General features: G+C 40.9%; 3 protein-coding genes across 4 annotated transcripts in view; all 3 read left to right on the top strand.

Moving 5' to 3' along the window:
* sh2d3ca (SH2 domain containing 3Ca) overlaps nt 1–10,787 on the top strand; it is a 60,477-nt gene extending 49,690 nt beyond the window's left edge. Inside the window, exons 6-15 of the mRNA XM_034198098.1 lie at nt 1,313–1,462; nt 2,983–3,260; nt 4,176–4,303; nt 4,400–4,772; nt 5,734–5,863; nt 6,078–6,193; nt 6,455–6,626; nt 6,724–6,835; nt 6,935–7,141; nt 8,627–10,787. Coding sequence (XP_034053989.1) covers nt 1,313–1,462; nt 2,983–3,260; nt 4,176–4,303; nt 4,400–4,772; nt 5,734–5,863; nt 6,078–6,193; nt 6,455–6,626; nt 6,724–6,835; nt 6,935–7,141; nt 8,627–8,802 — 1,842 coding nt within the window. The 3' untranslated portion in view covers nt 8,803–10,787. The remainder of the gene's footprint in view (nt 1–1,312; nt 1,463–2,982; nt 3,261–4,175; nt 4,304–4,399; nt 4,773–5,733; nt 5,864–6,077; nt 6,194–6,454; nt 6,627–6,723; nt 6,836–6,934; nt 7,142–8,626) is intronic.
* Nucleotides 10,788–14,341: 3,554 nt separating this feature from the next.
* Nucleotides 14,342–24,611, top strand: urm1 (ubiquitin related modifier 1). The gene is made up of 5 exons (XM_034198094.1): nt 14,342–14,411; nt 15,824–15,894; nt 20,902–20,983; nt 22,863–22,911; nt 23,739–24,611. Exons 1-5 carry the CDS (start codon nt 14,377–14,379, stop codon nt 23,805–23,807), a joined length of 306 nt encoding a protein of 101 aa, XP_034053985.1. The 5' UTR covers nt 14,342–14,376; the 3' UTR covers nt 23,808–24,611.
* An 11,710-nt stretch (nt 24,612–36,321) lies between these two features.
* Nucleotides 36,322–48,284, top strand: cercam (cerebral endothelial cell adhesion molecule). 2 transcript variants are annotated; one of them, XM_034198172.1, is made up of 12 exons: nt 36,322–36,648; nt 37,994–38,104; nt 40,537–40,654; nt 40,867–41,001; nt 41,274–41,478; nt 41,594–41,713; nt 41,858–41,934; nt 42,230–42,336; nt 42,710–42,842; nt 43,605–43,732; nt 44,251–44,454; nt 46,461–48,284. In XM_034198172.1, the coding sequence occupies exons 1-12, from the start codon at nt 36,446–36,448 to the stop codon at nt 46,687–46,689; spliced, it is 1,770 nt and encodes a 589-aa protein (XP_034054063.1). In that variant the 5' UTR covers nt 36,322–36,445; the 3' UTR covers nt 46,690–48,284. The 2 variants fall into 2 exon arrangements, with proteins under 2 accessions (XP_034054063.1, XP_034054064.1); XM_034198173.1 differs by having other exon boundaries at nt 36,495–36,725.
* The last annotated feature ends 23,805 nt before the right edge of the window (nt 48,285–72,089 follow it).

Raw genomic sequence — 72,089 nt, 5'->3', positions numbered from 1 at the left:
TCAGAAGGAGGGGAAACTCTGCCAAACAGACAGCAGTGTGTGTTGCTGATGTACGCAATTCCACAGCTGGTGACTGAGACGCGGATAAAGACACACATCAGCAGACGTGCACACACACACCCACACACACATGCTCACGAACTGCATGCACATGTGGACTCGTACATAGATGCAGTTTCTGTCTCTTGATCAACCTCTGTTCTCTGTCTCGCTCATAAACACAGATTCAAATCAGCCATCGGAGTCTTTCTATTTACATAAAATATTCATTTATTCCCGGGTTTGCCCCAGTGGAAACCCGGGGAAACCCTGAGCTGCGTGGTAACCAAAACAATACTTATTGACTAGACTTCACACACTTAACATCCTATATCCTTCTCTGCGGCTAGCTTTACACATTATTTATGTTTTTCACTTTTAAATTAGGGCCTTTGTATATGTCATGAGTGCCTAGACCGATGTGGCTTTTTCAAATTGATTTTTTATATTTTGTTCCGGCCCTCAGAGTAAAACAGGATTTACTCTCAAGGTAAATGGGGCAATTGTCAGATTTGAAAAAAGCTCCAAAGATCTTTCACAAAATAATTAGAAAAGAAGAGACACACGCTACACTTGGATTGAGCTTTTGATCTGTGAATATACTGCCTCCTGCTGGCACTGTTTACATTGTGTTGTGCGGTATTGCATATGTCCAGCCCTTTTTTCTTGTATTTAATTCATTTAAAGAATCACCTCTTCACCCTTCATCATCAGTTTTCTTTTGCAGGTTTATTTAAAGGGAACTCTCTTTAGTTTGAAATGTATATCTCCTTGTACATGACTTACTGAATCAATATTTAGGATCTCTTTTTGCAGTTACCAGAGATACTTTTGCAGTGTTTCGTATCAACAAGGTGTACAGCCTGAAGCTGCTCTATTAACCATGAATGGAACATTGCTATTCTGTCAATACATTCAAAACAACTCATTTTGACGATAGTGCTGAACACGGTGGAATGCATCTTCAAAAAGTCATTGCGTCCATTGTCGCTGGCTTTTTATCCATCATTGCCAAACTGTGTATAGGAGAGACACTTTGTTATTGAGAGAGATGGTTGTGTTTGTTCAGAGAAACAAACTGTCCTAAGGCATTGTTATAAATAATCATGATTCTCAAACATCAATTATTAAACAGTCAAAGTCTCAGAAAGAAAATATATATTCTCAAACGTGCTGTAGCTCTGTGAGCAAAGTTAGCTTCCAGCGCTTCAAAATTGGAGCCTTTTGTCTCGTTTATTAACAAAATACACTTTTTTCTCTATTATTTGTTTAGGTGGCAGCGTCTCTGATTATCCGTAATGGAGATTTCCTTGTGCGTGACTCTCTGACCAGTGTGGGTGACTACGTACTGACCTGTCGATGGGATAATGAGGTGCTGCACTTCAAGATCAGCAAAGTCCTGGTCAAATCCAGTGAGACTAAGGTACGTGTTAAAGCTTTTACTGGCTGTTTCAGCACCAGATGCATTTTACTTTATGTTTGGCAGGCATAAAAGACAGTGGGGATACATCTACTGTCGCAGTGTGCGCTCTGTAGTTTATTTAAGGCCGTAAGAGCACTTCACTTAAAGTAACTCAGTCCTTTTTCTGGGTGGGAGCAGAGATCACAGATGTAACTAATAACATTAAAGATGGCTGTGCTGCATTTAGTTTTCTTAGCCAATATTTTGCCTGCGAGTCAGCACGCACAAAACACGGAGCCTAGCATTAAAACAGCTGTTATTAATCGTAAGGGAAACTTCTGCAGCAATGGAGAGTCAGGACTCAGAGAGACATAAGGAGAGTTGGAGCTTTGATGTCAAACACTGGTGTTTTATTACAAGTATCGGCCGGCCGGAGAATTTCACATCACAAGTCACAGCAGCCAGAGGTTCTGACTGCACGGGTGGGTTGCCACATCAATTCTGCCCAGCCTCTCTCTCGATAGACCTTTTAAATAGTTTACAGAGAGTTAATCAGCATATTGGGGCAGATAATCTAAACAGCTGGGCCCACTGAATCACTTGCGTCTGACCCTTAATGGCCTCGAAGCCAGCGTTCTCATCCATAAACCATTTGTGACCCAGAGTTGACCGGTCATAGACTGAGAAATATCAACATATGACTGCATTAGCACATTCCTTATGAGAGATAACAGAGCCAGGGTTGGTCATAAACGTCAAAGGGCAAAAGGTTAAATATCTAGGAGTAAAGACAGAAATATTCCCTCACATTAATGATATAAGGTGTGTATTAACTACAGTCATTACTGGCCTTTATAGACATGGTGGCCATATTCTCCTCCTAACCGCCCTACCTATTGGCACCATACCTGAATGTAGTGCATTTATAGCATTACTGTTTACATCTGTGTTGGCAAGTCAAGATTTATTCTCTTTTTGAAGAGGCCTATTTTTCTCTCGTTGGCCGCTAATGACAGAAATAGTTGAGCAGGCTAATTTACTGCAGGTGTGCATTTACTTTGGCGAGCTGTGCCGAATAATCTCAATTCAGTCCCTGCAATTCTGATGAGGTATTATAGGCCTTTTTCAGATTAGACAGTTTGATAATATCAAAATGTGTATATATATAAAATATATAATAACAAAATGAATCAAAGCAGTATTCCATTTTGCTGATTTGATTTCAGTTTCCTTGTATAATGCATGCTGACACATCATCACTGTCACTGGGTAGAATGAAGACATCGTTAGGGTTTTAAGTAACACCTATGCCTTTTCTCTTACTATGTCAAATCAAATGGCTGCTGTTAGTGCACAGCACAAAAGGTCTTACTAAGCAGTCTTTAGATACTTCTGCACATTGTAATTTGGTTTTAAACACGGTAGAAATACTATTTAGGGTTCCCCTTAAAGAACTCTGTGGTTGAAATAAAACATTACCTTTGTGAAATGTACGTGAATTTGGTACAAAAGAGAACTTTATGTCATCTCTTTATCCTCAGGTGCAGTATATGTTAGAGTCTGACAGCTTCGACTCGGTCCAGGAGCTTGTGCGGTTTTATATTGGCCAGCGCAAACCGGTCTCAGAGTCCAGCGGAGTCCACATCTACTGTCCGGTCAGCAGGACTCTCCCTCTGCGCTACCTGGAGGCCACCTTCGCACTGGCCATGAGCAAACAAGGCACCGCCTACTCCCCGTCCAGCCAGAGGGGGGCGTACATTAAGAGACGGAGCGTCACCATGACCGATGGGCTGACGACGGAGAAAATGATACCCCACAGGTGAGCCGGGAGAAAAATATGTGTGTTTAGTGGCAGAGGTGCAACAACCCAGCAGCCAATTACAAAACCCTGACAGTTCTTTTTTGCAGTGTTCATCATATTTCATTCTTGCTTTATGATCTATACATCAGTGACTCAGACAGTCCCAGTCCCAGTCCCAGTCCAGTAAGGACACCAGTGGCACCACCAGAACCAGAGCCGGAACCTGTGCCCATCTGCAGGTTGTGTGTTTGTGTGACACTAGCGTTGTGTTTGATCACAAAACTAGTTTCCTTTCCTTCCACAGTCCTGCAAATCCCCTACTTCACAAACTCCACTAGCACCTTCCCTATTAACGAGCATCACGTTGTTCCCTTCGAGGGAAGTTGCAAAATGACTTGTTCACTTGTCCACTTCTGCACTGGATCACACTAGTTTGAAACAGAACAAGGCTGTTTGAAACTTGTTCCTACAAAGAAGGAGCAGACAAATATGTTGCTATCATTTTAACCTCATGAGGAGTATGGAAAGGAGCAAGGGACAAAAGCAATGGAAATTACACATTGGGCATTAGAAGGCAAATACAAATATATATATTAGGACATATATTGAATATATATGCCAGTATGTATGAACTCGAGACATTAGTTTAGTGTGCAGATTTTTTTGAAGCCACACTGCTACATTGTCTGCTCCTACTTTAAATTCCCAAACATGGGTTTAATTCATTAATAACACATGAGTGTCATGAAGTTGAATAATTGTCCCACTAAAATGTCTTCCACTTCTCTCACCCTAAAATTATTTGCATCTGTAATGACACCATTCCTGTCATCTGAAACTGATGAATGTGACACTCTGAACTGCACTGCCTGGACTGCTTTTAAAATCCATACCCAAAGATGTTTAACATCCCAAAAAATGCTTTGTTTTCAGCCCTTCAACAATCCACCACCATAAAGACGCAATGAGGAACTGTGCGATGAGCATGGACCAGATTCAGGAGTACCGCTGCCCCCTGTCACCTGTTGGGGAAACCCCCTTGTCTCCTGCATATAGTGCTAGTAAGTGCCGCACAGACTACTAATTAAAAGTAAAAGCTCTTCATTTACATTCACAAACAAAATCTACATAAGTGATTGACTTTTCTCTTTCTCCAGTCACCAGGCAGAGAGCCCACTCAGGCGGGCGCGCCCTGGCCGTCATCCCCCCCTCCCCCGTGATGCGGCGCTCCAGCGACCCTCAGCTCAGCCCCTCAGCCAATGACAACCCTGCAGACCACCCCGCGCATACCTCTCACTCTGCACACTCCACGCCTGCTCATCATCCCAGCTACCAATCACATTCCTCAGACACAGCGGGGAGCTACTGTGACCTCAGACCTTGCCCCGCCGGCCCCCCTAAACCCCCGACCAAGGGCTATGTGGAGCGATTGCGAGTGGAAGAAGGGAGGGGGGACGGAGCAAGGGAGGAAGGAGAGGGGATGTTCAGCGCCCCGCAGGTGGAGACAACGTCCTCGTTCAGGCCATCCAGGTACGAAACACATAACATACATTCTTCTAAACAATAATATGGTCAAACATATGACCTTCCTTTATTTCAAATAACTTTACCAGAGCCATATTTGTTGGAAAAGCCTAAAAATAGGAAATACTTTCACTGATATGTTGATCAAGATGAATGTTGAAGGGTGGCACAGTTAGAGCTCATCATTACGGCAGGATTCATTCAAGTGGGTGTGTTCAAAGGTCAATTCACCTGCTGACATTTGACTATAGAGGGCAAAAAAAGTGGAGCGAGGCAATTTAAACCAGGTACTGCAGTACAACTAAGAGTGAGCAGAGACTGGAAAATAGACTTGAGTGAACATTTGATAATCCTGTGGGAAATTGCCTGAGGGTAGACTGCTGGAGACTGGATCTTATTGGGCTTACAGTGCCAAGGAAGGACACAGCAGATGAAGCTCGTCACAGGAAAATGCTCAAGTACACTGAGTCGCCAGCAGCGAACTGAAAGCCTCCCCTGTGAAATGTTGCTGCAGAAGGGATTAATGTCAGTGTAACTGCTGGGGAAATGGTCAGTTAAGGTGACCATTGACTGACTGGCTGGCATGACTAGGATAGGATGTCAATAATGTTAAAACTAGGATTGAGTGTCCCTTGGTGAACAAATTATTGTGTATTGGGTTTGCTTTGAACATTGGTCCAGAGAAAGCAGAGCATTCTTTTCAGTGGCCAGCAGGGGGTGACTTACATTGTTCCAAAATGAAATTATATTGTAAAGAAGTCTATGAGAAAATGAAAGTAAAAATATTCTTAATGAGATTATTATTTCAATAACTAATGTTATTTTTTGGTTGTACTTTTGGTTTTCAAGTTACAAATCATTATATTGGGAAAAATTTGTAAACACTCTTCTCTTGCATTCCTTGCCAGTGCTCATGTTAAACGGGTTTAATGTTTTCTAATGGGCTTTAATATTCGCTCTGGTGCAGGTACGAGTCGTGTCTCTTGCCAGCTGAGAATAAGCCTCTGGAGATGTCGGTGCTGAAGAAAGTCAAAGAGCTGCTGGCTGAGGTTGATGCAAGGACCGCAGCTAAACACATCACCATGGAGGACTGCATGGTATGCAAACAAACACACACACACACACACAATTCACACGCAAGCTCACATGCTTACATAGGCATACAAAGCACAAATGCTGACTTGCATAATCAAATACAGTAAATGCCCAGAGACACTAAAGGTAATCACCATTATGCTTGCATGTAGGAACACATAGATGTAAGCACAATAACATATTACCATAAAACTAATATTTTTTTCTCCTGGACAGGTGGCTAGAATATTAGGCGTATCCTCAGACATGCAAAGGATGATGGGAGTGTCCTCAGGGTTGGAGTTACTGACACTTCCACATGGACACCAGCTAAGACTTGACCTACTGGAGAGGTAAAAACACACTTTCCCCCCTTTAGCATCACTCATTAACTCCTTCATTAATTCAGCTATTGATCATCTGTACTTCTTCTGTTCCTCCCCTTCATCTCTTCTCTTTCCTCCTCCTTTCTAATCTTGTAACACTCTACCATCTGCCAAAATGTAAATTTCAAAAGTGGCTTCCAAAAATTCACATCATCTTCCTTCGTATCAGCAGCAGTAATACACTTTTATGGATGCATTTTATTGAATGGCACATTTTTCTTTCCTCAGGTTTTACACCATGTCTATCATGATGGCAGTGGACCTGCTCGGCTGCACAGGAAGCACAGAGGAGAGGGCGGCCCTTCTCCACAAAACCATCCAATTAGCAGCAGAGTTGAAAAGCAACCTGGGCAACATGTTTGGCTTTGCCGCTGTGATGAGAGCCCTGGAGCTGCCGCAGGTAAGAGTGATACAGATACAATTCTCCATAATAAACAGAAAAACTGCTTTTATCAAATATATTTCCTAAAATGAAATTATGTCTCTCATTGCTTCAGATTTCCCGTCTTGAGCAGACATGGGTGACATTACGCCAGAGACACACAGAGGGCGCTATTCTTTATGAAAAGAAACTCAAACCTTTCATGAAGAATATGAACGATGGCAAAGGTGAGAACACAGTTTACATGGTTGGCATTTGTTGACATGTTGTATTTAAACGATGTATTTATTTACAACTCTAAACGATAAAATCTTCTTTGGTCACAGAGTCGAACGCCCTGGCCAACACTACCCTCCCCCACATCATTCCTGTCCTGTCCTTATTGGAGAGAGGCATGGCTGTAGGGGATGCGCTGGAGCCCTGGGAGAGTGCAGAGGTGGGGGTAGACGTTGTCATGTACCACCTAGAAGCAGCTCGTACCATCGCACATCACGGGGGGATCTATAGAACCAACAGTGAGACCAAACTGCAGGGTAAGGCCAAATGAAGTCAGTGGAAGTGTATCTTCTTAAACAGCATCTGTGTTGTTTTTGGCCATGCTTGGGGGGTTGGCTCTATGTATGGCAGTGTTGATTTGTTTAACAGATTGAGCTGTCCCCCGCATGTACAGACTGAAAAATGTAATCAACTGTTTGTATAGACACTAATAATACCTAAACGATAAATGCAAGGACAGCCCCCATAAAAACAAATCTAAATTGTTCTAACTTAACTTTGTCCCTTTTCTAGAAAATGTTATACAGCCAATACTTCAGTTAATGGCCAACGGCATTCACATCATCCTCAGCTGTTGTGTTTAACACTAGAATAAAGAACATGGTTGACATTGTACCTATTATTTTACTCTTATTTTTACTCATCTCCTATTTCATAGTCTTTTATTATTATTATTATTATTATTATTATTATTATTATTATTATTATTTTAATCTTTTTTTTTTCTTTCTTGATTTTATTTATTTTTGATTTTATTGATCTGTGTGAATCTTTGCTGTCCTGTTTTTTCACGCTTACCCTGTTGCTGCTTTGTACAACTGAATTTCCCCTCGGGGATTAATAAAGGTTCATCTTATCTTATCTTATCTACTAGTATTAGCATGTTAGCATTGCCATTGAGACCATGTTGTCATTCCAATGTTGGCATTTGATTTAAAGCACTGTTGTGTAAATATAGAGCTTCAAAGAAATGCAAATATGGCTAAAGAAAAATTGGAAAACTTCTCAAGCTGTTGTGTTTAAGCTCACTAATACAACCTCGTTAATTATTCCGTCAACATCAGCCATAAAGAAATTATGAAAAGAAGCCATTTTCTCACAGCTGGTACAGTGTTACTCATGCTGTTAATGATGATTGTTCAGTACCACTGATCATGTGCGTGTGCTGCTACAAGGTTAACTGTATTGATCCCTAATACCTTCCCAATGGTTCTCAGTTTGAAGCCATTACCGCTTTATTGAACATTCTGTCAATAGCTATCAACTCACATCTCTGTTTCCTGTTATATCTCACTATTGATCAGCCTGACCTCTGTCTGCTCCCATCATTAACAGTCCTATGTGCCAAAGTTGAGATGTTTAGTTCATACAGTTAAAACAAAATAGCTAAAGTGTAAGGTTAGGAAGTGAGATTTTTTTGTATTGAGCATCTCAGCATGGATATAAATTATTTACCTTGGGAGTAGTACATTCTCATCCCACAGTCTTCATTGGCAAATAGCTTCAAGTGTTATCCCTTGATCTGGAATGTGGGAAGTCTGTAATGTGATAGTAAGTGGTCATATATAAGGAAGAAGCACCCATTCATAAAGTGTAAAGGCTCGTGTGTGGACCCTTTTGATTTGAGATTATTTTGTCACAAGGAATGATTTAATGATTGAACAATACTATTTGTTTTAATTTTTAACCATGATTATCACAACGGATCTACAAAGAATAACATTCCCTTCTCTCCTCTCCAGGATTCCAAGAGCGAGCAGAAATCCACGATATCTTCCAGACAGAGTTTCAGATGCGTCTCCTTTGGGGCAGCCGCGGCTCCGAGGGCAGCCAATCAGAGCGCTACGAGAAGTTCGACAAGGTCCTCACTGCGCTCTCATACAAGCTGGAGCCTGCTGTGCGCCACAGCGAGCTATAGCACCTGCCCGACACCCAGCATGGACACTGAGAGGAGAGTGAGAGCGAATGAAGAGGCAGCTAACAGAGCATGTGCAGTGAGCAAAACAGAAAAGAGGGTGTCACATATAACACACGTTGCACTCACTGTGGAGTTCCTCACTTAGCGCTAAAATATTCAAATGCCATCGGAGAAGACAAGCTAAGTGGAAAAGAAGATGGAGGAGATGGGTGACGAGCTTCTCTGTGTGATACGAACAGACGGCCAAAAGGAGCTTGGCTTTGCTCCAATAAAACTCCCTCTTGTTTCAAACAACGAGAGTCTGTCACACACTGTAGCAGAAATGCTAACAATAACTTACATGGCTCATATATAGATGTTTCGTCTGCGTGAGTGAGTGAGTGTATGTGTGTTTACATTCCTTCATTTTTGTACTTCATTAATGTTTTATGTATTTTTAGTTTTGTCTTATTTATTTGTTATGATCGAAGGATATCTAATCATCATGGATGTTGCTTCACCAGATGTGAATCTGTCAGTCCTCATTCTGAAGGAGCCATGTTCATAAAACCTCATTAAATATGCATCAAGCAGTCCCATTGAATCCTATTAATAAATGTATCAGGCATGCATTAATAAATGTATCAGAAATGAAACATTTGCAGAAGCAATGCAGCAATATGAGGACTTTGTGAATTGTTAAAAATGTTAAAAGAACAAAGCATCTTCCCTCTGTTGTAGCTGTTTGACTACATTTGATATTGTGTGTTTTGTGCACATAATTTATCTTAAAAAGACACCAAGAGACCGAGAGAAAATGGGATATATACTCTTTAAATTTTGTTTAAGCAATGTTTCACTTAGTATAAAAACATTTAAGGACATGTGGCTTCAGCTTGTAAAGTTGCAGAAATATCTGAAGTGGTTGATGCATGCGGCTATAAATGTTATACCAAGCAAAATGTTGCTTTAAACTAATAATTTAAATGTGTGTCAAGCTTGATAATATGCAGATGATACAGTGAAGATCCTTCAGGTCTGTGGATAATCTTGAACGACACCAAACGTAGAGAAATGTTTTCTTTAAGCTTTATTTTTCCACTTTTAAAATCCAATGATTTACTTACTCCAAACTGAGTCAAATAATGACATAGCCCTGTTTTAGAAAATGTCTTTTGATTGTATGTTTTGAATTTGTGTTTCAGCAATAGAGCTAATCATTTTATTGCTATGGAATTACATTTTGGTTGCTGTTTTTACAGCATGTGGGCTTGGGAGGGCTGAAGCCGACTCTCAGAGCTATGCAATCATTTCAACTAAGGGCTGAGACCCCTGCGGAGACACAGAAAAATATTCACTGTTTTCCCCCAACATCACCCTCTTTAAAAATGCATATCCTTCTTCTTCCTGAACTTAGCCAAACCGATAATCGTAATATGAACTAAAGTCATATCTGATATCAATGACTGGGATATCATTCTTAAAATAACCTGCCCCAGAGCTGCATATCAGAGATTCTTTAATGGTTGTTTGATTTTCCCACTTTCTAGTCTGAATTTGTACATACAGTATGAGGTGGGAGCCATTTGCCAGTTTCCACTGTTGTCCAACAGGGGGCGGTCTTACGTCAGCAAAACACACTGAATCATGAATTGTAAAACGATATAACAGGAAAACACATATACAAAAACACATGTATTGTGTGTATCAGACCAATGTTTGATATCAATGTTATTAGGTATCATACTAACTGGTTTAGGTTTGGTATCTGATATCACTGAAGAGGAAAAACTGATGATATACACGTTTTTTTTGTCCTCTGCTGAATGCTGTACACAGGAATGCTCTCTGAAAGTGTGTGGATTCTCCTGTGTTTTTTTTTGACAGGACTGCGTGAGATTAACGTGAAAAGCAAAAAGAAAAGAAATGTTTCAGGAATGATCTCGTGTTTTTTTACGTACTGTATATAGCAATTCACTTTTTTTCAAATAAAATGATTGCTCGTGTCTAAAGCTTTGGTTTGTTTTTTGGGGGGAATTGATTAATAGAAAGGGTGGTAACACTTTATGGTCTCCATCATTAATAAGTAGTAAATCAAAAGTTAATTCAAACATAGTTGCTACTTATTTTAACATTATTATCTTTTGTAATGGTTTATAATATATTTGAAACCAACTATTATTTCCTTTTACAGTGAAACAATTTATAGATATTTTACAAATCACGTTTAATATGTATTATGGATTCAAAATGTCGGTGATTTGTATTGTGTATCAGCTATGATTCAATGTATACCTTTTCAAATGAATATATTACACAAAATTATAGAAAATAAAACGTAAATTAAAGCAATAATTCTAAAAGTAAAATCAATAACCTTAACAGTAAAGTCATTTTTAAACCAGGGTTTAATATACTTTCAATTGACCATTTATTAATGATACAAATTAGTTTTTTGTAAAGTTAACTTGAAGAGCATTTTCCTGAAGGAGCCAGTATCTTGCAATGCACATTGGCAGCCAGTAGGGGGCCTCATTTTACTGTTAAATCAAAGCTTACCCTTCTCATATAGGCTACACTGTGTACAGTTTTACCTTCCCCATTTAGCTGCAGTCATGAACATCCTGGTTCCTGGTTAGGTGGCTGGCAGTCCTGAGTGTTATTGGTTCCGGTCCAGAAGGCCAGAACATCCTTAATCTAGTATTTGTTTCAATCACAGACCCCCCTGCACGCTTAAGCTACTCTTTTAGTGTCTTTAATTTTCATAATACATATCAATATCTCATGCTTAACTGAAATTGCACCCTATAAATTGAGCACGCGTGTTTGATGCACCGCACATGGTTGTGCAGACAGACCCACCGTGATGGCAATGGGAGGGAGACAAAGACAGATGGACTGTGTGTGTGCATGTGTGAACCCGTGCATGTGTGTGCGTGTCTGCATGTGTGTGTTTTCGTTTAAACGTGTGCTTTTGTCAATGTGTGTTGCAGGTATACTGCTGTCCCTCTTGCCGCCTACCCCCTTCATGAAGGAAGCAGTCGTGCTGCCAAGCACCTGTTTTACTGGGGGGTTTTGTGGGGGTCCAGTTTATTCCAGGTGAAACATTTCATGGGGAAACACAGAAAGTAGTGCATTTGTGACATAAAGAAAGTGAAAACGTAGACCTGAAAATACAGTAGAATCAAACAGAATAGAAGAGAATAGGATGCTCTGTAATCTGCTACGACAGAAAATGATCATTCGCTCTGCTCTTTGTCTCCCCTCTCCATCGAGTTCCATAGGCGTAACATGTTATGGATGTAATCTCTAAGAGGATTCTCCCTGCTTGGTATCAGGGTACATGTTCATTTCAGCTCTTTATGTTCCTCATTGAAACAGACCCAAGATCTCGGAGGCCTGCCTGCCAGCCAGCCATCCAACCAGCCAGCCAACCGTCATCAATTCTCCCCTAATCTCTCCCCCCAGTCCTTTTATAGCTAATCCATTGTGTAGGTCATTGTCATCTGATCATGTGTGACCCTGGCTACGCTATAGCTGGTGCCTGGCAGCGTAGCAATGACTTTGGACGTCCTAGATGGACGTCCAAGCAGATATGACACTCTTTATTTGAAGAAATGTCTAAAATCACATTGACCCTTGAATATAGAAGGTTCTGCTTAAAATGGCTGAAATGTATGTGGGATTTAGGAAATCCAACCCGATAAAATGAGAAAACATTGTATTTGTCATTTAATAGTAGTCAATAAAGAAATAATCAAAGAAAATAGTTTGGATTCATGAATTAGGAAGTGTTTTATGTTTTTATTGAGTCCATGGAGGATACATTTAATATATACATATTGGCAAAAGCATTTCCTTTCATCGTGTGTTCACATTTTACAAACACAGAATGACGATTAAGCGTGGCCACAAAGGTTTAATGGATATTTCAAACTGTCTTCAACTGAATACATTTAAAATATTAAAATATCTCAAAATCCTCACGATTTGAATCTGAATATGTACACCTGATCAAATCATATTAAATATAAGTATTGCAACTATTTGTGAACACTTATCCAAGTCATAAAGGCTACAACAGGACAACAGAAGCTATGAAGCTACTTGAACCTCAAAGCAGCTTAGCAAATATGATGTGACACCCAGTGACAGTGAGATCATTCCTGGGCAACTCATGCTCACAGCCATGACAATCCAACCCACAGCCCATCTTCTGCCTGTTTGCCTCCCTCTGAGCTGCCTGTATACTCCTCATCCCAGAACGAAAGGCTGGTCATGTCTTCATCATCTTTCAAAACTACAACTGCGGCCTCCACAGTGAGAGGACCCCCTAGTTTTCCCGCCTGTCTCCCCACCCTCGCCTCATTCTCCCCTCACCCCTACCACGCCAGGCCCCTGGTCGATCTATCTATCTGCCCCTGCACTGACTCCTCATTACCACATGAATGAAGACAGGGAAGGGCCCGCAAAGGCTTGGACGCCAACAGAAGGCAGCGATTTGCAATTCAAACCTCTGACCGACCCCCACCTCATCCTCGCGTCCCTGTATACTGGGACTGGGACTGTCACCAGTATGATTGAGCATGTACGAGGAGGGAGAGAGGGATAGAGAGAGACAGATGTGTATTCACACACTCATGTCATGCTTCTGCACACTTTCAATTTGGCAAACACTATGCAAATACATGCAGACATGCACATGGGGTGTTTGTGAGTGAGTGAGTGTGTGTGTGTGTGTGTGTGTGTGTGTGTGTGTGTGTGTGTGTGTGTGTGTGTGTGTGTGTGTGTGTGTGTGTGTGTGTGTGTGTGCGTGTGTGTGTGTGTGTGTGTGTGTGTGTGTGTGTGTGAGAGAGAGAGAGAGAGAAAGAGAAAGAGCACTGTTTATAGGTTACTAATAACTGTCCAATATAGTAATTTTCTAAAATAAAGTTAAGTCCAGGGAAATATCAATTCATAAATGGGGGCACCTTCACACATTATCAGTTACAGCGTCGCTTACTGTTCCCACAGTGCAAGGTAATATGAACAAGTAGCATTTAGTTATGCACCACAGAGTTGGAACAAAGGTCCAGAGGATATTAGACTTGCACTCATTTTGACCCCCTTTCTTCTTTAAAACTGAACATCTTCTTTTTTTTCTATTCTGTCATTCTGTCTAAGATTTTTTTATTTGCATTTTAATTTCTTTATCGTCTTTTTTTTATTATCTTGTAAAGATAACAACCACATTTTTTTCTTTGAGGACTTCATAATACAGAATTACAGTTTTATTTATTTTGTTAGTGTTTATAAGTTTGAAAGTCTCAATAAATTATTTAAGTTCAAATAAAAATAGGCCTACATAAACATTGGGGCTAAATCTTTGTATTTCACAGGTAAAATGTACCACCATGTAATCAACTATTTCACAATTAATTCGATTTCATATTTATGATGTTCCAAATGCATAAAGAGAGTTTCGATATTATGATTAAGTTTACACAATAATCTTTCTTTTAACTGATTTCATAAAAAGCTTCCTCTTGTATGGAAATCATATCAAAATGCGTCACTTCCGACTGCCCGCCACAACTTCCTGCATGTGCCGACAATATGGCAGCGCCCGTTGCTATTCACCTGGAGTTTGGGTAAGCACATTTAAAAGCCTTTATGGTGGTTAAGAGTGCCTGTTTTAATATTCTTTCAGCAGTTTTAAGGAAAAAATACATCGGGTGAATGCTGCTTTAAGTTTGCTTTTATTTCGTTAGCCTTTTGTCATTTAAAAAGCAAATCACATCCGGGTAACAGCTAGCTCCATGCTAGTTTTGAGTTTGTTTATGAATCATTATCCACCGTTATGTTGTCTCTTTCTTTCTAATTTAGCAAGACAACGAGAGGTTATGAGATTGCTTAACATGTGACGTTATTTAAGATAATAAGCGATAACATACTCCTCTTACGCTGCACAGCAACAGAGCTGCCTGACGAGTTTCTTTCTGGCTATGCTAACTTGTGCAGCCTGTGAAACTGTAAAGCTATTTCTCACTCCTCCATGAGAAGCTCAGAGACTGTCCCTCTGCAGCAGCTCTAACCCTGTCTCCTGGCTCCTCCTGCAGCTCAGCCAGATGTGCAGTCTGCCTGCAAAACATGCCAGAGATTTGACTGAGCACTATCCGAGACCAAAACAAAAAGAGAACCACCCTCCATGGAATCTATAGACCTTAGACTCAGGTTAGATCTGCATCAGAAAGATGACAGTAATCCATGGGAAGGGTCTTTCCTTATTCAACAAGCGTACAGCAGGTCATAAAATGTGTAATTTGACAACAGACAAACCCAACATTTAAGGTGCGGAGAATGGATTTGCATTAATAATTAATATTTTCTTCGATTTTAAGTTATCTTTGTAATCTTTTCCAATCATTAAGACTTTTTCCAATTATTAAAGCGTTTTAATCTGAAGTGAGTGACTTTTAACTGACATTGAGACATTTTGGTTGACATTAATGTATAGATTAAGCAAATTTAATTAAATACAGACAACTCAGAGTACTGTTACTTGTTGAGTACCTGTTCAGATCAGCCTATTTATTGTAGTGCTACATGTCCACTGTTACTGTCCTTTTTTACTTTTCTTTATGTCTTTTAGAATATGTTTTTAATTGTAAGGTGTGCTTTGAAAGGTGCCTCTAAATACAATGTATTATTATTATTACTGTATCACATTCATGCAAATAAATATAAATGATGTTTAAAATTGTTGAGAAAAATCTTTCAATTATTTTTGACAGATTTCTATTGCTATACGATTTGTCATGTAAGAGGGAATACACATTTTTACATAATTGTTCCCAGTTTCATTGAAAAACCTATGCTATGTTTTGGTGGCATTTGTGTTGTTCTCTACTGAACAAGGATATTGTTATGTGTTCTTAAGTCTATAGAATATGATGTATGGGCCAGAACATCTCTGTAGCATGAAAATATTACATTTGTGATGGTACTTTGACAAATACCACAAAAACTGATAGTTGACCAATCTGACTGTTTGTTTGTGTAGGGGTGGAGCAGAGCTGCTTTTCAATGGTGTGAAGGATCATCATGTGACCCTTCCAAGCCAACCTGATCCTTGTGAGTACCACCTGTCTGTGTCAGAATAAGAGTCTCAATGTGACGAAGTGACGGCCACAAGATTTCCTTTTTTTAAATAAATGATGTATTTTAAATTGGAAGATACTGTAGAGACACAATGTCAGATAGCTGCGAATCAGGAAACCCAAGTATAAGAAAGGCTGCTAAAGAGTGTTTATTTAGAATTGCCATAGACTGTTTATGTGTGGTATCATACTGGTATGTGTTCATCTCCGCTGCCAAGTTACAACTTTGTAATCCATATTTCTTTGCATTCAACCAACAAATCATGTTCGCCCCATCCATCCTTTAATTTTATTTGTCTTAAGATTTTTTTATTTCCTCACACAAAACACACCATCATTTTTTGGTGAAGTAAATTAGTTAAATTAAAGTTAATATGAGATTCACTGCAATGGTTTACGTATCATCTTTACAGTCTTGGCTTCATGGTAGGTAGAATGGTACCAAAGAACCCCTCACACTGTCGATCACTTGTATTCACTTTATTTATTACATTGCTGTCCTTTACCTGATCGACAGTGTACAGGACTCTTTGGTCCTGTCAGTTATTTTAGTCAATAGTTTGTAATACTCAGTGTCGATGTTAAGTGTGTAACTTAGAGAATGGGTTTTTATATCACAATGGCCGAACATGTATTATTTTTGCTGGGAAAGTACTTAAAGACTGGCCTACATTATTTCCTTTTAAGAGAGTCATTGTAGCAATAGCTTAGACCTATGGCAGTGAAATATGATTAATCAAGTATTTGTGTATAAGTGGAGACTCGTGTTTCAGTATGTTTGCTTGTGATAAACATTTTTGCATTATATTTGCGTCATTTATTTATATTTGTATATGTAGTGCTCGTAGCACTGGTGCAACAACATATTACATGTGTTGTTACAAAGCAGGCTTTATTCCTCAACTTAAAACATTAGTATTATAAGAGCTGATATAACAACAATGTAATACTAAAATGTATATACTGTATTTTGAGTTCCATGTGTTAGGCTTTGTTGACACTATGCTAGTATCATATAACAGGAAAATCTGCCAGTTGAATGGTCATTATTAAATGTCGATGCAAGCTCTATTATAGATCTTTTATCAGCATTTAAAACTTATTTAAAAAAGCCTTTGTAATAGCCTTCCCTTTGGACTTCCATCATAACCCTAACCCTATTCTTCTCTCCTCCCTTTCATCCTTACCCCTAAACTGACCCCTTCTCTTGTGAATGTTGCCCCCTGCTTAGTAAAGTGTATGTGAATTAAAGTAGTAAAGGGTGTGAATGTTTAAGATTTTTTCTGTGGGTTGTAGAAGAGCAGCCGGGTGATTCGGCATTGTCTTGTCTTAGAGCATGTTGACTGACTCAGCAGGCTGTGCTGGTTTCTCAAATCATAACGTTTTCCCACCTCAGGATCCAAATTGATTAGATTTTATTTTGCTGTGGGATCCAGGCTCCCTCTAAAATGGGTCACTAACTCGGCATGGAGGAGTCGAGGGAAAATCTGCCTGCAGCCCAGTTTTATTTCCGAAAATAAGGAGAGGGAAAGGGGTGTGTGAGTAATATGTGTCTTTGGTATTTTACTAAACAATGGGTGTTCATGCATGGCGCTGGTGTAACCACGACAACAAAAAGACAAAAGTTGACCAGAACGGGGAATGTCAGAAAGATATGACCCTGCTGCACAGCCGACCTGTGTGTTTGTGTGTGTCCATAAGGTTTGCCATGTTATGCAGGAAGTTCATAAGTTTTATGTCGCATTTTGACATTTCCTGGGCGTATTTGCTCGTTGTGATCTTAAGTCTGCCGTGTTTGCTGATCCTGAAAATGTCGCTCCAAACTAATTTCGCCTTGTACATCAGTGTGTGTGTGTGTTTCTACGAGTGTGTGTTAGTATAGAAGGGGTGCAGTGAAGGCAGATATAATTGGTTCTGAATCCTTCGTATTTCTCTTTGACCCCAGCCGGTGATTGATGACCCTCGACTGAAAAACCCCACCCCCGCTCTCTCTTTCTCTATCTAACTCTCTCTCCCTCATCCACACACACGACAAAACCCCCGTGGTCTAAGGATCACATCGTTTTTGCCCCTCGCATCAGCAAAAAGATGGATAGCTCATATCCCCCCCCCCCACTCCTCACATGGCTGTCATAATCGCACAAAGACAAAAAAGCAAAAGAAGAAGAAAAGGGGGGAAAACTGCGTGCACAAAAGATAAACGGGCACTTTTTTTTGAATCGGCGTCAAAATGGCGCCCTTTCCTTCCCCTCCCTCCATGCCTCCTTTCCACCCACGCATTGAGCTATCCCAAGATGCTTCAGGAGCCTATGACGCATTTTGCCCCTTTCCTGTCTGTTGGTTCCCTCATTTTCATTTCCCCCTTACCTGGACCGCAAAGCGCCGTCATTTTTGTTACATTGTCCACCATTCTTAAAACATTTCGTTTACTAGCCTGTCTTTTTGCTTCTGGGTGATTTAAATTTGCAGCCATATGTGTAACCTTTTACGAGAAAGCCATTAAAAGGGCAGCGCCTGATGACTGTTTCTCTTATAAAAAAAGCTTAAATCATAAAGTCTGAATTATCATCGACCTGTGTATTGAGCTTAGACATCCTATTTATTTTCTATGTGCAACTTTTAACATGTTTGCTGAGACTGGGTCTCTAGGGAGGGAAATAAAGAAGAAGGGGAAAGATGGAAAGAGATGAAGAAGGGAGGAGAGCAGGTTTTACGAGACGGTGTGAGAGACGTAGAGAGAGAGAGAGAGGAGAGAGCAAAGGAAATGGGCGAGAGGATGAAAGAGCGAATAAGGGGCAATGGTGGAGAAATATTACCAATAGTTAAAGAGAGAGAGCAAAGAAAGGAGTCGCCACAAAGGAGTTATGACTGCTGGAGTGATTAGTTCTGTTTTTAGTCCTGCAGAGGTCAATATTCACTGCCGTGTGTGTGTGTGTGTGTGTGTGTGTGTGTGTGTGTGTGTGTGTGTGTGTGTGTGTGTGTGTGTGTGTGTGTGTGTGTGTGTGTGTGTGTGTGTGTGTGTGTGTGTGTGTGTGTGTGTGTGTGTGTGTGTGTGTGTGTGTGTGTGTGTGTGTGTGTGTGTGTGTGTGTGGTGTGTGTGTGTGTGTGTGTGTGTGTGTGTGTGTGTGTGTGTGTGTGTGTGTGTGTGTGTGTGTGTGTGTGTGTGTGTGTGTGTGTGTGTGTGTGTGTGTGTGTGTGTGTGTGTGTGTGTCCTTTTTTTATATGGAGGCCTAGAACCGTAGAAAATCAGCACTATCATTATACTACTGAGCTGGCCGACAGCACTGCAATTATCCTGAGCACCACACACACACACACACACACTCACACTCTTATACATATCATCCAGACAGTCTACAGGCCAGGCAGGTGTCTCAATAAATCTATTTTTCTAAGCTAAATGCTGCTAGTAGGCCTTTAAATATTTCTTTCAAAACACTTTAGTTATTAACGTGGATTTTTGTTGCGTCTTCAGGGAATTTGTAACAAGTTTTTTGTAATCAGTAAATTAAACCTTGAATTATATAAATTAAATGTATAAAAAAAACTTTTTTGAATGGACCTAGTTTTAATATCACTCTTTCAGAATCATTTTATAATCTGAAATTAATTTTTTAAGACAGTGGACAGTGTCTCAGTTATTTTAGATATGCACAAAATGTATACCTGCATTCTCTAATAGAATAATTCATTGTAAAGCAAAGAAAAATCCAAAATGTGCAATATTTTTCTCCCTTGAATTCAATTATTTTTCTCTGAATGTATGTCATGTATAAAACTGTAGTCTTAGCCCAGATATGATATTGTTTCTGCCCTTGATCCAGCTGAACTCCTGAATCCCATGTGGTCAGACGCCTACCTGCTACGGCCTCACCGCCCTCCTTACACCTGCTCTGGAGGACTAACTGTCGTCCTCTTACCCTCGTATCTGCTCCATCTGCTCCTCCTCTCTCCTAACCCATTTGCTATCCTTGCCTCTCTTCATTTTCACCCCCCATCTCTTCTGTTTTTTCGTTCCTGTGTGAACAGCTATTGTAGTGCTGCTATCGAGGGTCGTCGTGCGCATGTACATTAAGACCCCAGCTATGATCATACACACACAACCAGACCACAACCAGTCAAAAGAACATTTTCTGTGTTTTTCTGCATTTATCTGGTTTTTGTTATGTTTGTGTATCCCTGTAATTACACTGTTCCCCCATTTCTTTAAAAAAAAATGTCAGGAAACGTAACACACACACACACACACACTCAAAAGCCCTTACACCACCTTGAGTCTTAACGGTAACAGTGGTTAATATATTCATAGTTGGTTGTTTAGTGGGGATTTATCCTAAAACCTCTCATTGTCGTCGCCTTTGTGGCTTCCTGTCAGTCGGGCGGAGTGAGGCTCAATCTATTGTTGAGACAAGGTCACTCTGATTGTTCAGGAGGTCAGACTCATAGAAAACTCAAGCATTATTGATAGTCAAGCTCAAGCCAGAAGCAGTGCATTTAACAAAGAAAACTATTATTATATATATCTTTGCGTTTTCTGATCATTTTATTAGTCCCGCATTGAGAATTTAATTTTCTATTCAAAGAAAATATAAGTGCATTTATATGTTGTGACAAGCAGATGCTTTAGAAAAATGTCTGTCTTAATATTCTTTTGAGCTGTGGATAGGTTTTCAATTTACACATACAAAATCATTAATTGTATTTCTTTGTAGCCAAGGTGAACGACACCGCTCTTGGCCGTTGACATCAGTCGACCCTCCCCCCATTTCCAGTGTCCTCTCCTTTCCCCCCCAACATACACACTCATAAATATACATGCACCCAGACACACACACACACTCATATACACAGCCTCGTCCCGCCTGGTGCTTCTGTCGCGTCACATCGACCAGGAGGCTGGAACCATGCACCTTGACCCTTAACCTGTGACCTCTGTTGTCTGACTGTGTATGGGCTTTGTGTCTGTGTGTGTGTTTTGTAGGGGACGTGAAGCAGCTGCTGGTCTGGATCCAACAGAACCTGCTGAAGGAACGGCCCGAGCTCTTTGTCCAGGGAGACTCCGTGTGAGTGTGAGCGTGCACTTGACATACACCTGGATCTGTGTACAACAATATGTCCTGAAAGACCACTGGAAATCAAACCCTAACTGCCAAATCTGACTGTAATAATGTGATCAAAATAGCTTCATAAGAACGGTTGAAATTGAACGTGCAGTATTGTGCGTGAAGCCTGCAGTTCAGAAATGCTGGAGAAAATAAAATCCGTCTAGCCTTCAGGTTATTGTGTGTGTGTGTGTGTGTGTGTGTGTGTGTGTGTGTGTGTGTGTGTGTGTGTGTGTGTGTGTGTGTGTGTGTGTGTGTGTGTGTGTGTGTGTGTGTGTGTGTGTGTGTGTGTGTGTGTGTGTGTGTGTGTGTGTGTGTGTGTGTGTGTGTGTGTGTGTGTGTGTGTGTGTGTGTGTGTGTGTGTGTGTGTGTGTGTTTATAGGACTGGCTGACTTTTACAGCTGCCTTTGTGCAGGACTATTTATAGCTCCACCTAACCAATGAATAGAGGAAAAAGCTGGCCTACCTATAAACCTTATAGATTAGTGTGTGTGTTCTTTATGTTGGCAGCACACAGGTTTTTAACGCTAACCATCATTAAGGTGTTTCTTCCTTATCTAAAAATAAATCTATTGGTGATGGGTTGACAATCTTTACCTTTTTGATTATAATTGTGTTCCTTTTCAAAGCTGTTTTTCTGTGTGTGTGCATGTCACTCGTGTGGACGTATGTTTGCTCTCTCACATGGCCCTTTTGCATTGAAGTCATAGAGCATCTACAAGGTGCAGAGGAGCTTATTTGACCCATCGACATTACCTAAACCGCTTCCTCTGTGGCTTTCAGAAATAAAATGCACCAGCATATGTTAAAAAGACTGCACCCATAGGTGCTTGATGTTACCCTCCTCCATTGCCCTTATTATCCCTCTTTGAAGGGTGGGGATTTTTGTAGGGTTTATATGCATGTTATTTTTGGGCGCTCATTAATTTTCTCTGACAGTTTGTTTTCCCCTATCATCGCTGTCCTCCGTGACTTACTGTATGTGCCTTTTACTTCAAATATGTATTATATATTTTTTGATTTTGATAACCAGAAAAAAATGTGGAGTTTGTGATTGCTAGTACAAATGCAACATGCATATCTGCAGATAAAGAAGTGTACATTTGTACATAAGCAGGCATGAGAAAAACCCTAAAGTGCTTGTCTATAATTGCATATGGGCTGTAACATGGACATAGCACACATGCAGTCACATATACTGTTAGATCTACTATCATATATATATATAGACCGGTGTGTGTTCTCAAACATAGCACTGGTGTATTCATTTCAAATAATATTACAAAAACACCAGACCTCATTTCCAATCAATCATCATGCTTGCAAAGAAATAACATATTTTTCCTAATCCACCATTTCAAAAAATGAAAGACTAAAAAGTCATTTGTATAAATTAAATTAGTACATTACATTACATTGCATTTAGCTGATACTTGTATCCAAAGCGACTTACAATAAGTGCATTCGACCAAGAATATACAAACAAGAAGAAAACAGAATCATATAAGTACATCAGGTTTCATAGACTTCCAAACCATTTCAAGTGCTACTCTAGTAATGCTTTTAAATAGTTTTATTGTTTTTATTTGACCAGCTTACCTCTTTAGTGAAATGTTTATATTTTTTGTGGCACTTTTATTTAAACTCATTTAATAATATTTTCAATTGAACGTTGGTACTTTTGTCTTGATTTTTGTATCGTCTTTTTTAAAGCAGGATGCAGACACTTATTTGAGTCTGCTCTATCTGTCTGTATCTTTTACACACGTGTGTACGTGTGTTTGCATCTGCATTACCTTTGGGACATAAGTCTGACTCAAAATGGTTTGTTTTCCCACAGGAGACCTGGGATTCTGGTGCTTATCAATGATGCAGACTGGGAGCTAATGGTGAGCACTGGGAGACATGTTCACTGTCAGATGGCTTAGTGTGTGTGTGTGTGTGTGTGTGTGTGTGTGTGTGTGTGTGTGTGTGTGTGTGTGTGTGTGTGTGGTGTGTGTGTGTGTGTGTGTGTGTGTGTGTGTGTGTGTGTGTGTGTGTGTGTGTGTGTGTGTGTGTGTGTGGGTGTGTGTGTGTGTGTGTGTGTGTGTGTGTGTGTGTGTGTGTTGTGTGTGTGTGTGTGTGTGTGTGTGTGTGTGTGTGTGTGTGTGTGTGTGTGTGTGTGTGTGTGTGTGTGTGTGTGTGTGTGTGTGTGTGTGTGTGTGTGTGTGTGTGTGTGTGAACAAGCTTTATTGTTAGCTCTTTTAAACCTTGTATGCCTGTTTTCGGGATGTACTATTACATCGAGAAATAGTTTGAGACCACACAGCTGTTTTTGTCTTCATGCATAGATCCCTCTAGCTATATCAGATTTAATTCAGCAGTGTGTGTGTGAATGTTAGCCCGTATGCTCACTGATACCGAGATTGCTCGTTTTCTCAGTCAGTTAATGTTTCATATAACGTGAAAAACAGCTGCAAGACAAGTTTGTCCTTGGGGTCTCATATGTGAGCTCATATTTACATGCACACACAGTACGAGTGCTTCAATTTCAATCCATTGATTCAATTACAGGACGCAACACAGGATGTAAATGACATGAAAAGTTTGTCATTGATTGGACCCCGATGGGAACACGGCAGCAATACACATATTTGTATTAGTAAAGACAGAGATCTCTCCTTTGACTCGCAGATATGTTTGATTATTGGATATTTGTGTGTTTTCTAAACCTCAGGGGGAGCTGGAATACCAACTACAAGACCAAGACAACGTTGTGTTTATTTCTACTCTTCATGGAGGGTAGAGGAATACAAACATCCCTGTAACGGCCTTTTTTCCAGTTCCTCTGCACCCCCCGCCCCACATCTCAACAACACGCCAGCCCATTGGACGCTGGGGATGTGTCGGCCTGCACCGTGAGGTCTGACCATGATGGATGTTAGTCGCAGGAATGAGTGGAAATTCAGAGATGGTCACTGAGGAAAATGGCGAAAACTGTGACATGGGCCTTCTGTTGACATTTTAATTTAAATTTTAAATTGGACAGGTGTAAAGGGAAGACATCTGAAGCTCTGGTTACCTGGCCCACTATTGGTGCGAGTGTGAATACCTACAGCTGAAGTGTAAACCTTCATCTACCTACATCCTCTCTTACAGTGTGACCGTGACTGATATAAAGACCTCATCTTCCATGACCTTCAGTCTACGATAAAATAAAATAAAGGGTAGCGCTTTGTTTTAACCCCCACTAATAAGCATTTCTTAGCAGTATATAAAGTATGTGGTATACTGTAAGCCGATATAAGACATCTTATGTGGTAAATAATGTATTCATCAACTATCATGTCTTATCCTATAAAGACATATTTATCAGTTTTTTACTAAGGATTACAGGTAATGACAAATAAAGAACAACAATGTCCTTTGATCTGCTTACAGGCATAACAGTGTGTATGTAATAGTTATAGAATGCTATTAAAGCGGTCAAAAGAAAGTGTAGTTTCTTTCAGTCCAATTTTGATTTGAGAAAATTAAATGTTTCTTCAAACTGCTTTTTATATTTTGCTCACAAAATGGAAACAATTATTAAAAGTGTTTTTCAACTGTTTTTCAAAACAGTTGTCTTGTCTGCTTTTTTACCACAATTTCTGTACTCAGTATTTTCTCTAAAATGTTGAACAATTTACATGTACTTAATTTTGCCTTAATTCCTGAAAGGGGTCAACATGATCACACACACTGTTATATTTATTTATATATATATATATATATATAGTAAAGTTATAAACACAGCTGTGACGAATTAACGAATTAAATAAAAGTAAAGTAACTAATTAATTGTACATTCATTTGCATTTTTATGTACTCTTCACTTTCATTTATTAAGATTATTTAAATGACCCTGTTTGGCGTTCTTCTCCGCTATGTTAAAGGTTTGCTCCCCAGATAGTGCTTCTGCACTTTACAAACTGCAGCATCTCTTTGGACTTTATCACTATTAAGTGCAATTTTGGCTGAAAGCCCCCTGCAGCGCACACAGGGGCTGATAGCCAAACACGTTTCTCAATTAGGATTGTACATCACGCTTCGATAATTCCTGGTGATATCTTATATCTGATCGATTTAAGCCTAGCTCTGTGATCACACTGCAGTTTTAGGCTGATTAGACCAGACTTTGGAGACATTTCACCGTCCTATAGCCCCACTCAGCTACAATATGCATACAAAGGGGGGTGTAGCGTGTGTTTGTGTGGGGTGTGAACTACAGGACCACTGCGGGAGGTCGAGGTCTTGCCTCCGGGCTGCCCTCCCCTGAACGCCCGGGGCGACCTTAAACCTTTTCTCGGTTGTGGAGTCCGATTTGCAACGGGAAACCGGACGAGAATGGCTGCTAGAAAGGAAATGCTAATGAGGCAGGGGGTTACAGAGAGGAGAGAGAGGGGCTTCTGTGTCAGCTGGTGCAGGCCATACACTGAGCTACTGAGAGTGTTTCACACAGAGAGGATCAAAGACATGGTTCTGCATGGGCTCCATGCCTCCAATAGGCCTCCATTTGACATTTCTGGAGCAACTTTCAAAAAAGCTTTAGATTATGATCTTTAAAAAAAATTGCTTGTATTCATTGTGTCTATTAGATCCTATAGATTATTCTTACGTGAGGCACTTTTTTTTCCTTAATTCGTGTCTGTACCCACATTTGTATTCCCTCTTTGTTTCTATTGCTATTTTCACAATGGATGCAGGGTTGGACTATTGTCTGGGCCTGTAGCTACAGTTTACAGATAGTTCCCCATCCTGCACAGTGTACATGAGGAGACTGGTGAGTGGACCCTCACCATCACATCACACATGTATAATAACGACTCATGTTAGGGGAATACAATACAAAAAAAAATCGCATGTGATCTCCAGCCTGTCATTAACAGCCATTCAGTAAATTCTAGTCAAGGTAATAAAAACAAACTACTAGATTATGTTTTACATAAAAGCATTGATTTTGTTTTTTATTTTAAACCTGTCACAGGAAGAACCTTTCGTTGATGTTTTTTTCTGTAACGAAAGAAGGAGGAAATGCATTACTGCATTAAAGAAAACGTATATTAGCCCTTAGTATTTTCGATTATGTTTGCCAAAATAACCGTTTTTTCCTATTGCACTCAATTATACACTAATTATGCAACAAAAACATTATTATGTCCAAATAAGTCTTACGTATTTCATAAAAATGTAATTGTTAATACGTATTTTTTATTCTATTTTCATAAAAGGCTGAGCTTTATTAAACTAAACCTGGTGATTATTAATTTAAAAAAACGTAGGTTTATTTCTGAGAAAAATGCTCCTGTTGTGTTAGCACGCAGAAAAAACACGTGCAAGTATCCTTGCATTTGTGCTTCACATTTTAAAATAGTTAAAATGCGTTTGTAAGTTAGAGGCTATTGATGTTTTATTAAATAAATAAGTCCATTTCACACAGAGGCATTTTCTGCAAGAGCAAACAGCACTGATCCCTGGAATTAAGAAAGGTTAGCCTTTAATGTGCAACAACAACACACACGTTTTCTGTGTGTCTGCGGATGTTTTCAATTCAACGTTGAAGCTAAACATTTATATTATTTTTAAACATTATTTTAAATCATAAAATGTATTTTTTTATTCAAATATTCTTACACTAACCGTTAAAAACGTCAAACGTTGCAATTAGGCCTATTTGATTCATTTTGGTTGAAATGTTTAATAATTTGTCTTTTTAAAAAGAAGAAGAATTGGATACAATTTTAGGCAGTAAATCCGTTAAATTAAGAAGAAAATAAAACGATAAAAACCCAAATGGACCAAAAAGTGCCCCAAGTGATTTTTCAGTGACGCTGTTGGCTCCAGAGATTTGGCAGCATCAGTCATCAGGCTCTCTGTCTTCTCTGTTTTTACAGCCCTTTAACACATTAATATGTAGTAAACTGCCTTTGATTCTGCCTTAAAAGCACTTGGAAAATTGTGTTTTGAGTAATATATCTGTGGTTAAGTGCCTTTAGGATGCACTTTAGGATTTTCCTCAATTGGCTTTAAATATGCTCTATAGTAATACATTATATACAATGATATAAGAAGCTATTTTTTACAACCAAATGTAGCTTGTAACGAATTTATTTTCTAAATTATATTTAGCCGTGTTCATTTGTATTTATTCTCCTCGTTTGTGCACACATGCATCTTAAGGTCCAGTTTTGTAGCTTTGCTCATCTCACGTGCATCCGGTGCTGCATGCAGGCCTGCACTCTGGGAGCACTCAACTCACTGCTTTCTACTATTTGCCAAACACAGTCGATACATCAATGCTTTTAGTCGATAGTTGCCATTTAAAACAAACAGTCTTGATTAGATCTTCGACAAAGTGTAAATACCAATCGGGCCAACCACAACGCGCACCTCGAAAAACACATTACACGAGGCAGAATAAGGTTTGCTCCACTTTATTGGCCCAGTCCCGCGTCTTTCATCTCCATAACATGTCAAATGTGCTCTGTATCTTACCTGGAATGAGACAATTACAAAACAAACCGAGACTAAATGCCTTTCAGTCGCCTCCTTTGTGGTTTGGAGGCCTACATTCTTGATGAGGCGTTTGGCCAAAAGGCAGCAGTGATGAATGTGAGTCTGCAGCAACAGATGTCCATACACAATTCTTGGGGTTGAATTTGAGTTTACTCAAGAATTGCGTTTGGACAATCAGTCGCTAAAGACTCTGTGTGTCCTCTGCCAACATTAAAAAGAGGAAATTAAGCATGTGTTTATTTAAATCGCTAGTGTTCAGCAGCAGTTATTGTATAGGCCTCGTGGCTGCACCTGCTACGACTTCCTAAATGCCCTTTGACAGTGTTGGCTGCGTCTGACATGCACTGAAAACTGTTTTCTTTCCCTTTTTACAGGATAGAGAGTTGCAGTACATTATTTGTGACATCCTCTTTGCTCAACATTGCCTCGAATTCGGCTCCCCTGTTGCAGCAGAAAACTAAACATCAAGATTATTTTTTTAGATTAAAAACATGGAAATATAGTCTATAGTGCAACTTCCCTACAAAAGTACACCCCAGATGCTATACTGCTGGACTGATTATAAAAACATATAATTTGTTCAATTGTTTAATAATGCTAAAGAAGCATTACTGCAGCCACAACCACTTTGTGACTTTATCTAATGCTGTTCAAGAGCATCCCTATTTCTACTTTTTCTTAAAGCTGCCTTAATATCTTATTTACACTGGTTGCTAGTTTAAAAGTTAACCCCAAGTCTCTTCAGATCTCTGGGCCCTTTTTAAGATGGCTGAATGACCATGGCATCTTAAAGTAAAATGTCATCTCCATTGCTCAAGTGGACTTGCACCTGTGTACTGTCATCGATTTAAAGGAAACACTGTTCAGTTCTGGTGCTTTAGGATGCACAATGGCTTTCCACGAAAAAAAAAAATCCCCTCCTATTTGAAGAAAGGAACTTCGATTATCTTTCCTGTGGTGATGAAAACGTAATGTAAAAAAATAGGAAGCCCCTTTAGTTCCCGGTGGTGCGTCCTTGGTTCAGTTCCCACGACGTGCGTTCTCTCGGGTCTGCCTCGTCCAAATGCCCCCCAGCGAGCACCGGAGGATGGGGGGGCTGAGGAGCCGGAGAGCAGCGGGCTTCGTGCGTTCATTCCCGGACAGACGCTGCTGCCTTCCTCCCATCCTCCCTGTACGGGTCTCTCGGACTGACTGGATGAATGTGTCTCTGCCCTCCTGGTTTTCTCTTAACGCTGCTCCAACAATAACGCTGCGGCCGCGACGCAAGGCGGAGAGAGGAGTGGAGAAGGTCCTCGCTTGGTACTGAATTTGAATAACACCACGGGGTGATAAATGTCCATTGTACTGCTTAAGTAATGAATCTCCGCTGTCCTCTATCACACACACACCCACCCACACACACACACACACACACACACACACACACACACACACACACACACACACACACACACACACACACACACACACGCGCGCGCACACACACACGGCCACACACGCCAGCAGCTGCGATGAGGGACCAGCAGCCCCTCTTAAAGACACAACAGCCCTATTTTCTACCCAAAAAGAGATTACAATCCCGACACTGTTTACTCTCTGACCGCACTGCATGACGTTTGGTGTTTGTCTTGTGCCCCCCTCTCTTGTGTGAGCAAACTAGTGCAACGCCGTAACCAGGCACTTGGACATAAAGCGGTGCCTTCAGCGCCATGTGCAGCCATTCTGCTGCAGAAAGGGCTGCCTATATAGGCCTGTGTGGCAAAGGGTGGTCCGGAGTGGCAGAAAATGAGCGGATTATATGATGCTCATGTGACAGGCCATTGAAGGGGCAACAGAGACCATGCTGTTTTATATTTTAAATAATGCCACATCTTTATTTATATAGTTCATTCAAAGATTTGTAATGCAAAACAAAAATTGTGCAGAACTGTATTTGGCCGTTTTGCACATTATTTTGCACATCTGCCCATTATGCATTTGTTGAGCAATTATTTTATTTTTTTATATATATATATTAAAATATATATATTTGAGCCCCCCAAGAGCACGTGATCACACTATGAAAACTGTGCCTAATGTCATCAGTCTAATTTTTGTACACGCTTAAAAAACAGAAATGGAGATGTTTTGAGGGTTTCCTGCTCCTATACCCAAAACAAATGCAATTCAAACACACTTAAGAAATCTAAATTAGAGACTTGGCACGCTTTTGTGTTTTTGCGCAACCATGGTTTTGGGTGTACGCCCTAATATGTGAGTTTCATTCATGAGGTTAAGAAGTGTTAAGCTTGTCTCTTTCTGGAAACTGGAATCCCATCCTCATGTCGCGCATATCAGCAGTTTTGAATGCTGCGTTTGCTCTGCAGCTTTTTGATGCTTACAAACACCTCTCTCTCTCTCTCTCTCTCTCTCTCTCTCTCTCTCTCTCTCTCTCCCTCTCTCTCTCTCTCTCTTTCTCTCTCTCTCTCTCTCTCTCTCTCTCTCTCTCTCTCTCTCTCTCTCTCTCTCTCTCTCTCTCTCTCTCTCTCTCTAATAAATCATCCTGTCTGATCCCGCCCCAGGCGCATAGGGGATCCTCCTCTTTAAAGCTCAATCCGTTTTTTCCCCTTTTCATCCTTCTGAAGCCGAGTTAACCTCTGCTGATCCACAGGGCCGGAGCCCCTCTCAGACCCAGCCCGCCTCTCATTCATTCAGCCAGTCACTCATTCATTGCTCTCTCTTTTTTTGGGTAGTGAAAAGCAAACCCCTCTGTCTCACCTCCCCTCTCTCCCTCTTTGCCTTTTCATGCCCTGACTCTGGAAGAAGCGGGAAACCCAGTTAGAAGTCAAGAGGGTCCACTCTCACTCTCACCTTGACACCCCTCGCTTATACTCAAGCACCAGAGTGCAAAGATATTTTTTGTTACCTTGAAACAATGAGCATATAGCATTAAAATAACTGGCAGTTGTTGTCATTTTTATCTGAAACTGTTGCGTGTTTGGCAAAAACCAAAGTGATGCACATAACACATCCTTTTGATTGATGTTGACAAAAAATATCTGTAAAACCGTAAAAGATATCAGAGAACAAGATGTTACAATTATCATATTTTCCTTTAGTTCCTTTAATGAGAAAATGTGCAATTAAAAATATAATCAAGACAATTCAAGTCTTAATAGAAACGCAAACAACATTTGAAACGCTGTGTCAACCATCTTCAGTTGTTGAATTAAGGCCTTTTAGCTCAGTAGCTTTCATGTTGGCTGTTAGTCTTGGTGGTGTATAGTAGGGGTGTGTGTACACACAGAAACAGTAGGGGACTGCTGCACTCCACGCAGGGGCCACTGTGCTTCCCTCCATTCACTAATCAATGTTTAACCCGCTGGCTAAAAGGCCTGGCAGGGGAGAAGGAGGCCCAGTCAGCGGGGTGGGCTATGAAACCATCCCGGAGAGAGATGGAGAGGAGAGAGAGGACAAAGGGAACAGGGGAATCCTTAAAATAAACCTCCTCTGGTGAAGGCATCTCCTCCCCGCTGTTGGAGGGCACGGCTAGAGAACGAGAGCAGAGCAAAGTGAGGCAACGATGTGGCAGGGAATGTCATTTCAATTGAATGTAGAACACATGTTATGGCAAAGCAGGACTTCAACGATCAAACGGTCAAAGATATACATTTGGAGAGGAGCTTCTGAACAGGACAAACACAAGTCCATCTACCTGCTGGACTGTGCCCTTTACAAAAGATCATAATAAAAGCAGCACAGTGCTATACATGCATCCTGCAGCCATGATACCAGTGGGACTTGTTAATCTTTACTTACAGGAAATAGGATTCACACATTGGAGCATTTAAGGAGAAAGCAGCAAATGCAGGAAGCTTATTAGAGAGGCAAATTAATGTTAAGGCTATGGCACAAAAGATACATAGTCAGTCAGTCATTCAGTGTCCTATAGTTTCATGCAGATCGTCTTTTTCATTTTCGCACATGCATTAACTTTCTGAAGCTGTTATGTTGCTTATGGGCGAATTATTCCTTGAATATGACTGAAGAAGTTTATCTAACACCACTTGTTACTTGACTATCCATTGTAGCTGACAGTACGTTGCTTCACAGTGTTGTTGGGGGTCAAGAATGTGAAAACACACTTCAAACATCAAAAACTAAATGTGAAGTATTTCACGGTGTGTGTGAGAAAAGAGATCAGAGAGGTGTACGGTGTGAAACTGATGAAAGGCAGGATTGCAAAATAAATCTTTGCAACTCATCAAATTGCATAACAGCTGAGATCAAAAGAAAGTTCACATATAAATGCACACATGAGTATGCTCTGCTTCTCCTCTGACACACACACACTCCTTCCCCCCAAGCATGCCGCTGCCTAAACATCCCCCAGAATTCTTTGACAGTGGCTGCACTGTTGCTTGGCAACGAGGCGACAGACAGCGTCATCCGGGGAGTAGCAGCGAAGATGGGAAGCAGAGACACTAATCTTACCCTTTACTTTGTAGAGATCACAGGGCTCCTCTCAAGGGTGTTCACAAACATCCTGTCATTTGTGACTTAGAAAATACAAACGTACATTTAAATTTGAGTAGATGTGCAAGATTTGAGGTTTCTGTGAGTTTAAAAGTTAAAGACGGTTAAAGTCCTAAATCATGCCTCGCTGGGCAACCAGAATTGACTCTAACCTGTAGCAGTTTAGAGGTAGAAGATGAGTTAAAGAGAACGTCCAAACATATCATTATTTAGAGGCCTTTCTTCACTTTACACCACACTGTAAGACTCATTGTAATCATATACTGCTAAATCAATTTAATTGTTTTGACAACACTAAAATTAAATATACTTTTAATAAAAATTATAACAAAAAGTTTGTTGATGTTCTGTTTCATATTCATGAGAGCAGATAATGCAATCACACCTGCGTCACTGACATCATACTCTCATTATTTCAGGCATGGCTGGTACATTCGGTGCGAGCATCGGTTTTCTTTGTGCTGACTAAGTGGTGTTGAGTGAAGACTGGACTTGATGGGCACAGGTCATTTTTTTTACTGAAGCAATTCTGTGTAAGTGCTTGAGTCAAACAGCAGTATTGGCCACCTGGGGTAAAAAAACGCCCAACGCACCGGCCAGTCAGTCAATTTATCTATACTGCTGCCTCTTCACACTGACCACACCAGAAACATGGCGACTGGAAGGGTGAGTATTGGCATTTAAACACAAGTTTATTGTAAAACACTCTAGTTTACTGTCAAAAACTTTATTTTAATTCAGTGTACTGTAATATTTTTTACAGTAATTTGTCATATTTGTACTGAATTTTTCGTGTAGAAATGTATTTTATTTCACAATAGTTTTTTATTTGCATTTATTTTTCTTCCAATATTTGCTCTTATTTCTCCATTTCATTTATTCTCACTGTGTTAATATATATGCACCAAAACACCAAAACAAATTCCTTTAATGAGGAAACCTATTAAACTGAATTGGTGGGAGTGTTTTGAACTAACATATTTAATCACAATTAAACAATTTACCATTACTTGAGTTTAGTGCTAAAAAGATTTGCAAGCAATTTCACGATGCAAAACATGAAATGATCATTATTATGATAAATTACTCATGTAAATGTAACACCATGTTGGATAAATAGATAATTCAAAATCCTCAAGTCCTACTTGAGTCACTTTAGATTCTCACACTGAGCAAAGAAATCAGATACGGTGGCTCAATTGGACATGAGTTTAAATAAAACACACGACTCCTTAAATTGAGAAAGCATCCCACTTCTGAGATACATGAGAAGAGATGGGAGGAGGGGAGCAGACAGAGGAGGCTGCTGAGTAAGAGGGGATGTGCCACGGCTCAGACCCTGAGTGACAGATATTGACCCGCCCAGCCAAAAGACGTCTCTGTGGAAACGCTATTGATTATTGCCACGGCAATAAAGGTCCCGGAAGCTTGTGAGAATGTCACGACTCTCTGCTGCCTATACCAGCCGCTGGTCCTAACACACAAAGACAGAAACACTTTCTCACTGACACATCCTCACCTACAGCCACTCATTCTCTCACGCTAAGTAAAGCATTCTGCCTGATGAGAGAGAGATTGGTGACATAGTGACTGCCAGGCGGGTTGAGATGTGTGTGACTGTGTGTAGGTCTTTTTTGGTAACTTATCTTCAGTGGCATATAAATTGTTTTGGATTGTTTCGCCTAAATATTGAAACATTTGTCATTTTGATTTATGTTGCCACCGAATTACAATGGAGGTGAAGGGAATACATTTTGTGGTGCTCCTAATATTACTTTTATTGCAGTACTTGTTATTGTTCAGTTTCAGTTTAATTATCTCACAGCAAAAAAGACAAATTGTCGGTTTTCAGTTATTTGATTGCTACAGACACAATTCCATTTACCTCTATTGAATTGGGAGATAGACATCTTGGAAACATCTCAGAAGTCTTAGGGTTTGAAATTTGAAAACCTACACAACCTTCCACTTCATAGTCACCAAGATGTATGATTCAAAGGCCTAATTGTCATCTGCACAACAGCAACAGCGTGGTTTTTGGCAATTTAAGTCAACATACAGACATAAAAGAAAGTAAAGAAACAAAGTAGTGCAGTAAACCTATTGATCACCTATTACTATAGAGGCTTGGTGCCTCCATATGTAAGTCAGAATACATGTGTCTGATCCAACTGTTTATGACAACTTCACATAAGCTTCAACAACTGCAGTTTATCGACTTTTCTTTCACCCCCTCTCCTACAATCTGGTCAAAACAATGAAGATTTCTCCAATCTATCGCTTTCCTTCTCCCTCTGTCTTTGATTCACACACCCCCAAACACAAACGCCATCGCCACCCTTGACCTCGCTGTGAAAACTTAGTGCACCCGAGGTTGAACTCTCCCAGATCTGCCATTGCCACAAGCGCTGGGAAAGTTCCCCTGACATACGTATATGTGTGTGTGCAAGTGTGTGAGTTAGGCAACACTCGGGGTGTCATGAATAGGAGGGATTTGACCCTCAACCCAGCTGACCTGTCCACACAAAACGACCCCTTTAACCCAACTCTGCTATTGTCAGCCATGACTGCCTTCGTTTATTCAGCCAGCCCGCCAAAGGAGTCAAAATTCATTATATACCAATTGGCTTATTATTTTCCTCCCACGTTTATGTCTTTATGCCTCTCCTAATTTCTTAACCATTCTTCCCTTCATCTTCTTCTCCGGCGTCCAGCTCTTTTTTCACAGCATCTGTCCTGTCGACTTCAACTTCTGATTAATGAATTCCCCCTCAAGAGCTGAACAGATTGAGCATTGGTAATACATTATTTGCATCGCTAAATTCACACAGGTTTAGCCTAATTACTCAGATCTCATCTAAAAACCATACTGTTTTCAAAGATTATTTTTCAGGTATGAGGATTTAAATGTGTGCTATACTTGTGTAAGTGACTGTTGGACCTAATAGACCAGTAGTTGCAATAGTTATAGTTGTCTAACTTAAAAAAGATATTCACAGTTCAGGAATGAATAGGATCAAAGCACAGAAACGTTGCATTTTTAACATGTTTCTACATACCTGTACAGATGTGTAATCAGTTTGGACATAATAGATTTTACATTGTTTATACAGTATAAATAGGTTTGTTAGTTTAGTGATACTATGTGTAATTTATCTAATTTAGATGATTTGTTTGTATTATGTTTACCCACACATGTAATTTGTTAAAGTGCGATGGCACACATTATACAATAATTGTTTTACAATGTTCTCTACAAACTGAGAAGATGATTCAAACTTGCTGGATGTACTTTGTGATGTAAGTAGTTTGTGTATTAATTACTTTCTTTTGACAACAGCTCCAACAACAGCTGTCAAATGAGTTTCTGAAAATGTTCCCCAAGGACCTCCAGGGGTCACTGAGGAGGTTCAAGGTGGTCCGCTGCAGCAAAACCTGGACTGAACACTTGTGTGCAGGAGATACCAGTTCTGATCTCATCGGGAAGATACTTTTTAACAAGAAAATGTTGAGCCTTGGACTGAAATATACCATTGGGTATTTGTTTAAGTGTGTAATGGAAGCTAACTGGCAAGTCCCATCAGTTCCCTGTTTTGAGATTTCTGCGTGGATTATTGAAGAAATACTTGCAAAATGCACTTAAAGCATCAAATGCAATCACTATGCAGAATGTCCCCTCTTAATTGAACTGTTTTATAATGTATGAACTGCAATAATGAAATGCTTGATTGGTCATGTATTGTGTAAGAAAAATAAAATACAGTACTATTACTTCACTGAGTAGTAATAATCTGAGCAATGGAGCTTCTTTTGGATCAAATCCTCCCTCTGCTGGTGAAACTCTGAAACTGCTGCCAGAAAGAGACCCAGAAACATACCATCCTGTTGTCCTTCCGATTAGTTATACATCTCTCATACAATTGATATGCCATAACAGTAAAGAACAGTGTTTCTGACATGGTAAACTATTTACATTTAAACTATACAAGTACGTGTTATAAACACAGTTAAAAGTTATTGGGCCTACAATACACTGATGTTTTAGTGTAGAGGATAGAGTGTCTGACTGCATGATGACTGATAATCTTTATAGTTTATGTCACAGTTGTCTGCAGAGATTTTTTTACGAGTAACTACAATCGGGCCAAATCACGCCTTCTCATTCACCGATGCTCAACGTTGTCAGACTTTTCCTGATGCTTAGCAAGCGGAAGTTGTAATGTTGTTCCGTTTGGATTTGTTGATGGAAAAAGCCCAGCTCTTACAAAACGAAGGGGGGGTTTGAACATTTGGGAAAAGCCTTTTTATTTTTTTCTTGGACTGCTGACGCGTCCACCGGCTGTGTAGCTGGAGCACCGTGGCACAGCTTCCACCATGTTTCTCCACTTTTTAGTGTTAGGGGCCTTTGTTTTGCATTCAGAATGTTACTTTTCGGAGGAAATATACCCGGAGGAGTCGCAGATTCAGCTTCCTACGGTGGTGATCGCGATCCTAGCCCGAAACACAGCTCACTCCCTGCCGTACTACCTCGGGGCTCTGGAGAGACTCAACTACCCCAAAGATCGCATCACCGTGTGGTGGGTTTTCCTGCATGCTGCTGGGCTGTTTGTGGAGGGGGTCCTCCTTTTATCCGACTATAGCAGCCGTTCAAAAGGTCAATAGCATTTAAATTAGTTTGAGGAAGCAGCAGAGTCCTACCCCTCCCCTACTCCTTCTGTGCCTTTCACAGTCCTGCTGCCTATTTCTCTATCACTCCGCCGCATGCATTTCCTACTGTGTGGTCTATGACATTTTATCCTAGCTGTTTGTTTATTACTGATTTCTGAGCGACCTTTTTTTTTTTAATACAAATGTGACTAGCACTAGTGATTGTATAGAAGATGATTAGTGCCAAATGAGAACAATGTTTTGGGCATGTGAAAACAAATCTGAATTCTGAGATTTAAGTCAGAACTCAAAACAATAATCTTTTTATCACATTCCACATTTGTATTTCTTATGTGGCCTTAATCCTCTTCCATATAATTGAACCCAGCATATTTAACTGTCTTTTCAAATATGCTTCTGTGGAGGTTTATAATTATAGTTGTGTCATAAAGTTGTATCATTTAACATTTCGGCTTGTTTGATAAGATGAACCTAGTTCCAGGAAAAAATACAGTTACCTGGTTGCAGTTACCTGGTTGCCTTGCAAAATAGAGCTGGGATAATCCAGACATTATCTGGGCGTGTACTAGAATACTGTTCTAGTATTTGTATTTCATTGATTTATATATGCTTAAAATAGATATTCTTTACAGTAAATGTTGTCACTGTACATTTTAGAACGTTAACATATTAAGCATGTCAATGTATTTTTCAATATTGGTGTTATAAGAATGTATAGGCAGCATTTTGAAGTACACTTTCAACATGGAAAATCGGATTCACAGTATGAGTCATTCCATATCAATATCATGACAAAGTGCCTTTTCCCAAAACATATTGAGAAGTTGAAGTTGGATGAACTACCAATAAGGGGTAACTGTTTTCAGATAATTCAAAAATGACATAACTGAAAAATCATATTTCATCTATTTGATGCAAAAACCATACAATCCAGTATTGCAATGGAGAATCATTGCTAAATGATTTATATGTAGGCCCAAAATGACCTTACATACCCCAAATTATTCTGGAAAACAACTCTTTTGAAGAATGCTCTCTCAATTTTGCAATAACTCTAGGCTGCTCTACCAAATCAAGATGTGCTTAAAATGTAAAAAGAAAAATGAATCGCAGAGATCCGACTAGCAATTCATTGTTTGTGTTAAAGTTGTTGTAATTAATTCTCCCTCAATGAAACCACAAACATTTGAAGCTTCAGTTCTCCAGTCATCATTCTGCATTCGTCTCACACCCTGCCTTCTCTGTGCTCCTCAGGGCAGCCACGGATCACAATGTGGATAACACCACAGCAATACTGAAAGAGTGGCTGACTGTCATGCAGCAATTCTACCATTATGTTGAGTGGAGACCAATGGAACAGCCCACGTAAGTACGAATGCATGAATGTATTGAACCTTATTTACATTAGGGATCTGGGTAAGCAAAGATCCTGCCCTGACCCTGTAGGTCAGGGGTGGCCAACTAGTCAGAGGTTAAGAGCCACATGTTTTCTATGTTACTGCAAGGAGCCACATCAAACACACAGTCACTGATACCGCTTGTTTCAGTTTTTTGTTTTCTGGAGACAAGATTTCAACCACGTCACTGATTCATTTTTGTGGCATTGGGATATATATTTTTAAAATCCTCTGGAGCAGAGAGAGGAGCTGTGGATTATTGTTATTGATTAATGCATCAGTGTTTCTTAGGGTCAAAAACACTAAACCCACAAATTAAAATGAAAGCGTTTAGTTTATTTAATAAAAGAGCACATGTTCAATGTGAAAAGTGACAGTAGTTATAGATTATTTGCAATTTGATGCTATATATATTTTTTAAAAGTATATATATAACACCTTGAATTTCAGGGGGGGCGCGGGGCTCCGTTGGCGGCTCGCAGTGCCCCTCCAAGACAATGGTAGGGGAAACACTGAATAGTGTTTAATCAACAATAGGTTTCCCCCCTCAAAGGTGATTGGTTCACTGCATTGCAGGTATTATTGTGATTGGCTGTTGGGCCACATCAAAATTAGACGCGCTGTCATCCTCTCATACTGACACCTGACACCACACATACACACGTAGGGAGAGCCGGGACGAAAGTAACACGGGACCAAAGTAACGGAGCGATTTTATCCGAGCCCAAACAACTTTGACCGGCCAAATTACGTCAGAATGATCAGCATTCAATACTTAACAGACCTACTAAATATCAGGTTTAACTGTCAGTGTTGTCACGATACCAACATTTTGGTTTCGATACCAAGTCAAGAATTGCGATTCCGATTATTTTTCTTAAAAAACGGGAAACAGTCTTAAATGTAATTATTGTGCTTTATGTCACACCAGAATCATAACCATAACACAAACTTTTAAACAATGAGAACAGTAAATACAATAAATGACAAGAATTCGTATTAAATAAAATTAATAAATGTCTTACAGACAGGCCTCGTGGTGTCCGTAGGCTTGCCCTCACTGTCAGAGATATAGCTCAAATACTTCCAAATGTAGCTTCTGGCATATTTTTTGTCAACAAGCCGAGGCGCAGCGGCAGCTGCACTCCCACTTGCAGCCATGCTTCTCGTTTTCTCACATTCTCTGGCAGCTAGCGCGTGCATGAGAGAGGGGAGGGACTTAGAGCGTGCTTGAGAGGGAGGGACTGCAGGCACGGCTGCAGTGCAGGGAGTGGAAGCAGAGCGCTGAACACACACGGCTCTTATTAAAACAGCGCTTTCTCACCGGAGTACTTTCCCCCGTCATTCTTAAAGTACCGATACTAATGAAACGGAGGAATCGTAACGATGTTAACGACAGGGTATCGCGGTATACCTTTCAAGTATCGGAACACCGTGCAACACTAGTCAGGAGTCAGTGTCTCTCCCCCAAACTCACACATATACAATTCGATATGAACTGAAGAGCCGCATGAAACTAGGCAAAGAGCCGCATGCGGCTCGAGAGCCGCGGGTTGGCCACCCCTGCTGTAGGTCATGTGTAGATAGAAGAACATCTTACCCAGCACACTTCAGCTGTTTTTATTTATTCAGGATAAGTTACATTTAGTATTTTACATGTTTTGTCTTTTTTCTCAACGTTTTTTAAAAACACCTTTATAGCCTCTAGTTTACATACAGTATAAGTAATAGTGGAGCGACTGTGTTCCCTAAAAAGAAAACTGTTTACGTTGCAAAATAAGGAATGATGCAGCACGCCCCTGCTTGTCCATACAACCTGACTGTGTGGACGTCTGTCTGAGATGAAGAATGCATTAGTGGAATTTGTTTGTGCATGTCAAGTATACACTCTACTCTGCTTAAAGTCACTTAACTCTATAAACTGTCAATAGTGGTGTGCATATACTTGACATACACAGAGTTAGCTATATGTAGTAGAAACCATAACGCCTTAACATAATTATAAATGATGAAGTATTATAAATGGGGATGCAATGCAACTTTTTTATAATTGATTAATCTGGTTGTCTTTTCTTGATTTATTCTTTTGTTCTATAAAATGTAAGACACATATATCCATCCCCGAATATCAAAGTACAAGGTTATGTCTTTACAACTCTGGATTTGTCAGTCCAAAACCACAAGACATTTGATTTAATATGATATAAATCAGAAGGGCAGGAAATATCAAGATTTGAGCAGCTGAAAGCACCATTTTCTGCCGCTTTAGCTAAAACATATGGATATCAAAAATGTTGGCAATTATTTATCCGTTTATCATCTTTTCATTACAACTTTTACGAGGATTAGGCCAATTAGTTCCACAATAACCTACAGTCTCTTTATTTCCCTCTCCCTTAGGTCCTATGCAGGAGAGATGGGTCCTAAGCATTGGCCCAACTCCAGATATGAGTATGTGATGAAGCTGAAGCAGTCAGCTCTCGACTTCGCCAGGAAGCGATGGGCCGATTATATCCTGGTACATAATAAGATATCTCTTGTGACAGCTCTATAAGAATCCTTTCAGCTCCTTCCCTTGATTTATCCGATGAGATCTTGTCCCTCTTTGTTATTTCAGCCAAGAAAGAGATCTGGCAGCGGCCTGTTCAAGAGACATGACAATAACTCTATAATATATATATATATATAATCTCTCTTTTTTCCTTTGTGTCCTTTCTGTGTCTGTTTCAGTACACTGACACTGACAATATCCTCACCAACCCGGAGACCCTCAATCTTTTGATAGCCGAGAACAAGTCAGCCATCGCTCCCATGCTCGACTCTCAGGGAGCATACTCCAACTACTGGTGTGGTATCACTCCACAGGTGAGGGTGAAATGGATGGTGATTAATTATCCACAAGAAAGGAATGAAAATACATGTGGAGAAAAAGTCAGTAGGACTAATAGGCGTGAATTAGTAAGAGAAACTTGTATTCTAAATAACCATACTTTAAGAAAATAGATGTATGTATATTCCGTACACATAGGAAGCATACAAAAATGACTACCAAAAAGATCCCTACCTAAAAGTTGTTTTCAGGAACTTTAAAATAACATCTTCCAACATAATACTCCATGTCTCTCTGTCTCTCTCAGGGATATTATCGGCGAACAGCAGAGTATTTCCCCACCCGGCACCGTCACAGACTGGGCTGCTACCCTGTGCCCATGATCCACTCCACCTTTCTGCTGGATTTAAGGAAGGAAGGCATGAAGAATCTGGCCTTCTTCCCCCCCCACGAGGACTACTCATGGCCCTATGACGACATCATAGTGTTCGCCTTCTCCTGCCGGGCTGCAGGTTTGTTAGTCGTTGTGCTTTTGTTATAGCGTCAGGTAGAATCATGTCTTTTTAAAGGGGAAACAAACTAGGATGTAACAGAATGAATGACTCATACTTTCTTTATGCTTCTCAGAGGTACAGATGTACCTGATTAACAAGGAACGATACGGGTACGTGAACGTACCGCCCAAACCTCAACACACCTTGGAAGATGATCGCCTCACCTTTGTCCACGTCCACCTTGAATCCATGAGTGAGAGCTGAGACTGTTTTCACTGTTTTTAGTAGAAGAGAGATATTAGCTATGAAAATAGGATAGAAAAATAAACTGATACACCGTATTTATTCTGACTGCAGTCCTTTTAAGTTCATCCTGTTTTTTTCCTTTGTCAAACAGTTTTTGGTCCTCCAATGCAGCACTCAAAATACGTCCATATGTTCCAAAAACAGAGAGACCTCATGGGCTTTGATGAGGTGAGAGACATCTCCTTGTTTTAATACATTTTCTCATAAACATGTCAATGAAATAGCCGAGGTCTAGTAGTCAAAAAGAATACATATCAAACATGGTTTCTGGCAAAGAAGTAGCTATGGCTTAGGGAAAACACCATTTCTATATATTTCTATATTGTTTACATGGTGTAAATAGAGATTCAATTGCCTATAGTAGATGTAGCATCTGTGAAAAGAATATAGTCCTAACTTTTAAGAAATTAAAGACTTGTATAAAGTCAAAGCTGGGAGTTCATTGTATTTGTCCTCTCTTCAGATTTATCTGATTAATCTGAGACGGCGTGATGACCGTAGGGACCGGATGTTGTTCTCTCTCAATGAGCTGGAGATTGACGTCAAGGTGGTGGACGCTGTGGATGGAAAGTGAGCAAACTCTCAGGGAAACACTGGCTTTAGGGAGAAAACTCAACTGGTTTAGAGTATGTTTTAATTGTTAGTGTGTGAGAAAGAAAGAAGATTATGGCAGAACAGATATATTGGAGGATAAAGAAAATTCCCCACAGAAATTAACTGATAAATTGGCTTGTGATTTGGATCAATTGTACTATTATTTAATGATGATGATTTGAAAATATCTTGATTATGGCCATTTATTTCAAAAGTAAAGTTTTAGCATACTGTTCACTGTACCTGTGCACAACATTTTGAAGGCAGTGGTCGCATTGAGGTTGTCCGTGGAATGATTTGAATAAAACAATATTCAATAATATATTAATAAATATGTTTGTTTGTGCAGTGCACTGAACAGCAGCGACATTAAGATCCTGGGTGTTGACCTCCTGCCAGGATACTACGACCCGTTCTCTGGACGCACCCTGACCAAAGGGGAGGTGGGCTGCTTCCTCAGCCACTTCTTCATCTGGAAGGAGGTGAGAAGAGATGCCAAGTGTACAGACATGAAGGTTTTTGTTGACATGACCCAAAGTGGTTTGTAGAGAACTATACACAGGTAGTATGACCATGAGGATTTACATTGAAATTCCGCTGTTGGGTTTCACTGAATATAATTTATCTCAATTTTGTAACTTTTCTCTTGTTATTTCACTCACTGCAATTTATAAAATATTTCTTAGTTTTCTTTTAAAGAAGTCTATGAGAAAAGGACCATGAAAATGAAAGTAAAACAATTCTTAGTGCAATTATTATTTCAAAAACTCATTTGAAGTGTTCTTCCTTAGAGTATGGTTTTCAAACATTTAATTTATGGGCACATTTAGAGTAAAATAGACAATACAGAATTTATTTTTTGGTTGTACTTTTGGTTGTGAACCGAATAACTTGATGGGATTTTCAGGTTACAAATTATTAAATTGTTACAATATCCTTACACACCGGGGACACATATTTATGTATTAAAGACATGAAAAAGTGAATTTTGCATAATAGGTGACCTTTAAAATATATTAATATTTGGTAGACTGAAATTCACAAAATTCAAAATGGACCCAAATTGAAACACAAGCCCACTATGTATACTCTCAGACACTCAGAGTATTTGTTTTACTGTTTTTGAGTCCAACCCCTATTAGTCACTGTTCGATCTTTGTTTCTCCCTCTTTTTTTGTTTTTTCTGTATTCCTTAACCCTCTCTTGGTCCTTCTGAAACTGATGGATTCCCCTCTTGTCGTCAGATCGTGGAGCTACAGATGGACAAGGCCCTTGTGCTCGAAGACGATGTTCGTTTCCAGGCCAACTTCAAGCGACGGGCCCTCAGACTTATGGAGGAGGTGGAGCAGGAGGATCTGGACTGGGACATCATGTAAGAAATGATTATTGATGCAGTTGTTGTTCTGGCAGGGATGGCTAAGGTTAGGTTGAGTCAACAAAGTCTCCTTAATGGTATGTTGTGTGTGCCTGTGTAGAGGAATTAAGTAAGAAGTCATTGAAAAAATATATTTCTAGGAATTCATTCTACACATGTGTAACAGTGTTTCAGTTATTCAGGTATCCAAAGGACATAGAAACACATGGTTTTAATTGTAGTCATATTTAGATGATCAGACGCAGAGTGGAAATAGTTTATTGGCAGGAACATGTGAAGTGTACAAGCATCTTCTTTGCGTTGTCTGTATTGTGGTTGCCATGACTTTCTGAATTTGGTTCAAAACACATGCAGAACAAATGCTACAGAAAAAAATGTTACTCCTACCATGATAACCAACACATATGGCAGCAAAGAACAGCAGCAGATATCAGGACTTTGTTGTTTGGGACATTGCGTCCTTCACCATTGTTTTTGTTCTTTTTTGTTCTCATTGTGGCTTAATCCTGCTACAGATACTTTGGCAGAAAGCAAGTGAATCCTGGAAAGGAAAAGCCGGTGGAGAATGTTCACAACTTGGTAATGGCCGACTACTCGTACTGGACTCTGTCCTACGCCATCTCCCTGCAGGGAGCGCAGAAACTGCTCAACGCTGAGCCGCTGTCCAAGATGCTTCCTGTCGATGAATTCCTCCCCATCATGTATGACAAACATCCCAAGTATGTATGACGACGAAAATACGTTGTACCTTCTTTTTTATTTGTTTTTAATCTTTGCTCTTCATATTCAGCGACTTTTAGGATCAAACCTGTTTTTTGTACTTTACAACCTCCCTGCACTGTCAAACCCATAAATCTGAAACCAGCTTCATAAAGGAAAAATGCATTACTCCCTATGGTTGCCTAAACTTGCATACACGCTATATATTTAGTATAGTTTGTTGTGGAGTAAGTAGATTAAAGACTGAAGTGAAGTATGGTTTCTTTAGGGAAAATAAGTATGTTGTGGCCATAATCTCTATTCTTGTTTTTTTAATATGTAGTTATTTTCGAGTTAAATGAGAACACTACATGTTTCTCTTCATGAGCTGCAGGTTACATTGCAGTATGTCTTTAATGGAATTATTATCTGTATTTGGAGCAGTATGGTGGCCAGATATGCTTTAACAGCCAGAGTTGATTTCGATCTGTTTGTGGCAGACTTGTGATGATCTTTTGGAAAATAAAGTCAAGTTCTTTTTTGGCATGGTTTTGGAAGGAAATGCTACTTGCCATGGAATTTTTACAAGACATTTGCACAGTCAGTTTGCCCAGAGGATGAATCAAATATTACATTTTTCATCAGTCAAATACTTGCTATCTTCAATCCATATTTTTCAGAATAATAATAATCACATTCCCATCAGCATTGACTTTAATTTGTCTTGAGTGCTAATAAGAAAATGCGAGCATGGTCACAAAATCAACTAAGATGGCAAACTTAGTGAACTTTATGCCTGCAAAACAAAGCATGTAAGCAATGTCTTTTTTCAGATGTTAGCATGCCAACAGTTGCATTTTTCTTAGAACAGCAATGTGCATAAGTATAGCCTCACAAAGCAGATTCTATGGCAGTAAAGTAGTTTACGTTATTTCATTCACGTTGGCTTACCTCAAGACTGTTGTATTTTTCGACTGCATCTTTATGCAACCCTGACCCAATTTTGAACCCTAATCTTTTTGTCATTAGCCCTAACCAAATGACTTTTCTCATCACCCCACAGTCATTGTCTGACAGAGTAACTGAGACACATATGGGGCACTGACTGTAGGAGATGAAATGCACCTTGGGGCTGAAGGGCCTGCAAACCAGAAGGCTTGGCAGTGTTTGTGTGCTCCATCATGTGTGCAAAACTGGCTCAAAGCCAACCCACTTTCCATATTCTCTCTCTCACCTCTGTGATTTTAATTCGATATGCTTGACTGGTCCGCTAAGAATGCACAACGACCGCACGCTACACGTCCTGCTGTCGCCCTCTATACTAACACTAACTGAAATCAGCCTCTGTCTCCATCTCTTTTCAAACCAGTGTATTCCCAAAAAATCAGGACATACTACCAATAGCAGAGATGGCAAAAGTAAACACATCCTTTACTGATACTCCTGTTTAAAAATGCTCTGGTAAAAGTAGAAGTACTGACTAAACTTCTTTACTCAAGTAAAAGTAAAGAAGTGTGGGCTTCGAAATTTACTTAAGTAAAAAGTACCCATAACTACCAACAGTTTTAAAGAGTAACTGACCTCCCTTTATCTTAATAGAACAATGATGTCATTGATAGCTAATGAATGTTTCGATGCTGAACAACGGCAAAATGACAATGTTTTCATTGTTCAGAGAAGACCAGGAAATGAAGGATACACGGATTGTGTTAAAATCCATAGGCATGCAATGACTCTAAATAATAATGATCACGCCACCAAACACAGATTAAAACTAAAGTAAATAACCTGTTTTGAAAATGTAAGAAGTAAAAGTACAGGTATTTGTAGTGGAGTACTGATACCAGAAAAATGTACTTAAGTACAGTGACTAAGTATTTGTACTCCACTACTTCCCACCTCTGGCCAAAAGTGATAACTGAATTGTTGTGAAATAAAAATCGGAGATGCAGTTTTTCTTCTGTTATTAGGAGTTAAATATATATTAAAAGGAAGTCTAATCTCTTTCACTGTTCTCTCTCTGCAGTGAGGACTACAAGTCCCATTTCTCAAACAGAAGCTTACAAGCCTACAGCACACACCCCCTGCTGGTCCAGCCGTGTCAGTACGCCGGTGATCCTGATTGGGTGAGCGACACGGAGACGTCGACTCTGTGGGACGATGACGCTGTCCGCACAGATTGGAGGGGCTCCCACAAGACCCTGAAAGGGGCTTCGCCGCCTCCACTGTCTGCCGCCTACAAGGATGAACTTTAGAGAGAGCAGACGTATCGGCCGAGATCCTGCGGGTCAAAAGGCCATGAGTTCAGAGAGACAGATGCTGAGGGGATAAAGTGTTCCAAGACTTTATTTCAGTCCACTCTGTCACCACACATGTTTTTTTGACTGGACTTTTCAAAGCGTGCAGCAAATGTGTGGAAAATGGATGGAAACAGTATAAAGGACAGTGTTAAGTGAGGCTGTTTTGTAAAGACGTGTAAAACATTTGGTGTTTTAGTTCTCGTATGAACATCGACACTTTTAGTCAGACATTTTTACAACTTGTATTCTGTTGGGTGCTGAATGAGGCTCCTGAAGCTGCACTGCTCTAAACTCCAGGCAAGTCTGGACAAAATATGATATTCTTTTTTATTTTTACCTTGTTGGTAGATCAATCTTTCTATCCATTCCTCCATTGGTGCATGTCTTTCATTGGAACTGTTAACAGTTATATTTAACACAAGGCTTGGCTAACTCTAATTAATATTTCCATTGGCTTTATTAGCAGTTTTGAAGCTGATGTACCTGATGGTTTCTAGGGACAGTGTAAGACTGAATGTTTGCATTTGGCAATCAAAGCATTTTTTATAAATCTTTTTTTATATAAAGTCATAGGGAGATTAACTGAAACAATCTCGAGTGCTAAAACCAATTCTCCCCTTTGGCTGACTTTTAATATTTCGCTCATTTCACATTGAGTTACAGAAATTGGATATCAATTTTGAAGTTTGCACAATATTTTTTAAGCACTCCATTTTTTTGCCATTATAGTTTATATTGTCAAACCCTTAAAGTGGTTCATACATTTCATTTGAATCAGCAGTAATCACAATTCCTCTAGCTGTTTGCAGGCTTTTCAAATTACAGCTACAGGACCTATTTTATGTATTTTTTTTTACTTATGCTGACATCTTTATACACCCTACTCTGAAATAAATAGTATTTTGGGAAGTCATTTTATGGAATAAATGCAGCATGTTGATATGTTACCTCCATATGTTGGCAATCTAACTGTGTTATATCTTGTTCAAAAAGGACCAAAGAAGAAATCTTTAACAGCCATATCACGACACAGCCTTAAATAACCTATTTGTAACATCCTTGGGATTCTTAAATCTAGAAGTGTTTTGACATTTGTCTGCACAGCAATGCAAGTAACTGATGTGGTAATTTAAATGGATATATTTCAATTAACATCATCAAGTTACACTAAACTTATATTATGGATTTCCATATTCATAAGCAAGTGCAATGGCCTAATTTCATGTATTCCTTTTCTATCTGTTATTATGAGTGTTGCTTTCCCTTTATATGTCTTAATTTATTTTTTGATGCAGAAAATGGATGAGTAACAAAACATGATGTCAAGCATGAAATCAAAGTGCAATGGCTTTTCTGACAAAGCCTCTCTGTTTGTCTTCTAGCAATACATTGGTATTTCAATGTTGTTTAACAGAATGTTTGATGAACTGTAAAGCAAACTTTTAACATTTTGAAAACATGAAAGTGTAGTTTTGATAATGTTCTTTTACTGTCTGGCTGCGATGATTATTATGTTTTATAATTTAATAAACACCAAACTTTCTGATAAAGAATTGTCCAAGTATATGGTAATTCAAAGATGATGTACTGACAGAAATCCACCACAAGAGGGATAGTATTTTGACTGAAAAAACATCATCCAAATGAAAACAAAACAAAGGGGGGACTACTTCTGCTTAGCTTTTGTTTAATTTACAAACATGCACATGTAGGGACATACACTTAGTTATGCAATTACATCACAGGGTTTTAAGAAGTCAACAAAGTTCAAAGGTTGGTGTAGACAGATTTTCTCAGTTTCAGACGTACGGCCACACACAGAGAAAGCATAGAGATTGACTACAGCTCTGAGATTAAGCAGCTCTCCTGCTCAAAGCTGTATGAACTGGAGAGAACCTACTCTCACAGGAGGGGACCCAAACTCAGTGCCTCATTGGCTGTTGGCCTGGAGGTGGGGATTCACGTGGTCAACTTGCACATGGTTCAGGGCAAAAGCTCCTGAGGTTTCATAATGGTGAGGTACTTAGGCAGGAATATGTCTGGCTTTACAATTGTGTAATTTCTCACCATTTAGTTCCTTACTGCAAGATTATACGACTAGGTATCCAATGCCTCACATCTAACTACATACATGATGTCTTATGCATATCTGATGTTCCACTTCTGCTCATTTGGTCTCTGGACCGTAAGGACTCTCAACAACATCTGCTATCCTGTCTCCCCCCCACCCCCCCCCACACACTTACAGTTTACATAATTCAATCTAAATAGAACAAAAAACAAATTGACTGCTTCAGTGTAAACATCTCATGTAAATACTAGTTACCTGGATGTAATTCTGGATCTATGAGTACATGTATAACCCTCTCTAACAGGCCCTATTGGTTTACTCCATCCTGAGGCAGATCAGGTTATAACATAGCATGCATGCCTTATAGAATAGCGGCACAACCGTCTGCTCCCTTTTTAGCACAGCAAAGGCGGGAGGGGCCAGCTGGGCATGCAGTTAGAGAGCATGTGTTCTTAGAATGAATGTTACATACTAATATTACTATTATTGTTGTGGAAATAATTATCATAAGACGCCAATTAGTAACATACAGGACAAACCTCGATGTCTGTTTACCTTCTTTAAGGACACAGGCGGCTTAGCCAATAATGTTATTGTTCCCATTCTGTGACCGGTCAATACTGGGTCACAGATGGTCTGTGTTGTGGGTACACTGGGACACTTCCTTCTCTGTATTTGTGGACTCCAAGGTAAAATCTTCGAGGTCATAAGTGTCCGAGGCAAGTAGCTCTGTGTTCCCACACTGTTTAGGCTATCTCCTCAAATATGTTGTTTACTCTCTGCGAAACCAGTTAGATGGGCTGGCAAGAGAGAGGCTCTCCAGAATTGACGTGGCAACTCTACCGTGAAGTCAGAACCTCTGACTCTTGGACTTGTGATGTGAATCCTCCGGCCGTTAACTCCAAATAAACCATCATGTGTTTGACATCAAAGCTACTGCTCTTCCCGTGTCTCCTTCCTGAGTCGGTGACTCCCACTGCATAGCTACACAGAAGTTTCCATTACAATTATTACTATAATGTATATGCTTTGACTTATAATTGGCTTTGCTATTAGTAAACCCCTGAGGCTAATGATGTGATGTGCTCCCAGCTGGGACACAATCCGTGCATATAGCAGCCAAGACCCAGCTGCTGACAGGCCAGGCCACTGAAAACTGCTCGCCTGAGAGTCCCAGAGCCAGGTAAAGTGTGTAAAATCACTATCAAATGGTTGCCACACACACTTCGCACCAAGCATGAGTGAGACATACATCCAAGCATCATATCCCTGTAGACGTTGTTTCAAGAGGCCATTTGCTACGGCTCTGTACCATTAAAGGTCACCTATTATCCAAAATCCACTTTTTCCTGCCTTTTATTCATAAACATGTGTCCCCTCTGTGTAAAGAGATTCTGACATTTTCAGGAAAAACGATTTGCTCACTTTTTGTCCTGATCCATTTATATAAAAACCTGTCTGAAAATGAGCTGATCAGACTTTGGCCACTTTATGATGCCATAACGATTTTTTGGGTTGTGTAACCATTAGCCAATAACCAACCAAGGTAACACCCGCCCAACCATGGGCGCGGGAAGGGGGGTGCTGAGGGCGCTGCAGCACCCCTGTCTGAATTATTATTTGACGGTTATTGCTGCTCCCGCTGTGCATAATCTGTGTAATATCTAGCCAATAAATTCCACATTGTTGGCTACAATTCTGTAGCCCCGGACAATTCTTCCTCAATAATATAATACATTACCGTGCTTCACGTGAACCTCATCATGACACTAGAGAGGACGGCAGGACTGTAGTTTCCAGTGTTCAGTGAATGCAACAGAGGCAAGACACCAGACCAGACCAATCAGAGAGTTGCATGGAAATAAAAGTGTGCTTGTGTCATTCAAGCTCGGCTCTGTGTGTGTGTGTGTGTGTGTGTGTGTGTGTGTGTGTGTGTGTGTGTGTGTGTGTGTGTGTGGAAATAGCGCATTTAGTGTGAGAGAGATACCCTCTCTCACAGAGAGAGATACCCTCTCTCACACGCACTAAATGCGCGAGAGAGACCGATGCCAGCAGCAGGGACCGTATTGTTAGCATCTGGTTAGCTAGCTGCACTAACGGAGCTGTTTGTTCCACAACAAGCTGGAGGAGAGCTCTCCTCTCAGACTGAGAGGCTCAGGTGAGCTAAAGGACTCTCTGAGTGTTTAGATAGTTAACTTTAGTCTACGTTATCTCAGTGGGTCTCAAACGGTTTGGTCACAAATTATTCAAAAGATTATTTCCGCGGCACACCTTCATATGATCATTATAGTTATATAAAACAATAAGAGAATAAAGGAAAACAGTTATGAAATAGCCTACTATATGGCAGTAAAACAAGAATACAGTTTGAAAGGGGAGTGATTTGTAAAAGAAAAAGAACATCTGCTTACAGTTGTGTTTCATCTGGGTGTTGAGAGATGTATCCATAGATCTCTTAATGTTGCTCTCAAAATGCACCAGATTGATGCTTTTAACTTCAATATTTGAAACAAATCTTCCCGGGGGAGCATCCCCCCGGACCCCCTAGAGCAGTGTTTCTCAAACTTTTTCATACCAAGGACCACTTAACCAATAAAAAAACACTCGCGGACCACCTAACTCCACAAATATCCCAAAACACATCGTTTTTTACAAATCGCCTGAAAATGGTACAAACAAGTGGCAACATGTGTGATGAAGGTGTTTATCTGGGCAATAGCATGCAATTGAAAGTGAAACTTAAGCTCGTTCCATTGCGGAGATATTCCCGCGAGAGTGCGAAAATAAATGTATTTATTTCAAATGTGAAATGTTACCAATATACTCACGGACCACTAGGGGGCGCTCACGGACCACCAGTGGTCCGCGGACCACACTTTGAGAAGCACTGCCCTAGAGGAGGTGAGGTGCGCTCCCCACTCGCAAAAAATAGCACTTTACCCCTGCCTATATGCCGTGAGCTGATTATCGAGCCTTCATTGTAACGCGGGTGTACTGTGTGTTTGCGGGAGTGCTTTTGTGCGTGCTCTAGTGCCCGTAATAGTGTTCACTGGAGTCCAGCACCTCAGCACCCCCACTCAAAATACTTTCCCGCGCCTCTGCGCCCAACTTATCACCTGTATCTCCTCCAAAAGCAGGGGTTCCCAAAGTGGGGGTCGCAAGATGATTAACCCTTGTGTGGTGTTCGGGTCAAATTGACCCGATTTCCATTTTCAATGAATACAAACAAATATAAGGATATTTTCGTTCAACCTGAAACTCAATGGCCGGGGCTTATTTATTGTGAAGGACATGTGGAATTGTTTTTATTTTGTTCCACTTATGAAAAAATGCCCACACGCATTTATGTCCTTCATAAGAGGTTCGAGTCAATCTGACCCGGATACAATACCAGGACAGACAGACAGAGAAAAACACACACACACACACACACACACACACACACACACACACACACCACACACACACACACACACACACACACACACACACACACACACACACACACACACACACACAATTGTATGCATAGAGAACCTGTTTGATCCTGTTTTCCCTGATCTACCCTTTGTAGTGTGTACACAAAACTATCCTAGAACATTATAAACATTTTAGATCTTCCAGAAATGTATAAACATTTTACATTTTCTCGCACTGTCCCCCCTCGCACCTGCATGCCGGAGGAGGGACTAAACAGAGACATAACCTCAGTGTAGTAACAGTGTGTTGTGCGTAGATGGCTCTGCTAAGATTGTTCCCTAGTTTAGGTTTCATATTATGTGTTTAGATAGGTTCCTGTTTTATTTTGATAGTCTTGTCCACCCTCATGTGTCTAAAGTACGTTTCCTGCCTTGTCTGTTTTCCCACGGTTGTGATTGTCTAATTGTCTTCACCTGGTGTTGTCTGTCTAGTATATATAGTTCTCGTCTTCCCCTGTCTCGTTGTCAGATTGTCTTGTGTGTTCCAAGCCTTCCAGCGTAAGATCCTTTTGTCATTGTCCATAGAGTTATCGTCCATAGAGTTAGATTAGTGTATTAGTAGTTTTTGTTTTGTTGCTTTATGTATTCAGTGTGTTATGACCTGTCTACATTAAAACACTTTATTTTGATACTTTGTTTGTCTCTGCATCGTGCATTTGGTTCCACGCCCTTGTACAGCCCTAACAGTACAAGCTGGCCAAAACATGGAATTAGCAGTTGCAGAACCAGTTAAACAGCGATACGACTTCAGGGCGAACGTCTACACCAGTTGTGCCCAACCTTTTTTGAACCGAGAGCTACTTTTAAAGTTGCCAGTCTGCCGAGATCTACCAGTCCAAATAGAGAGGCGTAGCCATTACTGACAGCCTACTACCAGGTATAAATACACACTTCTACTTGTATAAAACTGACCTTTGTACAATTAATACTTCATAAAATCCTGCAGATCCTTTATCTTACCTCTTTCTAATCTACACACATGCAAGTATTCAACTGAAGTTACACAACAGTGTTGTTGATACAGAGTTGGAGTTTATTCACACGTCACACTACAGTGGGTAATGTTTTCAAGAAACATTGAACAGTGCTGCCACATATGACACAGGACAAAAAGAAAAGACTCTGAACCCTTTCTTTGCCATTATATAAAAATAGTGTTGCTACAAAAGTATAAATTAGGCTTACTAGTAATAAGACAACTCAGATCTGAAGCTACACAGGAATCTGCTGCCAAAGTGCAATAAAAAAAGATGATCTAAAAAATGTATAGAATCAAACCCTTTTTTTGTTGCATTTTAGTAGAGTATAAAAAGAAATGCCTTTAAAATAGGATGCAAGCAACTCTAGTTTCTTAACCTGAATTGATAATAGACTATAATCAATTTAAGTTTGCATTCTTATACCATTTTGTACAATAATTATAATGAATAAGTTCAAACTTACAGCTGATTAATAACGGTATCTAACTTTAGTTTTTATTATATCAAAAATCTGTTGAAATGCTAGTTATTTTTTAATGTCCCCAAAAAGCGCATCGGCAGCCTCCAGGAATGCTTCTTTCACAACTTCGCCGTCTTTGAAAGACTTCATGTGTTTCTCAAGAACGTGACTGACACGATAAGATGCTCTGGTAGCAGCCTTGCTCTTGTTGTTGGGCCTGGTGAAAATGGACTGCTGTACATTTAGCTGTCCTTTCAGGCCCCTCCCCTTTTGGGAGCGTAGGGCAGAATTAGGAGGGAATTCCGTCTCGTAGCGTTTGTGCTCCGAAATTACTCTTATTCGATAAAGCCACGCTCGCATTGCAGATGAGACAGATGGACTTTGAATTGGAATAGATACAAAAATAATCATCCTCCCACTCGGAGTGAAAATGATATATTTTGGGCTCTTTTGCTTCTGCCATAATTGCGGTCTTGTGTGTGTGTAATGGCGCGTTTCCACTGCAGCAGGGTAGCCCCGTTTAAGCGTCCCTAAGCGTCCTCGCTCTGGCCTCGGGCTGCCTCGCTGGCCGTCCGGGGCCGTGGCGCATTTCCATTACAGTTTAGGACCTGGGGTAGCAACGCAGTGTAGGCGGGGCGATCGGCTTTGTTTTTGTTCACATTTCGAGTTGTTCCGTCAAGCTCCCGCTGGATTTGATCATCCCCAATGAGATGTAGGAACATCGTCACCTCCTCGGTCGACCACGGTGTGCTTTTCTTATTAGACGTAGCCATTTTTGTAGCTCATCCGTTTACAAAATGCTGTTTATAAAAATTCTGCAAGCTTGCTTCTAAATATATATGCGACGCTAGGGATGAACTCGCGCGCGATCTTGTGACGATTCTCTCTGACCAATCAGCAGTCGAGAGTGTTGACGTCACTAGTTCAGCCCTGGCCTGATAGAACCACGATTTTATGGGGCCGGAAAAAGAGGGAAAAAGTACCCGCTAGCCGGTACTAGGCTATATGGAAACGCCACCAAAAACCAGCCTGGCCGCTTGAGGACGGTTAAGGACGCTTAAACGGGGCTACCCGCTGCAGTGGAAACGCGCCATTAGTGATGTGTCGGTCGCGAACGGGAGCCGGCTCGCGACCGCGAACGAGCCGGTTTTTTTTTTTTTTTGCGGAGGGATCTAGATCGGCATGAAGGCACATTATGCAATGTGCAATGTGTACATTATCCCGCTTATTACACGGCCACATTCTCAACAAAGTAACGACATGACTCCCAATATTAATTGAAATGCTTTTATGGATTTAGAAAATGATTTTATTGATTTAAAAAATAGTATGTATTGATTTAAATTGACATGCATCCGCTAAGAAAAATAGTCCGTTGTTACTGTTTGAACTAACGTAGCAACGGCAGGAACTGCTTCAATAATATTTTTGAGGAGCTTTTTGATTACAGATTTGAAAACATCGTTGCTTGCTTTAAAAGTGGCACAATTCATTATGTCAAACCTTGGAAAGTATCTAGATATCCCTGCCCTAATGCCAAAGTAACTAGCAACTGAATATGTGTCGCCGTTTGATGTCTATGTCTGGACCGCTGCGTAAAAAAGAGGGTTTCTGCCCCATTACTTCTCTTCTTACTTCTATAAGAATAAAACACGGAGAACGGAGATCTCTTTTTCTCCCCCTCTTCTGAGAGCCCAGCAGCTGATCTCAGAGCACGTTTCCCTCTCCTGCAGGGGGGCGTGGTCAGCTGCAGCTCACAGAATCATATATATACTTTATATAGATATGGCCCTACAATATATTGTTCAAATATAGCATGATAGGTAATACAAGACAGAATGATATGATGATCTCCGCGCTACAGCTGCTCCGTGCATGCATGCAGTGACATGTAATATCCAAGGATTAGAGACGGTTGGATGCTGCTGTTTTGAGCACTGCAATATATTTATTTTCACTATGTTATTTATTTATGATTATCCTTAGGCTCAGCAAAGATTTGATGTCAGCTGTTGCTGTCTTTTTTTCTATAGTTAATACTGAAATAGAGCCCTGCTGTTTTGTCAGGGCCTTTTCTTTAAATATAATTTTAAAATGTCCATACAGTAGCCCCTTTTTAAAAAAATAGTTTGTATGTGTTGCTATCTGCTTTGTGTAGCGTGGTTCTACAAGCAAGTCAGTGCATTCATTGGGTGGGATCAGAGAGTTGGGGTCTGTAAATGCAATGAAAACATTTGGCCACAGCAAATCATTTATATTAAACATGTAATTTTTACTTTTGAATACTTCAGTACAAAGGATGTATTGAATAATTTAAGTGATATGTGTACACATATAAATCATTCATTAGTCAAAACAGGGCTACATTTGATTTAATTAAAAGGTATAATATGTGGTCAACTGAAGAGCCGTTTGGGAGCCGAAAGAGCCGGCTCTTCTTGGTGAGCCGAGCCAAATGATCCGGCTCACCAAGAAGAGCCGGAATTCCCATCACTAGTGTGTGTGCGGACTGTCACTCCTGTTGACACGGACAACGTCAGCGAAATAGTGCCCACTGCCCACCAGCCACGCCCCGACAAATGGGGTCACGCCGGCCAATCACAAAGCTTTGATGCGTTCAAGTGCATTATTCTGGCACAGGAATATTATGTCATAGGACATTAACGATAAAACCGAATATTGTTGTTCTATTTTTAGACACATCTCACGATCGACTGGGAATCTCCCCGCGATCGACCGGTCGATCGCGATCGACTGGTTGGGCACCCCTGGTCTACACCATCATGAGGAGAAGTTCTCTGTCATACACCAGGCAGTGAGGGACCTGGCGGAGCAGCAACATGGACTCCAAGCCTCGGTCAACACCCAAATCAGCGACATGGCGGAGGCGGTGCATCGTGTGCTGGCACGCCTGGACGCCGGTGCCACTGCTCCGGCATTACCTGATGCTGCGGCTCATCCTCAACAGCTGGCAGCCCCTCCTACCATATGGCGTTATATTTGTGCCTCTATCCTGAGCACGCAATGAAACATGTTGAGCATAGAAAATGCTTGAACATTTTTGAGCACAGAGAAATATATTTTCTCTCATAAAACTCCTACTCCGTGCGCAAGCAGATCGCTGCACGCGCTCTCTCTCCCCGCTCGCTCGACCTCTCCAGCCTGTGCGCGCTCAGCTTTGCCTGCGCTCGCTCAAGTTGTCACAGCGTTACAAATGTGCCACAAAACCAACCAATCGGAGAACTCGAGAAGGTCAATTCTGATTGGCTGGTCGTCTCCAATCATATCTTCTATCTGAGATGAGAGAGGGGTTGCATTCCAAGGCTGAAGTCCAATAGAGAGGCGAAGTCCCTCCCCTTCCGGGAGCCTCCATGGGACCCCGGAAGCGGAAAATTATACATTGAAGTCAATGGAGAGAGAAAGGTTATCTTTTGATCCCGTTTGAATTGTGCCACGAATGACACATATGATGTTTGTCAATTTAAAGGAATGGTATGCTCATGACACTCATTTTTAAATAATTATCATCCGATAAAACAGACCAGTCTCTGCCAGTCTTTTTTTTTTTTTTTTAATCCGATGACATTATCAGTGATTTTAAACTGATTAATTACCGAAATAACATCAACACTGTGGGCGGCGCCATTTTACCGGACGTGACGTAACCATGCGTTTGGTTTCGAGGACACGTTGATGTTCATGTTATTTACTGTAGTTACTCTCTTCAAATATGCCTCATTGTATCGCGAAACATTGCCACAATTCTGATAGGAACAATCCACGGAATGCCTCGGTTCCATCTGTTGCCAAAAGGTAAGCGTAGGAAGTACGTTCGGAGGCAGTGGCTAGCGAAATGTGGCCGGCCCGAACCGAAAGATCCACAGGCGCATGTATGCAGCGAACATTTCAAGTTTCCGGACGACTACTCTGAGAGTATGATAAAAAATAACATGGGATTTATTGAACAACCATTACTTAATGGAGATGCAGTACCATCGGTCTTTCTGGTGTCATCACCGACCAGAACACCAGTTCGGCCAGTTGAGAAATCGCCCTCTGCAAGTGTGAAGCGACGGAGGACAAGAAGTAGTGCTCGGAGTAAGAATAAGGTATGTTATAGCGCATTTCCATTGCAGCGGGTAGCCCCGTTTAAACGTCCTTTATCGTCCAGGCCAGGCCAGTTTTTGGTGGCCTTTCCATATAGCGTAGTACCGGCTAGTGGGTATTTCCCCCCAGTTTTCCGGCCCCATAAAATCGTGGTTCTAGGGCCAGGGACAACGAGGCTGAGTATGCTAAACTAGAGAGGGAATCGCTAGCAAGGGTGGTACTACATGCATACATATCTAGTAATCAAAATCATTGTATCTACTAAGTAGTACTAAGTAGGCTCGAACCTGTATGGCTGAATTCCCCCATCCAATCTCTTCATATTGCTCAAAACTTCTTCCTCGGCTGACGAGTCCGAACTCAAATACTCCATGTTTTCGTGTGTTTACAAAGTGAACGCATGGATGACGTCACGACCATCACGTGACTACTGAAAATGGGCAAAATGGCAGCGGCCTGACGGAATATACAGGTTTTGATAAAAAAAAAGAGCTATAAAATCATTATTTACCGGGGAATATCGCTGATTTCTTCAGGGTATGGTTTAAACATAATGTTTAACTAAATACTGAAGTTTTGATTAATTATCTAATGAGTGGAGCATTCCTTTAAAAGAACATTTTGCAAGTCAAAAAAATAAAAATGTGTCGTAAAACTGTGAAGTTACACATTTGTTTGTGTGAAACCGCTCAGTGAACTACAGGTCTCTGGTCTCGCACAATACGCGTCACCATCACAAAGACGGCCGTCACGTTAGCAAATTTCACCTGTTTCTTTCAGAATGAGGCGGAAAGTATAAAACGAGGTGAACATCACTACAAGTCTGGGCATGTTGAGAGCTGTACATACACGAAAGGGGAGTTAGTCGGTTCTGTAAGAGCAGCGGGACCAGCTTTACAAGGTTTCGGTGAGTAATATGAGTGCAATGTGTAACGTTAATGTCAGCTAGCTAACATTAGCTAACAAGGTACACTAACGTGTTTTGTTTTAGTAACTAGTTTTCTCCTTAAGAACTTCGTGGTCTCTGTGTATGCTGTGGATAACATTAGTGTTCACAAGAACAAGGTACACTCCCGTGTTTTGTTTTAGTTGCTCTTCAGATTGAAGCGGACAGTTTTATATCGACTATATTGTATGTGTGATCTCCTTTTTCTCGTTGTGTCATTTGACTTTATTTGCTGTGTGTAGATTCAAGGATTTTGGTTATCTAGTCACAGCTGTGTGTGACTCCCTCTGGTACACTGGTATGTGTTTTCCTAATGTAGAGAGCATTGATTAATTAATAAACTACACACTGAGTCTAGATCCTGACCAAATCCTTTTTTATTGTTGATCAAATGTTTAAAAAAAATGTATTCATACACATTTAGAAAAATACAATGTACAATCACAACCAATACAACACAAATTACAAAAAATACAGAAAAAACAAACAATAACAACAATCAGACAAGAGGACAAAGCTATGGAAAAATAAACCCTCCCACCCCCAGATCCGGACCATCCTTGTGTTATTGCTCATTCAATCTATTATAGCATGCTAACAAATGGTACTTACTTTATTTTTACAGATCTGCATGGGAGACGATGGCGCGATGCAGAGATACATCAATACATCGCCAACTGTCAACTGGGGGGTTGTAAACGAGGTCGAAGGGGTGAAGGCTTTTGTGCAGGCCTATCGGGTGACAGTGTTCGAGTCTGGTCTCTTTGTGAGTGAGTCGGGTGTTTTGGGAGCATCACCCGATGGACTTGTGCAGCCATCTGCCCTGCTGGAGGTGAAGTGTCCACACAGCCAGAGGAACATGACCATCGCGGAGGCAGTCCAGTTACCATCCTTCTGTCTCCGTGAGGAGGGTGGGTCATATATTCTCAAGGAGAATCACCCATACTGGCACCAGTCCAAGGGCAGCTGCATATCACAGACCGGAGTCTCTGCTACTTTGTTGTGTGGACCACGAAGGAGGGCGATCATCATCCCCATCCCCAAAGACCCTGCATGGCATGGAAATCTCCTCCTCCTGGAAAAATTCTACACCCAGCATATGCTCCCTGTGTTGGCCAGTAGAGAGGAGGACATTTAAATAAACATACTCTTAACACCCTCGGACTCTGCATTGTGTTTCGTATGTGTGATGGGGTGTTATGCAGGGGGCAAGAAAACAGGACACAGCAGATTGGGATTGTGGTGGAGATGCTGAGCAGTTATTTAATTGTTGCATGTAATTGTTATTATACTGCGTGCTTCTTAGTTATTCCATCTTTTGCTGTAATATGGATCTGTATGTAACTCTATATTTACTTGTTATCTACCACACTTCCTTCTACATCATTATACATGATGGTGTATATAGGATATATATATTTGTATACATATCTGTAAATTGTATAATTGTATTTAAACGTCTTTTTGATCTCTCTGTCTATAAACACAAACTGAGTAAGATTGACAATAAAGTTGACTTTGAAAAATATATATATTCTTTATGAAAATAGTTGACTGTTGTCAAATGAATCCAAATGAAACGTTGGACTGAACTACAACTACGCCTTAAAATCTCTACGGACTGTTTTTCAGTGGGATGGCAAGTTCCTATCTTTAAACATTTATTAGTTTTTTCTCAGAACAGATTTGATTTTCTGAAGTTAATTTAACTTTGGCGACCATGTAAGGTCATTATTAAAAGGTACAATCAATTTGTTTAGGGTCTACTAAAATAATGAAAAACATTTCATTTGGATAATTTACTGACAGAATAAGAAACTCAATGATGCTCTACTCACCTGTTCCCTTTTTATAAAGTGAAACAGTTGAAACGATAGATTTTAGTAAACTTAAAAACAACCTTCTCCAAAAGCTATCAAGGAATATACCGAATACTTGTTTTAGAACTTTTTTACATATTTTTATATAGTTTGAATGATCCATAATTGACAGAAGCTTGTGTTTACACTGACCTGTTACTCATATATTAATGTCTTTGTAACTTCAGTAAACCACTACCTCACTAATTTATTTCATTCATCACGGTTCAGTAAACTAAGTGATACATGAACCAGTTTAATCATTATAATAACGTAGGATTGCAACTCTTTGAAACTGTAGGTGGCTCTTAAAAGAGCCGTTGTGTTTGGGTGTGTTGGTCTCAGGTCAGTCTAAGCCCTCTCTCCGCGGATGCGGCGGGCCAGCTGGATGTCCTTGGGCATGATGGTGACCCTCTTTGCTTGGTTCATCTTACTGGGGGGCAGCTACATGGATGTCGGTGCAGTCCACAATCATTGTGCAGTTGAAGGCAGAATGAATTTATTATTGACTCCGAATGAAGCACAACTTCATGTCATACAATACATTGACTTTATTTGTAATTGTGTAAAAAAATATGAGCATTGATTAGCAAGCAGGACCTGCAGGAACAGAGAATGGTGATGTATGGAGCTGGGAAGAGAGAAGAATAAAGAAAACAGATCAACTTTATTATCGGATATTAAAAATTCAATTTCAAAACAAGTTGCCGCTCCTACAGTTTTCTAGTATGTAAAGATGATTTCACATGACCTATGCAAAATATCACACTCAATACATGTGTGTCTCTGGGGGGTGCATTGTGCCTTTGATGTATATACATAATATACCATAACCAAATACTATTACGTACAGTGGAAATCAGGTTGCCAGAGCAGGTCAGTGTGCATGTTCCTCAACGTCTCAGCAGTTACAGGTGAGGTAAAGAAAATAAAAGAGAAAAAGGTCAGTAACAACACTTAGTTTAAAGTAACAACACTTAGTTTAAAGTAACAACACTTTGAATAATTATCTCTTCTAACAATTTTCTCTCAGTAAGCACACAACGACTGTCTTTCCAACAAACAGATTGACTCACTCTCACTGTCATCACAATGAAACACGTCCAGAAGAATGTCATGCAAAGCTCCCTGCCTGCCTTCGACTCTCCCTGAACTGCTTCCTTAGCACCCGGTGAAGGGCGCAATAGGCTACTCTTCAAATGTTTCACGAAATACTTACCATCATGACTACTCTTACTGTTTAACATTTTGGTTTACTTCATGTAATAAAATAATAACTTCATGGTAAGGCTACTAAAAATGACAAGGCAAAGTAATGTAATGCTAACTAACGTGCTCGCTACTCGTCGCTACTAGCTAGGTAGCTAACTTGACTATGTTCCATGCACAAGCACAACATGTATATTACCTATGATATTACCTGATATGTCTGATCCAGCGACTCCTGGTCCTTTTATCAGACGGGAGCGATAGAACGAGCAAGTGGTATGATCACTTTTGTGATTACAACCTGGTACAAAGCACACAGGCATCTTGTAAAAGTGAACCAACCACTTGGAGCATTATCGCCGGTGACATCACTTACGCGACCCAGAATGGGATTTGTAGTCTTTGTAGTCGCGTATTTTTCATAGTCTTATATTTCAACAGTTTTACGACAAAATGTGACTTTTTTGACATGGAAATGATTGTTTAAGATTGACAAACATCATATGTGTAGTTCGTGGCACAATTCAAACGGGATCAAAAGATACGTTTTCTCTCTCCATTGAATTCAATGTATAATTTTTCGCTTCCGGGGTTCCATGGACCGGAAGTAGATGGGCGTGACTTCGCCTCTCTATAGTCCATTTAGCTTAGGAACCTTCCTAACGGAGTGAAATGACCCGGAAGTACGTCACTGGCAGCCATGATAAGTGCCGTTCCAATTCTCCAAATGAAAGGAAAGGAGGTTTCAAACTTCCTTTATAACCTCCTTTAGCTTAGGAACCACTGGACCTCCCTAACCGAAAGGAGAGGAGAAAATGCTGCCCCACAATGCATTGCAGCCGCAGCATTTGCCGTCACTCAACAGTCGGCCGTTCACGGAAACAACCGATTATGACCGAGAAATTATATCATGAAAGTTACGGTGCTTATTAAGCATTTTAAAACATATGTGGTAAGTTGCCAAAGTGCTTTTTTCTGAACGTTCATCAGTATTATAATCAAAAAGAGAAATATGAACGTTAGTTTTTACTGAAATGATCAAATAAAGTCAACATTTCACAGTCTTTACTGAGCTGTGTGGGGTTTGTTCAACTTTTAAAAGATGTTTGAATGGTGATAGACACAGTGATAAATGTTAAGGACTAACGTTTATAATAAATACATTTGTATTGATTTTAAGATATTTTCATACAATCATACGTATTGGGATCATTTGTATTAATGTGAACCGGAGGGAGAGGGGGATGAGCATAAGTTTCACTTTCCTTTTTTATTTCAATTCCAACTTTGGTCATGAAGAATATGTTTCTCTGTTGTCCACGTTCATAAAGCATAAAACAACAGCATCAGAGCACGGTGCAGAGTCTCTAGATGAGTTTACAGTAGTCCCCCGTTCTTATTAAACATCCATGTTGTAGTCCGCTGTATAGAAAACTGTAGTTTCCATAGTTTCCCCACTTCCATGCACAGCAGCAGACGCACATTCCGCTGGCGCATCATAAAGACGTCGGATAGTGAAAGTGCATTCGGATTCTCTAAAGTACTGCAGTCTCTTCTCCTAAGTCCTTTTGAATTCTCCTATCCACTATCCCTTAACCCCGTGACGTTTCACTCAGAGGTCAAGGAATAGGAGATAGGGTTAGAATTTAGGAGCTGATTTTTGGATTATCGGAACGCAACCAGGGATTTTCGGTTGCCATCAGGCTGTTGACGTTCTTATTACACATCCATCTTTGACATTTACAGGACTATTGACGAGATCGATAAGATCAACTAGATCGACTAGATACTGCTAATCCTATCACCACTACAAGCAACAGTTACAAGCTACAAAACAGCCACAAGCTACGCCACAAGCTGTAAGTAAGCCACAGAACACCAAGAGAAAACACCATGCCTGGAGATCAGCTGTGGCTGAACTACATCTAACCAAGCCCTGTAACTGACTGCCTTGTGGACACGATAAGAAGAAGATTTACAGGACATGACAGACTCGAATGAAGAGAATAGTACGCCACAGTGTCAGGTGAGTTATACATTTCTAGTTTTCTGATATCACGTTATTGTTTGCAATGCCTGAGTTTGCTAGCCGGCAACATAGCTATAGGGGTAGTTTAAACAAACAGCTAACAAACCGTAGCATACATGTACATGAACCCTTCTGAGGTATTGATTACTTGCTGTAAGCATTAGAGGTGGCAGAATGACAAAACATGTTTTTCTCTCTATCACAATTTTGGGTTGACCAGAACCTGGACCAACTTCTGTTTCCTGTTCTACAATGGGCATAGAGCTTGCGTTAATTTTCAACCGGACAACTAAACAGATTAGGCTAGAATACCGGAAAAGTTAGCAACACACGTTATCCATGAACAGCCTATTAATCCAACGTTGTGGAATTAGAGAAAAGGGGCTTCTTAACGTGCTTTTATCCGGGGTGGAGGGAGTTACATATTAGTTAAATATAACATTGGGGCGTGTGATTGATATGGATTTAGAGTGGATATTTGAGACTTCTAAACAGTAAACAAAAACGTAACTTATGGGTGAGTGTTTTTATCACAGCCATATTGTCCTTGTGATTCTGTTGATTATTACCTGTCTGTATTATGTTGCAGCAAAGCTGATTTTGGATTGATGGCAAAGGGAGAGGGACTTAAGTGAGAGTGAAAACACAAGGTAAGTTTAAAATAGGTCAGCAATTTCCCATCCTATAGGTTGCTAGATGTATATAACCCTTTATCCTGTCTTTGTCTCCCTCTTTCAGCACAAGAACCCCAGGGGGATTCAATGGAGCCTGAATACCCACTGAGACCCTCACCCTGACCCTGAGTCTCAGCTCTCAGAGCTTTGCAAGCCTCTCCCTGTTCCTTATTTTTGATTAAACAGACGTTAAGCTTCCCAATGGTGTGGTCTTTGTTTAGTGAAAAATATGATTACCTCACATGTTGTTGCTGTTGTTGTCTTTTGTGATAGTTAAATTGCTCCTGCTGACTTGAGCCAGACATTCTTTCCTCCTCTCTGTCAGTGGGGAAACTTTGCATGTGTACTCCTTTCTCTGAGCGCTTGGAGCATCCCCCGGGAGCACAGCAAATCATGGGGGAGACTATATGGCAGGACAACAGAGGAAAAGGCACAGACAAACTGCATGACATGCTATTCAATGTTTATTGAATGCCATTTATTTACAATGGATGTTCCTAAAACAACACATGTAACATCATCATCATGCTGCTGCTGCTAGCCCTTTGACTCATTGTGCTGTTAGTTGACAATCATTGATAGGCACCTGTGGGTCTCTCCTGTCCTTTCTGAAAGTCATAAAGATTACATTAGTACTTTAGATTACTTATGTTCTCAATTACCATGGGATTACTGAAACCACCATGAATTAAAGAAATGGTAGAAATTATTCTAATCTGAATTTTGAAACCTTCCTTCCCATCCCCTCCCTCTAAATATATCAATAAACATTAGAAAGTGATGCTCCTGACTACCATATAAGTTTAAGAAGATAATATTTGTTTTAAAGAATTCAAAGCAACAGGCTCTGTAACAAAGGCAACGTTAGCCTAACATGTATATGTTAACAGGTAAGATAGCTGTTCACACTATGTATATTTTCTACTTTTTGTAATGCTATGTTATTTCTATTTAAGATGTTTACATTTTCGATTGTTTAATTCTAGTCTTTTAACTGTCTAATGTACAATGCCTTGTCTTTTGCTGCTGCAGCGTAAACATTTCCCCAATTGGTATCAATAAAGTACTTCTTATTTTATCTTAATCCTCAAATATTAGCACATTTTACTTTAAAAAAAAAAAAAAAACACATTGATGTAACTACATACACATATCGATATGTTGTATACATATTGCAAATCAAAACCTTTATTGACCACTAATTAGCAAAAATTGCATTTCTATCCTATTATTAATGCATTCAAATCGTGATTCAAATGGCCCGCCACGAACTTCCGGGAACTTTCTGAGTCTCTCTGAACCACGTGACGATCAAGCATTTTGGACTTCCGCTGTCACAACTCTTCTCTCTACTGGCGCTGGACCAGCCAATCAGAATTGACCTTCTCGAGTTCACCGATTGGTTGGTTTTGTGGCACATTTGTAACGCTGTGACAACTTGAGCGAGCCCAGGCAAAGCTGAGCGCGCACAGGCTGGAGAGGTCGAGCGAGGGAGAGAGAGCGCGGTGCAGCGGTCTGCTTGCGCACGGAGCAGGAGTTTTATGAGAGAAAATATATTTCTCTGTGCTCAAAAATGTTCAAGTGCGCGCTCAATAGCATTTTCTATGCTCAACATGTTTCATTGCGTGCTCAGGATGGAGGCACAAATATAACGCCATACTACTACAGCGGCGCCGCTTCCTGGATCTCATGCTGTCCCGTTGCCTCGCTTGGCCCCTCCAGATAAGTTTTCCGGAGATTCCAATTACTGTTGATCCTTTCTGACTCAGTGTGGTCTACACTTTAAGTTGATGCCCTACATATATAGCTCTGATTATGCTCAGATTGCATTTATCATTTCTCATCTGTCCGGCCGTGCGGCTGCATGGGCTACGGCGGAGTGGGAGAAACATTCTGCAACTTGCAACTCTGTCTCTCAGTTCATCCACTCGTTTAAAAGAGTGTTTGCACATCAAGGCCCGTCCACACAGCAGCTTTTGGCGATTTGTCCACCGCTTCCAGCGCGTCTCCGCCCATTGACTTTGAATGGGGATGACGTCACTTTCCCTCGCTTGTCGCCGAATTGCATTGTGGGGGGGGCGAGGCGAAGATTTCCAGGATTTCCAGGATGTTCAGGATTCCAAAGTTGAACAATGTTCAACTTTTGAGGCTGAGCTGGAAGCGACAGCCAATCAGATCCGTTTATGCAAATCTGACAGTTCAAGCGCTAGCCAATCAAACCGCGTGCAAGCTGGGAGAACGAGACCCGCAGTTCATTTCTATATTCCACAAAAATGGAGGAGAACTTAGTTATTGCGGTAGCAAATCACCCGGTTCTTTATGACCAGTCCCTATTTACTTACCGGGATACAAACCGGAGGAACCAGGCATGGAGGGAGGTGGCAGAGACAGTGGGTGAAACTGGTAGGTTTTTCGCTTGTTTGGGGATTTTATATCCAGTTTACTTTGTTGCTAGTTACTTCGTTGCTAGCAAGCATAGACAGTATCATTAGCCAGCATGGAATGTAGCATAAAATAGCACCATAGACATTAATCTCATAAATGTTCAAAATGTTAAAAAAATAAATGTTCATCATAGCCCTTCCTATTTGACAATAGTGTAGAAGAACCGGTTTTTTTTGCTTTGTATGTCGGGGGCGGGATATTCATGTGATATTCATGTGATATTCATGTGATTGGTTGTTGGTCGCGAAATCCCCAAGCTGTCAGACACGCCCAGCTCCAGGATTTTCAAGATTTGGTCAAAGCTGCTGTGTGGACACACCGTTAACGGCCCGTCCACACAGCAGCTTTTGGCGATTTGTCCATCGCTTCCAGCGCGTCTCCGCCCATTGACTTTGAATGGGGATGACGTCACTTTCCCTCGCTTGTCGCCGAATTGCATTGTGGGGGGGCGAGGCGAAGATTTCCAGGATTTCCAGGATGTTCAGGATTCCAAAGTTGAACATTGTTCAACTTTTGAGGCTGACGGTGTGTCCACACAGCAGCTTTGACCAAATCTTGAAAATCCTGGAGCTGGGCGTGTCTGACAGCTTGGGGATTTCGCGACCAACAACCAATCACATGAATATCACATGAATATCCCGCCCCCGACATACAAAGCAAAAAAACCCGGTTCTTCTACACTATTGTCAAATAGGAAGGGCTATGATGAACATTTATTTTTTTAACATTTTGAACATTTATGAGATTAATGTTTATGGTGCTATTTTATGCTACATTCCATGCTGGCTAATGATACTGTCTATGCTTGCTAGCAACGAAGTAAACTAGCAACGAAGTAAACTGGATATAAAATCCCCAAACAAGCGAAAACCTACCAGTTTCACCCACTGCCTCTGCCACCTCCCTCCATGCCTGGTTCCTCCGGTTTGTATCCCGGTAAGTAAATAGGGACTGCTCATAAAGAACCGGGTGATTTGCTACCGCAATAACTAAATTCTCCTCCATTTTTGTGGAATGTAGAAATGAACTGCGGGTCTGGTTCTCCCAGCTTGCACGCGGTTTGATTGGCTAGCGCTTGAACTGTCAGATTTGCATAAACGGATCTGATTGGCTGTCGCTTCCAGCTCAGCCTCAAAAGTTGAACAATGTTCAACTTTGGAATCCTGAACATCCTGGAAATCCTGGAAATCTTCGCCTCGCCCCCCCACAATGCAGTTCGGCGACAAGCGAGGGAAAGTGACGTCATCCCCATTCAAAGTCAATGGGCGGAGACGCGGTGGAAGCGGTGGACAAATCGCCAAAAGCTGCTGTGTGGACGGGCCGTGAGCTGGAAGCGACAGCCAATCAGATCCGTTTATGCAAATCTGACAGTTCAAGCGCTAGCCAATCAAACCGCGTGCAAGCTGGGAGAACCAGACCCGCAGTTCATTTCTATATTCCACAAAAATGGAGGAGAACTTAGTTATTGCGGTAGCAAATCACCCGGTTCTTTATGACCAGTCCCTATTTACTTACCGGGATACAAACCGGAGGAACCAGGCATGGGGGGAGGTGGCAGAGGCTGTGGGGGAAACTGGTAGGTTTTCGCTCGTTTGGGGATTTTATATCCAGTTTACTTCGTTGCTAGTTTACTTCGTTGCTAGCAAGCATAGACAGTATCATTAGCCAGCATGGAATGTAGCATAAAATAGCACCATAAACATTAATCTCATAAATGTTCAAAATGTTAAAAAAATAAATGTTCATCATAGCCCTTCCTATTTGACAATAGTGTAGAAGAACCGGGTTTTTTTGCTTTGTATGTCGGGGGCGGGATATTCATGTGATATTCATGTGATTGGTTGTTGGTCGCGAAATCCCCAAGCTGTCAGACACGCCCAGCTCCAGGATTTTCAAGATTTGGTCAAAGCTGCTGTGTGGACACACCGTAGAAAGTATGGTAGCGGCTGCTATTAAGATTGACAATCGCATCTGTGAGAGATAGAGAAAGAAAGAAGACTGCCGTTTCGTCCAGCGGAACCAGAGGGTTCTCAACAGCTGTTCATCCTGTCCGGAGGACATCATTCGGCTCGTCACCTGCTTCAGAGGCCACAGCGCCCCCCATTGACTCGGAGGAGCTAATGCAGCTCGGCAGGGCCAGAATCTCACCGGAGGAACGACGTCGCCGCCTAGTGGAGTTAAGATGTTTCTACTGCGGTCAACAGGGGCATCAACAAGCCATGTGTCCAGTAAAAGAACAGGCTCACCGGTGAAAGGGAAGACACTGGTGAGCCAATCTGACTTTTTTGACTTCCCTCCACGCACATTAACTCAAGTTATGCTATGTGAAGGTAATCAGGTTATTGAACAGGGGGCACTTGTAGATTCTGGAGCCGATGAGAGTTTTTTGGATAAAGAGCTAGCTCTTTTTACGGCCCGTCCACACAGCGGCGTGCGTTGAAGCTTCCAACGCTTCTGCCCATTCACTTTGAATGGGGTGACGTCACTTTTAGCCGAACTGCATTTTGGGAAGCGACGTGGAGCGTTGCTGGCGTAGCTGGCGTCAAAAGTTGAGCAATGTTCAACTTTTGACGCCTCGACGGAGGCGTCAGCCAATGAAATCCCGTTTATGCAAATCTGCCAGTACAATCGCTAGCCAATCAAACCGCGTGTATGCTGGGAGAGACTACGCAGGTCATTTCCTCATATTCAAAAAAATGGGAGGGAAAATTAATTATAGCGGTAGTGAATCACCCGGAGCTGTATGATCAGTCTCTGTTGATCTACCGGGATACAAACCGGAGGAGCGAGGCACGGAGGGAGGTGGCAGAGACAGTGGGTGAAACTGGTAGGTTTTCGCCTGTTTGGGGATTTTATATCCAGTTTACTTCGTTTTAACTTTGCTATTGCTTTGTATGTCGGGGGCGGGAGATTCAGGTGATTGATTGTTGGTCGCGTTGCTCGCAAAAAATCCCCAAGCTTCAGATACGCCCACCTCCAAGCGTCAACGCACGCTGCTGTGTGGACGCTCCGTTAGGCTTAACCTGACGTTCACGCCATTACCTTCGCCGTTAAAAGCGAACGCGTTAGATGGGCGCCTACTATTCACAGTGACTCATTGCACCACACCTGTAAAAATGACAATCAATGACACTCATGTTGAGAACATAGTTTTTCATGTGTTTAAATCAGCTCAACACCCGATCATTTTAGGTTACCCTTGGTTACTTTTGCACAATCCTGTCATTGATTGGCGGTCAGGGAAAGTACAAGAGTGGGGAATGTTGTGTAAACAGAAGTGTGTACACGATCAGAGTAAGTTGATACTGAGGAAAATCTCCACTTCTAAAGCAGACTGTCACAACGAACCTCTTTCTGACTATTTTTCTGATTACCCTGATTTATCAAAGGTCCCCACATGTTATCATGATCTAAAGGAAGTCTTTAGTAAAGCTAGGGCGAGTGCACTACCACCCCATCGGCCTTATGATTGTGCTATAGACTTGTTGCCAGGATCCACGATTCCCAAGGGCCGTCTGTACTCCCTGTCAGCTCCAGAAAAGGGGTCCATGAAGGATTACATTGACACCTCACTCAAGGCAGGACTCGTCTGACCGTCTTCCTCTCCTGCCGGAGCGGGCTTCTTCTTTGTGAAGAAAAAAATGGTTCTCTCCGTCCCTGCATCGATTACAGTCCACTGAATGACATCACGGTAAAAAACAGATACCCCCTCCCTCTCATTGACTCTGCTTTTGACCTATTGCAGGATGCTAAAGTGTTCACAAAACTGGATTTACGCAACGCTTATCATCTGGTAAGAATAAGGGAGGGGGATGAGTGGAAAACTGGATTTAATACCCCAACAGGACATTACGAGTACCTCGTAATGCCTTTCGGGTTAACTAACGCCCCAGCAGTTTTCCAGGCGCTGGTCAATTATGTACTCAGGGAGTTTTTGAACGTGTTTGTTTTTGTGTATTTAGATGACATTTTAATCTTCTTTCCTGATAAGGAGACTCATGTGCAACATGTCCACCAAGTACTACAGCGCCTACTGGATAATCACTTGTTCGTAAAAGCAGAGAAGTGTGAGTTCCATGCATCAACTGTCTCATTCCTGGGGTTCATCATTTCTCCTGGACAAATCCTGATGGACCCTGCAAAGGTCAGTGCAGTGGCAGACTGGGCCACCCCCACCAATAGGAAGAAGGTACAGCAGTTTTTGGGGTTTGCTAACTTCTACAGACGATTTATTAGGAACTTTAGCTCTGTTGCTGCTCCCCTTCATGCACTGACCTCACCAGGGGTTAACTTTGTGTGGGGCCTCAGGGTCGAGGAGGCTTTTAATGAGTTAAAAAGAAGGTTTACCACAGCTCCCATACTGACTGTTCCTGATCCTCAACGACAGTTTGTTGTGGAGGTGGATGCCTCCAATGATGGGGTGGGGGCCATTCTCTCACAGAGAGCGGCTGGGGATCATAAGATGCATCCTTGTGCCTTTTTGTCTCGCAAGCTATCTCCCGCAGAGAGAAACTACGACGTCGGAAACCGAGAGCTGTTGGCAGTCAAGATGGCTCTGGAGGAGTGGAGGCACTGGCTTGAGGGGGCGCCACAGCCGTTCTTGGTTTGGACCGACCACAAGAACCTTCAATACATCCGCAAAGCTAAGAGGTTGAACTCACGCCAGGCCCGGTGGCAACTTTTTTTTAACCGTTTTGACTTTACATTGTCTTTCAGACCTGGGTCCAAGAATGGCAAACCTGACGTCCTCTCACGCCTCCATGACCCAGAGCCCATGGCCAAGGAACCGGGGCCAATCCTTCCACTCTCCCGTGTGGTTGGGGTGGTGACATGGCCTATAGTAGATCAGGTGAAACGTGTCAATGGTGAGGGGCAGAAACCTAGTGGCTGTCCATTGGACAGGCTATTCGTGCCTGAATCCATGCGGTCACAGGTTATTCATTGGTCTCACACATTACTGCTCACTTGTCATCCAGGGGTCAAGCGGACCGTATTCGTCGTTCGACAGAGGTTTTGGTGGCCTTCCTTGGTTAAGGATGTCTCCGAATATGTGGCTGCCTGTGTAGTTTGTGCCAGGAACAAGACGTCATCAAAAT

Source organism: Gymnodraco acuticeps, unplaced genomic scaffold (assembly GCF_902827175.1).
Source record: "Gymnodraco acuticeps unplaced genomic scaffold, fGymAcu1.1, whole genome shotgun sequence".
NCBI lineage: Eukaryota > Metazoa > Chordata > Actinopteri > Perciformes > Bathydraconidae > Gymnodraco > Gymnodraco acuticeps.
Note: the sequence above shows the minus strand (reverse complement) of the source record. Positions and strands in the feature narration are given on the sequence as shown.

Excerpts from the sequence above, each read along its gene's own strand:
- urm1 (XM_034198094.1), top strand. The coding sequence starts at position 14,377 with ATGGCAGCGCCCGTTGCTATTCACCTGGAGTTTGG. Across the intron at positions 15,895-20,901 it reads TCCAAGCCAACCTGATCCTT|GGGACGTGAAGCAGCTGCTG; the intron begins GTGAGTACCACC and ends TGTGTTTTGTAG. Across the intron at positions 22,912-23,738 it reads ATGCAGACTGGGAGCTAATG|GGGGAGCTGGAATACCAACT; the intron begins GTGAGCACTGGG and ends TCTAAACCTCAG.
- cercam (XM_034198172.1), top strand. The coding sequence starts at position 36,446 with ATGTTTCTCCACTTTTTAGTGTTAGGGGCCTTTGTTTTGCATTCAGAA. Across the intron at positions 36,649-37,993 it reads AAAGATCGCATCACCGTGTG|GGCAGCCACGGATCACAATG; the intron begins GTGGGTTTTCCT and ends TGTGCTCCTCAG. Across the intron at positions 41,479-41,593 it reads CTTCTCCTGCCGGGCTGCAG|AGGTACAGATGTACCTGATT; the intron begins GTTTGTTAGTCG and ends TATGCTTCTCAG.